The following is a 71,484-nucleotide window of genomic DNA, read 5'->3' on the forward strand; positions in this document are numbered from 1 at the left end:
TTCCCCTTCAGAGCCTCTTGGAGGTATCAACCTTGCTGATAGCTTGATTTTGGACTTCTGGCCTCCAGAACTGTGAAAGAATAAATTTCTGCTGTTTTATACTACCCGTTTTGTGCAGTTTGTGGTAATGTTATGGAAGTCCTAGGAAACAGATTAATCAGTCTCTTTTTTTTGGTGTAATCTTAGGAAATCATAACTTTATGATAACTAAATAACTATTAACTAAATGGCTCCATTACCATTTTAATGTGTTTTTTCCTTATTATGATAGTGATACATGCTATTAAAGCAATAGAAAAATGTAAAGGAAAATAATTAGAAAATAGTTTCCATAATATTTTCATGGTTATCATATTTTTGGTATATAAAATGCCATTCTATAGATGTTCCATATCTTACTTAACAGTTTGGTTTTTGAATAATTGTTTTGTTTGGGTTCTTTTTGTTTTGGAAACAATCTGTGATGCAGGGTATGATGAGATGAAAGTCTTATTTCCAGAAGGGGATTTAATCTGGTTATTGGTGATTTGTGTAGATTAGAGAAGTGCATGTTAACAAAGATGTCCCAAAGTCAGAGACCAGCCTCTCCTAACTAATCCAGAAATGACTACAAGGCAAAGATTTAGGGTAGGAGTAAAGAGGGTATTCCAGGGACAGTCCTTAAATTACATAGCAGAGAGAGCTGGCCCTAGAGTTGCTAGATTACTCAGGATGCTTGCAACAAGATCTGTAGGGACACCTCCTGGACATGTGCCCTTTGCCCACTTTTTTTAATAAATCCCTGCTGCTTCTGATTCTCTTTAGGCTGTCACTTGGGGAGTTCCTGCAGGCATCTTTCTAACTAACCTCTTGAGACTTATTTAGGATAAAAGCAAAACTGAGGCTGACATTAATTGATCTAAAGTAAAGCTGCCTGTGGGGATTTCCACCCTTGGAACTTTGGGGAAATCTCTAAGTAGCAAAGCTAATGAGGCCCTGACAGTCTCAGTTCAACTCTACCTTCTTCTCCCGTAAGGTCTATTCCCACAGACACCACAGAAGGAGGGAGGATGAGGGACTCAGCCTGGACAGAGACTGGCTGGGACCCAAGTACCTCCTCAGAGTATGCTCAACACTATTACTAGGCTTCCCCAGGTAGCAAAGTTTGGAAGTTCACAGTCATTTCTATTGGCTAACATGGGATGTGCTGGGAAATGTTCAAATGATCTGTATTATAATTCACTGAGGGAATAGCAGGCTTTTACTTCAGATTAGTAAATCTGGAAGATCAGTCTATTATTTGTACCTTTCTTTGGTTTACTTCAGAAAGTAAAATATGGCAGGTTTATGCCCTGGACAAAGAACCTTTGTAATGAGTTTGGAAAACTTTCAAGCAGGATGAGCTCCTCCCCAAGAGGTTGAATCACAGGGAAGCTACCCAGGTACTCAATCTATGGAAACCCCTTCTCCTTTTCCTAGAACTGGAAAATTTTCAGATTATTCCCTCATTCTTTCATTCAACACATATATTCAGTCTACTGCATGACAATGCTGCATATTATGGGAGACAGACAAATAAAATGTAGTCTTTGAATTAAGATAAGTAAAAATCTGACGGAAAGATAAATAATTAAGAACAATCACTGTAAGAGGGCATGTTAAGTACCACAAGTGAAACACAAATAGAAATTAGAGGATGCTCACATGGGACATTATACTCAATTTCTGACTGGAGAGATAAGAAGAGGCCTCAGAGAGGACTGGGCATTTAACCTAGGTCTTAAAATTTTCAAATATTCTTTCCCTTCTTGCCCATGGCTACTGTCCTGGATCAGAACTTAATTATCTCATTTATTCATTCACTCACTCACCCAACATTTTTGTCTAAAACCTACAAAGTACCAGGGTCAAAGTCAGGTATGGGTATACAACAGTGAATAATAGGAATGTCTCTTGCCTTCATGGTGCTTACACTCTATTTGAGGAGGTAAGTAAACAGAAAAATAAGAGTCATGACAGAATCCAGCAAAGAGCTAGGTAGAGAAAAGCAAGGGGATCAACTTTAAAGAGGAAGGTAAGGGAAGACTGATCTGAGAAAATGATACATTAACAAAGATTTAAAGAGTGAGAGTGAGCTAGTCATGGCAGAATTAAGGAAAGAGCATTCTAGAAAGATATAACAACATATGCAAAGGCAATGAAATATGAAAGTTTAGAAAGCTTAAGTTACTGAAATAAAACGCAGCTGAAATATAGTGAATGAAGAAGAAACCAGAATATGATGAGATTAGAGAGACAGGCAGAGAGAGTGGATAATATATAGCCTTAAATGCTATTATTAGGAATTCAAATTTTATTCTAAATGCAATATAAAGTCTTTTTTTTTCTTTTTTTTGAGAAAGACAGCAGGAGTAAGGGAAGGGGCAATGGAAGAGGGAGAGAGAATCTTAAGCAGACTCCATCTCACAACCCTGAGATCATGACCTGAACTGAAATCAAGAATTGGACACTTACCGGAGCCAACCAAGTACCCTGTAAGGTCATTTTTTAAGTGAATGAACAATGCAAAGTGATTTTCATTTTAAAATCACTCTTGCTGCAGTGAGTAAAATCAATAGGAGGAAAGGTAAAAAGGAGAAGACCAATTAAGAGACTCTTGGAGCCTGGGCAAGAGGTGATGGTATCTTGGATTACAGTGGCAGAGAGAATGTGTGAATTCCGTATACACTTTTACAACAGATTCAACAGGACTTCCTGATGGATTAGATGTGGAGAGTGATGAAAACAGAGGCATCAGAGATGACTCCTAGGTTGCTGCAATGAGCAATTATATGGACTGGTTTAATAAACTAGTTTCTCTCTCCTTAAAATAGGATAATAAGTCCTATCCATTGTCACATGAGTCTGGACTTAATCATGCCTTTGGCCAACAGAATGTAGGCAGAAGTGATAGTGTGCTAGTATCCTCAGGGTCATCTCACAGTTGCAAAAGAGCTTCTGGATCTCAACCACAATGCATTCATTCCAGGCCAAAAGAAAGGGGGAAAGGGGAAAGGGAGAACAAGCAAGGGGCAAAAGCCAATAGCGTCAGCCCCTATGCCTCTTAAAGGTAGTTCTACCCAGAAACTCCTGCTTGTATCTTACTGGCCAGGACTTAGTCAAACAACCATCTCTCTATGCAAGGAAGCCTGAAAGAAAAATGTTTTTTTCAGCTGAGCACACTGCTACATTAAACAAGACCATGATTTTGTTCAAAAAAATAATAAGGGTGAGAATCAATATTGGGTATATGTCTGGCTCTCTCATAAGAAGTTGTTTCAAGAAAGAAAGAGTAAGCAGCTTGTTGGTTGCAACCTCCTTGAGAGCTTCCTGGAGATAATCTGAAACCAGCCTCTGGTTTCAGGGACCTGAAGAAAGAGGCAGCCCACTCCAGATCAATAGGTGGCAGGTTTAAAAAGCAAAGGAGTTTACATTTAAGACTTGTCTTGGGTGGCCACAAGATGAGTAGATCTCCATACATATCTGCCAATCTGCCAAATCTTAGAAGTTTATATAGAGGCTTTAACTGGGTTCACTTGTGTGTACCATCCAAGTGGTCTCAACACCACATCACTGTTTCAAGACTGTGTCTTTGGGGCAGCTTCTGGGAGTAGGGAAGGCAAGCAAAATTCACATTCTAAGAACGGGGGAAGGGGTAAAGAACCTCTGATTGCCAGGGTCTAGCTCAGCCAGCAGTCATGTCTTCTTGAGGATCTCCTCCAAAACAGCTGAGAGACTGAATAAAATTAGAGTAGATAAGAGACCATCTACATTGTTGGAGACTTTATGGAGAACAATTCCAGAGGAAGTGGGATGGAGGCCAGATTACAATGGGCTTAAGAAATAAACTTGAGAAGTAAAGACAACTTTTACAGATGATTCTTTAGAGAAAATTCTTTTGAAAACTGGAAGTAATAACTGAAGGGAAGTGTGGTAATAACTGGAAGAAAAGTGAGGTCAATGAGAATTTTTTCAAAATTATAGATACTAGATCATGACCATTTCCAGACATAACACTATATTCCTCAGTCTCTTCTGTCATACACACAATGTGTAACTCAAAACCAAAAATTAGGAGTCATGTAAAAAAAATAAAAAAAGACAAAATGATAAACCATATGTTTACCTTATCAGGGAATTTTAAATAATTCTGATTAATATGTAAAAGGCTCTAGCAGAAAATATAGGTAATGTGCATCAAAAGTTAGGTAATTTCAATTGGACAGAGAGGAAACTATAGGAAAAAGACAAGTGAAATACTAGAAATAAAAATGGTAACAGTAATGAAGAATGCCTCCCAATAAGCTCATAAGTAGATTAAACATATCCTGGGGTGGGGGAGGGGTAGAAATCAATGAACTGGAAGATAGGTCAATAGAAATTACACTACTATAACACAAAAATTAAAAAGAGTGGAAAAAAACCCAAAATATTCAAGAGGTGTGTGACAGTATCAAATAGCCTAACATACATGTAATTAGAAACTTAGAAGAAGATGAGATAACAAAGTACAAAATGTGAAGAACTAATTAGAAATATAAGAGACAGTGCAGAGGATCATCAGGCAAGGGAGGGAAAACTGAATGGAAAGAAATCAGAGACAGAGACAAACCATAAGAGCCTTATAAACTATGGGAAAGAAACTGAGGGTTGCTAGAGAGGCGGTGGGTGCGGGGGTGGAGTAACTGGGTGAGGAGTATTAAGGAGGGCACGTGATGTGATGAGCTCTGGGTACTCTCCATGCAACTGATGAATTACTGAACTCTACATCTGAAATTAATGATGTCTTATATGTTGGCTAATTGAATTTAAATAATTTTTAAATAAATGTTAAGAAAAATAGCTGAGAGTTTTCAAAAAAAAAGATATCAAATCACAGGTTTATATTGCTAGCCTAGGAAAAGATCAAAATTCAGAGAATGATTCTACTGAATATATATCCTCACACTATTTTTAAGAAAAAAAAAATCCTAAGTTGGACCATTTTAAGTCAGGGATCATTTGTAAATATAATTTTCACAAAACAAAAACAGCAAATTCAGTGCCAGTTGACCTATAACAGAAGAACTGTTAAAAGAGTTTAAGAGGAAGGGCTATAATTCCAGACAGATATTTGGATCCACAAAAAGATGTCTAAAAATTATTAAGATGAAGGTAAATATATTTTTCTTGTTTTTAATCACTTTATACAATAATTTATTGTCTAACCTGCACCCCGATGTTTATAGCAGCAATGTCCACAATAGCCAAACTGTGGAAGGAGCCTCGGTGTCCATCGAAAGATGAATGGATAAAGAAGATGTGGTTTATGTATACAGTGGAATATTACTCAGCCATTAGAAACAACAAATACCCACCATTTGCTTCAACGTGGATGGAACTGGAGGGTATTATGCCGAGTGAAGTAAGTCAATCGGAGAAGGACAAACAGTGTATGTTCTCATTCATTTGGGGAATATAAATAATAGTGAAAGGGAATATAAGGGAAGGGAGAAGAAATGTGTAGGAAATATCAGAAAGGGAGACAGAACATAAAGACTCCTAACTCTGGGAAATGAACTAGGGGTGGTGGAAGGGGAGGTGGGGAAGGGGGTGGGAGTGAGTGGGTGACGGGCACTGAGGGGGATACTTGACGGGATGAGCACTGGGTGTTATTCTGTATGTTGGTAAATTGAACACCAATAAAAATTATTTTATTAAAAATAATAATAATTTATTGTCTAAAGCTAAAATAGTAGCAATGTACTATGGGTTTAGAGCATATGAAAATTAAAATATATGACAGCATATTTCCCATGACAAAGATAGGAAAAGAAATTAGGAGTATTTGTTATGAAACTACTCTATCATGAAGTGACATAGTACTGTTTGAAGGTAAAATGTAAATAACAAATATGTCTATTAAAAATCATAGGACAAAAAAAATCATAGGACAATCACTAAAAAAATTTAAAGTATGTATATAATAAGCCAATGGCAAAGATAAATATCAAATTATAAAAATAATCAATCTAATAATAGAAAAAGAGGGGAAAAAGAAAACAGGTGAAACAACTAGAAAACAACTAGTAATATGGTTGAGCATAATCCAGTCATATAATTAATTAGAAGCAAATGATCCAAAAACCTGTAAAAATACAAATTGTCATATGTAAAAGGATAGATCATACAAACAAAAATCAAAAGATGGCTAGCATAATTATATTATAATCAAAGATCAACAAAAAGACAGTCCACTGAAAAGACATAATAAACCTAAGTGTGTATGTACTTAAGAAAAGGATTTCAAAATACATAAGGCAAAAATGAATAAAACTAGAAGGAGAAAAGGTAAAATAGCTATAGTTGGAGACATATTAGTAATCATTTCAAGAAGTAGAGAGACACCACAAAAAAAAAAAAAATAGATCTAAGAGGGAAGCCTGGGAAGATGGCAGAGTCAGAAGATCCTAAACTCATCTCACCCTATGGATACACCTAGATAATAGTCACATCAGTGTAAGTAACCCAGAAAATGAACCAAAGACTAGCTGAACAGACGCTCCACAATTAATTGTAGAGAGGAGACCACATCAAAAACTGTAGGAAAAAATAGTCCTGGTCAGGGGGAACCAAATTAAGCACTGCCACAGTTACATGAATCATTAAGCTGCAAACCAACAGAAGTTCAGTTTATCACATGCCACCTAGAATATTTAATAAAATAAATTCTAAATTTAAAAAAACTACCCACAAATGGGAGGGACACCATAAGCATAAAAAGGAAGAGGAGTAGACCCAACGCCAGACACCTGAGATACAGGGGGCCTGCACTAGAAGACAAGTCCCTATAACATTTGGTTTTGAAAACCAGACAGACATGAATTTTTACAATCAGTGGGACTTTTAAAAATCAGGAGACTTGAAAGGCACCGGCTGGCTAAGTCAGTTGGGCATCCAACTCTTTTTTTAAATTTTATTTAAATTCATTTTGCCAACGTATAGTATAACACTCATTGCTTATCACATCACTTGCCCTTCTTAATGCCTGTCACCCAGTTACCCTATCCTCCCATTCACCCCCACCCCTGCAACCCTTTGTTTGTTTCTCAGAGTTAGGAATCTTTCATGGTTTGTCTTCCTCTCTAATTTTTCCCCACTCAGTTTCCCCCACTTCCCTTTCATTATTTCTTATATTCCACATATGAGTGAAACCATATGATAGTTGTCTTTCTCTGATTGAGTTATTTCACTCACCATAATACCCTCCAGTTCCATCCATGTTGATGTAAATGGTAGCTATTCATTCTTTCTGATGGCTGAGTAGTATTCCATTGTGTATGTATATATGCCACATCTTCTTTATCCATTCATCTGTCAAAGGACATCTCAACTCCTTCCACAGTTTGCATGTGGACATTGCTGCTATGAACATTGGGGTGCAGATGTCCTGTCGTTTCACTACATCTATATCTTTAGGATAAATACCTAAAAGTGCAATTGCTGGGTTGTAGGGTAGCTCTATTTTTAACTTCTTGAGGAACTTTCACACTATTTTCCAGAATGCTGCACCAGCTTGCATTCCCATCAATGGTGAAAAAGTTTTCCCCTTTATCCAATTCTTGATTTTAGCTCAGGGTCATGAGTTCAAGCCCTGCATTGGGCTCCATGCTGGGTGTGGAGCCTACTTAAAAAAAAATCAGGAGACTTGACTCTGAGAGAGCTGGAGGGCAATAAGAAGCTGTCCCTTTCCTTAAAGAGATTGCATAACAAACTATACCAGAGATACAGCTTAGAAGCAGCAGTTTGAAAAGTATCTATAGTATACAGGAAGGAGATTTACTTACTAATCTCAAAACATGCATTGGAAGGGCAGTGATCTTTAGGAGACTTCTCCAAGAACAGAAGAGCTCACAGGCAATATTTTTCTCCCCCACCCCTCAGTAGGGTGCCTAAAGTAGAGTGCATATAACACACATAGAAGATACTTTTGAAAAAAAAAAAAAAGAAGAAGATACTTTTGAAGTACCAGGTTCTGGTGAATAGGGGACATTGCATTACAGGGCACGCTAGGGTCTCTTCTTAAAAGGGCCACTACTTTCAAGATCAGGAGACACAGCTAACTTTCCTAATACATAGAAACAAACAGAGTTAGATAAAATGAGAAGAGAGAGGAATATGTACCAAATGAAAGAACAGTGCAAAGTTACAACAAAGGAGCTAGATTAAAGAGATAAGCAATATGCTGGTCATAAAGATGTTGGCTTGAGAAAAGACTGGAAGTTCTCAGTGAGACCTTCAACAAAAAGATAGAAAATATAAAAAGAAGGATGTCTGGGTGGCTCAATGGCTGAGCTTCTGCCTTTGGCTCAGGGCATGATCCCAGGATCCCAAGATCTAGTCCTGCATCAGGCTCCCATGGGGAGCCTGCTTCTCCCTCTGCCTGTGTCTCTGTCACTCTCTCTGTCTCTCATGAATAAAAAAAATAAAATCTTAAAATATATATACATAACCAATCAAAGGTGAAAAACTCAATAACTGAGATTACAAAGGAATAAATAGTTGCTGAGGAAGCAGAAGAACAGATCTGTGAGGTGAAAGACAGAGTAATAGAAAGCAACCAAGTTGAATAGGAAAAAGAAAAAAAAACAATAAAAATGAGGGAAAGTTAAGGGAACTCAGGGACATCATCAAGCATAATAGCATTTGCATTATAGATATTCCAGAAGAAGAGAGAGAAAGAGGGCAGAGAATTTATTTGAAGAAATAATAGCTGAAAACTTCCTATTCTTGGGGAAGGAAACAGACATTCAGATCTAGGAGGCACAGAGAGCCTGCCAACAAAATAAACCAAAAGAGGTCCACACCAAGACACACAATAATTTAAATGGCAGAAAATAGTTATAAAGAGTTTTTTTAATAGGAGAAAAACAAGCTTAATAACATCTATACATGCTTTGTACATAGGAGATACTCAGGAATACTGCTTAGTTCTCTAAAATGGCCCAAATAATCACTTTAAATACCATCTTCAGCTAAAGACAAAGGTTTTCGGTGGTGAGAAGGCCTGTTAAGGGAGGCTATTAGACCAAGGACAGCATACAAGGGTTAAAGTTGTTGTGCAGGTTTCAGTTACACAAGAAAACAGTTACATACAAGAGAAGCCCTATAAGGGTATCTGTTGATTTTTTAGCATAAACTTTGCATACCAGAATGGAGTGGCAAGGGAATCCCTGGGTGGCTCAGGGGCTTAGCGCCTGCCTTTGGCCCCAAGCCTGATCTTGAAGTCCCAGGATCGAGTCCCACATCAGGCCCCCTACATGGAGCCTGCTTCTCCCTCTGCCTGTGTCTCTGGCTCTCTCTCTCTTTTTTTTTTTTCTCTCTCTCTCTCTGTCTTTAATGAATAAATAAATAGAATCTTTAAAAAAAACATTCAGAATGGAGTGACATAATATATTCAAAGTGTTGAATAGGAAAAATCTGCAGCCAAGAATTCTCTATCTAGCAAGGCTATCATTCAGAGTAGAATAAGAGATAAAGAGTTTCTAGACAAATGAAAGCTAAAGGAATTCATCACCACTGAACCAGCTTTATAAGAAACATCAAAGGGAATTCATTGAGTGGAAAGAAAAGACCTGAATTAGGAGTAGGAAAATTAGGGAAGGAAAAAAATGGAAAGAAAAAATGTCATAGGTACATACAGTCATAATAAAAGTAGTGGATTATCCTTATTAAAAACCAGTATGAAAAAAATAAAAAATAAAAAAATAAAAACCAGTATGGAGATTAAAGAACAAAAGTAGTAAATGTCAATTATGTCTATAAAAGTCACTCAAGGGGGATCCCTTGGTGCCTCAGCAGTTTAGCGCCTGCCTTCCACCCAGGGCATGATCCTGGAGTCCTGGGATCGAGTCCCGCATCAGGCTCTGTGCATGGAGTCTGCTTCTCCCTCTGCCTGTCTCTGCCTCTCTCTCTCATTGTGTGCCTATCATATAAAAAATAAAAATTAAAAAATAAAAAAAAAAGTCCCTCAAGGTTTTTCACAAAATAAAAGGATATAAAGTATGACAAACTACACATTAAACATGGGGAGGGTAAAATTTAGTGCTTTTAGAAATGGGTACAAACTTAAGCAACTGTCAACCCAATATAGACTGCTATATGCATAGGATAGGTTTATATATAAACCAAATGGTAACCACAAATCAAAAGCCTGTAATAAATATGCAAAAAATAATGAGAAAGGAATCCAAGCATCTCACTAAAGAAAGTCATCAAACCCCAAGCGAAGAGAGAAAAAGAAGATAGTTATGGAGAACTGCAAAATAGAACTTTAAAGCAAGTAACAAAATAACAATAAATACATACCTATAAATAATTACTTTGAATGTAAATAAACTGAATGCACCAATCAAAAGACATAGAGTGGGGATGCCTGGGTGGCTCAGCAGTTGAGCGTCTGCCTTCGGCTCAGGGCCTGATCCCAGGGTCCGAGGACTGAGTCCCACATTGGGCTCCCTGCAAGAACCTGCTTCTCCCTTGGCCTGTGTCTCTGCCTCTCTGTGTGTCTCTCATGAATAAATAAATAAAATCTTTGAAAAAAAGGCATAGAATGAATGGATAAAAAAGCAAGACCCATCTATATTCTGCCTCCAAGAGACTCCTTTCAGACTTAAAAACACATGCAGATTGAAAGTGAAGAGAAAGAAAAACATTTATCATGCAAATGGAAGCAAAAGGAAAGCTGAGGTAGCAATACTATAGGCTTTAAAACAAAGACTATAACGAGAAAAAGAAGGATACTACATAATCATAAAGGGAACAATCCAATAAGAGATAACAATTGTAAACATCTATGTACCCAACATGGGAGTGCCCAAATACATAGAGCAATTACTAACAAACATAAAGGAAGAAATCAATAGTAATACAATAATAGCAGGGGACTTTAAGACCTGTCTTCAGTAGACAGATCATTCAGACAGAAAATCAACAAGGTAACAATGGCATTGAACCAGATATACCTAATAGATATATTCAGAACATTCCATCTAAAAACAGCAAAATACACATTCTTTCAAGTGCATATGGAACATTCTCCAAAATACATTGTATTTTAGGCCACAAAACAAGTGTCAACAAATTCAAAAGGATTGAAAGCATATCTTGCATCTTTTCTGACCACAGTAGTATGAAGCTAGAAATAAACCACAAGAAAAAATCTGGAAGGAAAAAATACATGGAGGTTAAATAACTTGCTACTAAATACTGAATGCATCAACTAGGAAATCAAAGAGGAAATAAAAAGATACATGGGGAGACAAATGAAAATGAAAATACAATAGTCCAAAATCTTTGGGATGCAGCAGAAGCTATTCTAAGAGAAAAGATTAATTTAAAAAGCAAGAAAAACTTTAAATAAACTAGCCTTACACCAAAAGGAGCTAGAAAAAGAATGAAGCCCAAAACCAGTAGAAGGAAGGAGATAATAAAGATTAGAGGAGAAATAAGTGAAACAGAAACTGAAAAAAAAAAAAAACATGGAACAGATCAACGAAACCAGGAGCTGGTTCTTTGAAAAGACCAACAAAAAAAATTTTTTTTAAAGATTTCATTTATTTATTTATGAGAGACACACAGAGAGAAGCACACAAGCAGAGGGAGAAGCAGGCTCCATGCAGGCAGCCTGATGTGGAACTTGATCCTGGGACTCCGAGATCACGCCCTGAGCCAAAGGCAGGCACTCAACTGCTGAGCCACTCAGGCGTCCCAAAACCAACAAAATTGATATACCTTTAGCCATACCTATCAAAAGAAAAATAAAAGAGGACTCAAAGAGAAAAATCAGAAACGAAAGAGGAGAAATAACAATAAACACCACAGAAATACTAAGGATTATAAGAGTATATTATGACAAATTTGTATGCTAACAAATTGGACAATACAGAAGAAATAGATAAATTCCTAGAAAAGTATAACCTCCAAAAACTGAAACAGGAATAGAAAATTTGAGCAGACCAATTACTAGCAATGAAATTAGATCAGTAATCTACTCCAAACAAATGAAAGTCCAGAACCAGAAGCTTCATAGATGATATCTACCAAACAGTTAAAAAATAATTAATACCTATTCTTCTTAAACTATTCCAAAAAATAAAAGAGGAAGGAAAGCATCCAAATTCATTCTTCTAGGCCAGAATTATCCTGATAAAGACCACTATAAAAGGGAAGCCTGCCTGGCTCAGTCAGTAGAGCATGCCACTCTTGATCTAGGGGTTGTGAGTTTGATTTTTTTTTCCTGAGTTTTTATTTAAATTCCAGTTAGTTAACATACAGTTTAATATTAGTTTCAGGTATAGAATTTAGTGTTTCAAGACTTATATACAGCAGCTGTATTGCTTATCACAATATGTGCCCTCCTTAATCCCCATCATCTATTTAACCATCCCTTTGCCCACCTCCCCTCTGGTAACCATCAGTTTGTTCTCAAGCGTATATTTCTCAGTTTTCCTCTCCTATTTCCCCCCTCTATGTTTATTAAACCCCAAGTTGGGCATAGAACCTACTAAAATTTTTTTCTTAAAAGACAGTACAAAAAATAGTATAGGCCAATATCTCTGATGAACATATATGCACCAATTTTCAACAAAATATTAGCAAACTGAATGCAATAGTATATTAAAAACATCATGTACCACGATCAAGTGGGATTTATTCCTGGAGTGCAAGGGTGGTTCAATACTCACAAATCATCAGTGTGATGCATCACATCAACAAGAGAAAGGACAAAATCCATATGATCATTTCATTTTTTAAAAGATTTTATTTATTTATTCATGAGAGACACAGAGAGAGAGAGAGAGAGAGAGAGAGAGACAGAGGCACAGGCAGAGGGAGAAGCAGGCTCCATGCAGGGAGCCCAACGTGGGACTCTATCCCAGGTCTCCAGGATCACACCCTGGGCTGAAGGCAGTGCTAAAACACTGAACCACCAGGGCTGCCCCCATATGACCATTTCAGTGGATTCAGAAAAAGCATTTGACAAAGTACAACATACATTCATGATAAAAACCCTCAACAAAGTAAGTTTAGAGGGAACATACTTCAGCATAATAAAGGCCATACATGAAAAGCCCACAGCAAATATCATACTCAGTGGGGAAAACCAGAGCTTTTCTCCTAAGATCAGGAAGAAGACAAGGATGTCCTTTATCACCATTTATATTCAGCACCATATGAAAACTCCTAGCCATGGCAGTCAGACAGGGAGAAGAAACAGAAAGCATCCAATTTGGTTAGGAAGAAGTAAAACTTTCAGTATTTGCAGATGACATGATACTCTATATAGAAAACCCTAAAGACTCCATCAAAAGACTCCTAGAACTAATAAATTCAGTAAAGTTGCTAGATACAAAATCAATATAGAGAAATCTATTGCATTTCTATACATTAATAATGAAGTAGCAGAAAAGGAAATAAGAAAACAATCCCAATGAACAAGTATACCAATACATACATACATACATACATACATACATACATACAAACAAACCTAGGAATAAATTTAACCAAGGAGGTGAAGGACCTGCACATTGAAAAATATAAAACACTGATGAAAGAAATTGAAGATGACACAAAGAGAAGTGGAAAGACATTCCATGTTCATGAAATGGAAGAACAAATATTGTGAAAATGTCTATACTTCTCAAAGCAATCCACAGATTTAATGCAATCCCTATCAAAATACCATCAGCATTTTTCTCAAAACTAGAACAAACAATCCTACAATTTGCATGGAACCACAAAAGACTGAATGGCCAAAGCAATCTTGAAAAAGCAAAACTGGAGGTTTCACATTCCTAGATTTCAAGATATACTACAATGCTGTAGTAATCAAAAGAATATAATACGGGCACAAAAATAGACTTAAAAAGATCAATGAAATAGAATAGAGGGTCCAGAAATAAACCTACCCTTGTATGGCCAATTAATCTACAACAAAGGAGGCAAGAATATACAATGGGGAAAAGACAGTCTCTTCAACAAATGGTGTTAGCAAAACAACGGCTATATACAAAAGAAAAGAAAAAGAAACTGGGCCCCCTTCTTTCAGCACACAAAAATAAACTCAAAATGGATCAAAGACATAAGTGTGAGACCTGAAGCCATGAAATTCCTAGAAGAAAACATAGGGAGTAATCTCTTTGACATTAGCTGTAGAGCCATTTTTGTAGATATGCCTCCTGAAGGGAAACAAAAGCAAAATTAAACTATTGGGACTTCACAAAAATAAAAAGCTTTTGTGAGGTGAAGGAAATCAACAAATCAAAAAGCCAACCTACTGCATAGGAGAAGATATTTGCAAATAATGTATCTGATAAAAGGTTAATATCCAAAATATATAAAGAACTTATACAACTCAACACCAAAACACCCAAATAATCCATGAATAGATGTTTTTTCCAAAGAAGACAGAGATGGCCAACAGACTCATGAAAAGATGCTCAACATCACTAATCATCAGAGAAATGCAAACTAAAACCACAATGAGGTATCACCATACACATGTCAGCAGAATGGCTAAAATGAAAACAAATAATAAGTGTTGATGAGGATGTGGAGAAAAAGGCACTCTCTTGCACTGTTTGAATACAAGCTGGTGTAGTCACTGTGGAAAACAGTATGGAGGTCCTTCAAAAATTAAAAATAGAACTACCACATGATCCAGTAATTCCAATAGTGGAAGATGGAAACACTTACTTCAAAAGATATAGGCACCTCTATTTATTGCAGCATTGTTTACAATAGCCAAGATGTGGAAGCAGCCCAAGTGTCCATCGATAGATGAAAGGATGAAGGTGTGGTGTATATATGTACAGACATATATACATACAATGGAATATTAGCCATTAAATAGAATGGAATCTTGCCATTTGCAGCATGGATGGATCTAGAGGGTATAATACTATCTATACTATGCTAATTGAAACAAGTCAGCCAGAGAAAGACAAATACCATATGATGCCATTCATACGTGGAATTTAAGAAACCAAACAAATGAACAGAGAAAAAAAGCAAACAAAACCCCCAGACTCTTAAATATAGAGAACAAACTGGTGGTTGCTGGAGGGGAGATGGGTGGCTAGATGGGTGGAATAGGTGAAGGAAAGTCCAAGTACGCTTATCATGATGAGCACTGTTTAACCTATAGAATTGTCAAATCATTATATTGTACATCTAAAATTAATATTAATCTTGAATTTAAAAAGAAAAAAGTAATAAATCTGAATAACACTATCAATCATATTAACCAAATTGACATTTATGGACCACTGAACCCAACAATGGCGGAACACTTGTACTATCCAGATGCACATGGGGAATTCACCAAGATGGATCTTACTCTGGGCAATAAATAAGGAATTTTAAAGAATTGAAATTATTCAAGTTATGTTATCTGGTCATAACAAAATTATATTAGAAATCAATAACAGATGGGCACCTGGGGTGGTTCAGTTGGTTAAATGTCTACCTTCAGGTCAGGTCATAATGTTGGGTTCCTGGGATGGAGCCACATGTCAGGCTTCCTCCTCAGTAGGGAGCCTGCTTCTCCTTCTCCCTCTGTTCCTCACCCTGCCATGTGGTGCTCAATCTCTTTCTCTCTCTCAAATAGATAAATAAAATCTTTTAAAAAAAGAAATTACAAAGATATCCTGAAAATCCCCAAATATCTAAGCATTTTTAAAAACACAATTCTAGAGCGTCAATCCTTTGGCTCAGGGCGTGATCCTGGAGTCTCAGGACCAAGTCCCACATCAGACTCTCTGCATGGAGCCTGCTTCTCCCTCTCCCTGTGTCTCTGCCTCTCTCTCTCTCTCTCTCAATCTGTGTCTCTCATGAATCAATAAATAAAATCTTTAAAAAAAATAAACATAATTCTAGATGATCCACGAGTTGTAGAAGAGATCAGAAGAAACTATTTCGAATTGAACAAAAAAATAAAATCAACATATCAAAATTTGTAAGATATAAGCAGTGCTTATTGTGAGCCAAGCAGTGCTTTTAGGTAAAGTTATAGCAATAAATGTTTATATTAGAAAATAAGAAAGGTCTAACTTAATACTCTAAGCTCTTGTCTTAAGAAATTGGAAAAGAAGAGCAAATTAAATTCAAAGCAAACAGAAAGAAGAAAATAAAGATGATAAAAAAATAATCTAATGGCTCTTTCCCATCTTGCAAGATGGCAGGTGACAAAACTGAGAAGTCAGATACTAAGGAGAAGAAATGTAAAACTGAGAAGGCTGATGCTGGTGGCAAGGTTAAGAATGGTAACCTGAAGACTAAAATGCCAAAGAAGGGAAGCCCCACTGCAGCTGAAACCCTAGTTGTAGGATCTGGTAGATATTCCTAATTGGCTGTGTATTTCAAAAAGGCCATGTACAAGAGGAAGTATTCAGCAGCTAAATCCAGGGTTGAAAAGAAAAAGGAGAAAGTTTTCCATACTATCACAAAACCAGTTGGTGGTGAGAAGAATTGGTGGTACCCAACAGGTTAAATTTCACAAAATGCTTAGTTAGGTATTTATTATCCTACTGAAGATGTGCCTCAAAAGCTGTTGAGCTGGCGGAGGGGTGGGGGGACACCTTTCAGACAGCATGTGAGAAAACTGCAAGCTAGCATCACTTCTAAGACCATTTTGATCATCCTCACTGGACACCACAGAGGCAAGAGAGTGGTTTTCCTGAAGCAGCTGAGCAGTGGCTTGCTGCTTGTGACTGGCCTCTGGCCCTCAATCAAGTCCCTCTGCTTAAAACAGATCAGAAATCTGTCATTACAACCTCCACCAAAATTGATAACAGTAATGTGAAAATTCCAAAACATCTCACTGATGATTACTTACTTTAAGAAGAAGCAGCTGCATAAACCCAGACACCAGGAAGATCTTTGACATAGAGAAACAAATGAGATTATGGACGAGCACAAGGTTGATCAGAAAGCTATGGACTTTCAAATTCTGTCAAAAATCAAAGCTATTCTTCAGAGCTACCTACAAAGGACCTAATTAAATAACTGATCTGTAAAAAAAAAAAAAAAAGAATAATCTAATGATTATTGGTTTCACTCATATGGGGTATATAAGAAATATTGATAGGGATTGTAAGGGAAAAGAGGGAAAATTAGTGGGAAAATTTAGAGAAGGTGACAAAGAGACTCCTAACTCTGGGAAACAAACCAAAGGGTAATGGAAAGGGAGGTGGGTGGGGGGATAGGGTAACAGAGTGATGGGCATGGAGAAGGGCACTTGATGGGATGAGCACTGGGTGTTATACCATATGTTGGCAAATTGAACTTCAATTTAAAAAAAAGAATAATCTAATGAAATTGAAAATAACAAAATCAATTAAATAAAAACCTGGTTCTTTAAAAATTCAATAAAATTAATAACTCTCTAATCAAAGAAAAATGAAGAAAACACATTTCCAATATGAGGAATATTGTATGTAAAGATCAGAAAAAGAAAGAGGGAACCCTGGGTGGCGCAGCGGTTTAGCGCCTGCCTTTGGCCCAGGGCGAGATCCTGGAGACCCGGGATCGAGTCCCACGTCGGGCTCCCAATGCATGGAGCCTGCTTCTCCCTCTGCCTGTGTCTCTGCCTCTCTCTCTCTCTCTGTGTGTGACTATCATAAATAAATAAAAATTTAAAAAAAAAGGAGTGGTGACAGAGGACAATTTAAAAAAAAAAGAGAGGAGGGAGGGTACAGATTTTGGTACCTCTGAAAAGGTAAAGATTAGAATACAATAAATGTGAAGTGTCTCTATTCACAAATTAAAGGGCTGTTGACAGAGAAAATCTCAAAGAACCTACAAAATAAGTGAGTTCAGCAAGGTCAATAAAGAAAATCAGTTGTATCTCTATATACTAGCTATGAATAACAAAGATTGAAACTTAAAAAGTGCCAACTACAATAGCACCGAAAGATATGAAATACTAAATTATAAATCTAATAAAATGTACATAGGGCCTTTATGATAAAAACTATAAAATGCCAAGGAAAGAAGTAAAAGAAAAAAAAATATATATATATAATATTGTGTTCAGGAATTGAAAACTAAACATCGTTAAGATGTCATTTCTCCCAAGACTGATCTATAGATTCAATGCAATCTCAAAAAACTAGAAGGATTTTTTTTTGTAGAAATCAGAAATCTGCTTCTAAAACATACATGGGAATGCAAAGGAATGAAGATATCCAAAAACAACTTTGAAAAGAACACAGCAAGTTATTTTGTGAATACAGAAAACTGATTCTGAAGTTTGCACAGAAAGGCGAAAGGCACAGTACAGCCAATACAATATTGGAGGAAAAGAACAAAGTTGGAGGACTGACAATAGCCATCTTTAAGACAATAGAAAGCTCCTTTGGTCCAGATAGTGTAATATTGCCCCCCCCCCAAAAAAAACCCAGACAAATAGATCAATGGAACATAATCCCCAAGCACAGACTCACAGAAATATAGTCAATAGTCAAAGGAGCAAAAGCAACTCAATGGAGAATGGATATTCTTTTCAGCAAATGGTGCTTTAAAAACAGGACATACACATACAAAAAAAAAAAAGAGAGAAAGAAAGAATTTACACATAGATCTTACATCCTTCACAAAAGTTAATTCTAAATAGATCATAGAGCTAAATGTAAAACACAAAACCATAAAACTCCTAGAAAATAATATCGGGGATCCCTGGGTGGCGCAGCGGTTTAGCTCCTGCCTTTGGCCCAGGGCGCGATCCTGGAGACCCGGGATCGAATCCCACGTCATGCTCCCGGTGCATGGAGCCTGCTTCTCCCTCTGCCTGTGTCTCTGCCTCTCTCTCTCTCTCTCTCTGTATGACTATCATAAATAAATAAAAATTAAAAAAAAAGAAAATAATATCGGAGAAACTCTATGCAAACTTGGCAATGGCTTTTTAGATACAACACAAAATCATCATGCATAAAATAAAGTGGATAAGTTGGATTTCATTAAGATTAAAAACTTTTCTTATGCAAAACCCAATGGCCAGAGAATGAAACAAACCACAGACTGAGAAAATGTTTGCAAAACACATATCTCATAATGGACCGGTATCTAAAATATACAAAGAACTAGTAAAACTCAACGATAAGAAAACAAACAACCTGATTTTTAAAATAGGCAAAAGATCTGAACAGATACCTTATCAAAGAAGATACAGATGGCAAATATAAAAGATGCCCAATGTCATATGTCATTAGGGCACTACAGATTAAAACAACGAAATGCCACTACACATCCATTAAAATGGTTAAAATCCAAAACACTGACAATACCAAACGTTGATGAGGATATGAAACAACAGGAACTCTAATTCATTGCTAGTAGAATGCAAAATGATATGGTCACTTTAAAGGACAGTTTAGTGGGGTGCCTGGGTGGGTCAGTTGGTTAAGCGTCTGCTTTGGCTCAGGTCATATTCTTAGGGTCCTGGGATAGAGCCCCACGATGGGCTGCCTGCTCAGCTTCTCCTCCTCCCTCTGCTGTTCCTCCTGCTTCTGCTCTCTAGCTCTCTTTCTCTCTGTGTTAAATAAATAAAAATATTTTTTAAAAAGCTTAGCAATTTCTTACAAACCTAAACATACTCCTTCCATATGATTCAGCAGTTATACTCCTTGGTATTTACCCAAACGAGATCTAAGCTGTAGACAAATGTTTACAGCAGCTTTATTCATAATTGCTCAAACTTAGAAGCAAGCAAGATGTCTTTCAATAGGTGAATGGATAAACAAACTCTAGTACATCCATATAATGATAAAAAGAAATGAGCTATCAAGCCACAAAAAGACATAGAGGATTCTTAAATGCATATTGGTAAGTGAAATAAGCCAATCTGAAAAGGGCATATAGTGCATGATTCCAACTATATGATACTCTAGAAAAGACAAAACTATGGAGATAATTTTTTAAAAATCAGTTGTTGCCAGGAGTACAGAGGGAGAGAGGGAGGCAGAAATAGGTGGAACACAGGTGTTTTATAGGACACTGAAGCTATACCATATGATGCTATGATAGTAGATACATGCCATTATACATTTTTCAAAACCTACAGGATGTAGACACACACAATGAATCCTAATGTAAACAATGGCTTTTAGTTATAACATATTGATACTGGCTTATCAGTTATAACAAATGCACCATACTAATGCAAAATATTCACAATAGAGGAAGCTGAGTGGGTGGGGTAAAGTGTTAGAGGATATATGGGAATTGTTTATATTTTATGTCCATTTTGCTGTAAACCTAAAACTGCTCTTAAAAATAGTCAATTAATTTAAAAGAACATCAATAACAAAGTTGGAGGACTCACATTACCTGATTTCAAGATTCACTATAAAGCTACAATAACAAAAAATACATGGTATTGGCAAAAGGATAGACCTATAAACCTGTGGGATAGAATAGAGTTTTGAAATAGATCCTCATATGTATAGCCAACTTATTTTCAACAAGACTCAAAGTAAATTCAATAAATAAAATATGATCTTTTTAAGAAATGACACTGAGAAAATTGAACATACATATGCAAAACAAACATCAACCCATATCATGTACCCTATAAAAAAAATTAACTCGAAATGGATCATAGGCCTCAGGTATCATGTAAAATGATCAAACTTCCAGAAGAAAACATAGGTAAAAATCTTTATAACCTTTGTCTTGGCAAAGTTTTCTTTTTTTTTTACTTTTTTGTATATATTTTTTGTTGGAGTTCAAAATGCCAACATATATCATAACACCCAGTGCTCATCCCATCAAGTGCCCCCCTCAGTGCCTGTCACCCAGTCACCCCAACCCCCCTCCCACCTCCCTTTCCACTACTCCTTGTTCGTTTCCTAGAGTTAGGTGTCTCTCATGTTCTGTCACCCTCGCTTGATATTTCCCACTCATTTTCTCTCCTTTCCCCTTTATTCCCTTTCACTATTTTTTATATTCCCCAAGTGAATGAGACCATATAATGTTTGTCCTGTTCCAATTGACTTACTTCACTCAGCATAGTACCTTCCAGTTCCATCCATGTTGAAGCAAATGCTGGGTATTTGTCATCTCTAATGGCTGAGTAATATTCCATTGTATAAATAGACCACATCTTCTTTATCCATTCATCTTTCAATGGACACCAAGGCTCCTTCCACAGTTTGGCTATTGTGGACATTGCTGCTATAAACACTGGGGTGCAGGTGTCCCGGCATTTCACTGCATCTGTATCTTTGGGGTAAATCCCCAGTAGTGCAATTGCTGGGTCATAGGGCAGTTCTATGTTTAACTCTTTGAGGAACCTCCACACAGTTTTCCAGAGTGGCTACACCGGTTCACATTCCCACCAACAGTGCAAGAGGGTTCCCCTTTCTCCACATCCTCTCCAACATTTGTTGTTTCCTGTCTTGTTAATTTTCCCCATTCTCACTGGTGTGAGGTGGTATCTCATTGTGGTTTTGATTTGTATTTCCCTGATGGCAAGTAATGCGGAGCATTTTTTCATGTGCTTGTTGGCCATGTGGATGTCTTCCTCTGTGAAATTTCTGTTCATGTCTTTTGCCCATTTCATGATTGGATTGTTTGTTTCTTTGGTGTTGAGATTAATAAGTTCTTTCTAGATCTTGGATACTAGCCCTTTCTCTGATAATGTCATTTGCAAATATATTCTCCCATTCTGTAGGTTGTCTTTTAGTTTTGTTGACTGTTTCTTTGGCTGTGCAGAAGCTTTTTATCTTGATGAAGTCCCAATAATTCATTTTTGCTTTTGTTTCCCTTGCCTTCATGGGTGTGTCTTGCAAGAAGTTGCTGTGGCCAAGTTCAAAAAAGGGTGTTGCCTATGTTTTCCTCTAGGATTTTGATGGATTCCTGTATCACATGTAGATCTTTCATCCATTTTGAGTTTATCTTTGTGTATGGTGTAAGAGAATGGTCTAGTTTCATTCTTCTGCAGGTGGATGTCCAATGTTCCCAGCACCGTTTATTGAAGAGACTGTCCTTTTTCCAGTGGATAGTCTTTCCTGCTTTGTCGAATATTAGTTGACCATGGAGTTGAGGGCCCATTTCTGGGTTCTCTATTCTGTTCCATTGATCTATGTGTCTGTTTTTGTGCCAGTACCACACTGTCTTGATGATCACAGCTTTGGAGTACAACTTGAAATCTGGCATTGTGATGCCCCCAGCTCTGGTTTTCTTTTTCAATATTCCCCTGACTATTTAGGGTCTTTTCTGATTCCACACAAATCTTAAGATTATTTGTTCCAACACTGTGAAGAAAGCCCATGGTATTTTGATAGGGATTGCACTGAATGTGTGAATTGCCCTGGGTAGCATTGACATTTTCACAATATTAATTCTTCCAATCCAGGAGCATGGAATATTTTTCCATCTCTTTGTGTCTTCCTCAATTTCTTTCAGAAGTGTTCTGTAGTTTTTAGGGTATAGATCCTTTACCTCTTTCGGCAAAGTTTTCTTAACTATGACACTCAAAGCATAAAAGAAAAAACTTAGTAAATTGGACTTCATCAAAATATAAAAATTTTGCTCTTTGAAAGTCACTATTAAGAGAATGAAAAAAACAACAAACACAGACTGGGAGAAACATTTGAAAATCACATATCTGAGAAATGACTTGTATCCAAAATGCATCAGTAATGCTCAAAATAAATAAAGAAAACAAACCAATTGTTTAAATATGCAAAATAGTTGATATTTTGCCAGAGAAAATATATGGGTGGCAAATATGCACAAGAAAAATGCTCATCATTAGTCTTTATGAAAATGCAAGTAAAATCACAATTTAACCACACTACACATTTATTATAATTATAGAGTATGATAAAAATCTGAAAATACCTAGTGCTGACAAAGAAATAATGCAAGTGGAACTCTCATATTTCTCTTATGTTGCTAGTGAGAATGCAAAATGGTATATATAACCTCTTGTAAAATAATTTGTCAATGTCTCATAAATTTAAACAATATACCACCTAAAAATCTTACTCCAAGGTTTCCACTCAGGAACATTGAAAACTTAACATTCACACAAAAATTTGTATGCAGATATTATTTATAGCAGCTTTACTCATAATCACCAACAACTGACATTTTGAGTGATAGTGAATACCTCCAAATGATTAATGGATAAAAAACTGTGGTACATCTATATAGTGAAATACTACTACTCAAAAATAAAAAGGAACAAACTACTGGTATACATAACATAGGTGAATCTGAAATACATTATGCTAAATAAAAGAAGGCAAACCCAAAAGGCTGCATACTATATAATTCCACTTAAATGTACCTTCTGGAGATGGCAAAACTATAGGTACAGAAAACAGTTCAGTGATTACCAAGGTTTTGGGGTAGATGGAAGAGTTGAATAAATTAGCTACATAGGGCCATGAGGGAGTATTTTGAGATGATAAATGAGGGAATGTGGGGCTACGTACCCTGAATGCAGTGATGATTACATTACTATATATATTTGTCAAATAGAACTGCACTAAAAAGGGTAAATTTCACTGAATATAAACGATATCCCAATATATAAAAAGATTTTAGGAAGAATTTCCATGTCTCAACCACCTTTCCATCCCTTCCCATATATACAATTATAAAACCTAACAATGCTATATAAAGTATGTTTTAAATCCTATCAAATGCTTGCTGAACTTTCAAGAAAATAAAACAGTGGGCAAAAATAAATAAGCTGGAAAACAGAATGACAATCAGTCACTAAGATCATGTTTTTCAGGAATGTTTGTGGATCTCAGTAAACAGACTTCAGAACAGGAAGCAAACTCTTTACCTACACAATTTAGGAAGTTAGAAATGAAATCTTGACTAAAGCTTGTATCCTCAAAGGTCTATACACTCAGTAAAAGAATGGACAGGGAAATAATCTTTCCATTGGCAGAGGAAAACAACATGGATATCTGTTTATGTTAGCCCGAATTCTGGGGGAAAAAATAGCCCTTGAAAATTTATGATCACAAACCTTCACTCATGAATTTATACTTTGTGCATGGCCCCAGAATAATAATTCTAAACTAAATAATTATAAGATGATTCTGAGTTTGTACGTTTCTGGAATACTTGATAGATACAAACATAAATCCTCTCACAAAATAGACTGCACAAGATTTCCTTATGTGAAGTCCAGCTAAATATGTGCTGATAATCCAAAATTACAAAGCTACCATTCTGAGCAACAAATACCAGAAACAAAAAAATATCACTAGTGACACCTTAGTATTTCCAGACAATGGAATTTTTGGCTTATTAATACAATGTAAGTGTGTTTAAGATGTCCAAAGAAATAAAATCTAAAGTTGAAAACATGAGAAAGGAACAAGATACTATCAGTGAAGCAGATATATTGGCAGAAAAAAATAAGATACAGAACTGCAAAATAGTTTTTGAAATAAAAAAACTTAGACATTTCAACAGTACCTTACACATCAAAGAAGAAACAATTAGAAAACTTACGAGATGTGGAGCTAAAGAATTACCCAGAACACAGCTCAGAGACAGTAAGATAAACTAAAACAAAATAGAGTTAAGTGGCAAATAGAATGATAAAAACTAATAGAGGCGCCTGGGTGGCTCAATCAGTTAAGCGTCAGACTCTTGGTTTCATCTCAGGTTGTGATCTCAGGTCAGGGATCAAGTCCTGAGTCAGGCTCCAAATTCAGTTGGAGTCAGCTTGAGACTCTCTTTCCCTCTCCCTCTGCCCCTCCCCCACTCAAACAAATCAATAAAACTTAAAAAAACAAACGAATATACCAGAAAGAATGAAGAAGTGATATTTAAAAAGATAATGGCTGAATGATTTTTCCCAAGTTAATGAAGAAGTTTTATCTTAAATTTAGAAGGGATAACAAATCTCCAACAAGATAAATAAAAATTAAAAAGGTAATAAAATTTCAAAATACTGAATACAAAAAGAAGGTCTTAGAATAGCCACAGAAAAAGATATTATTGACAAGAGATATTAGACCAAAAGAAGGATTTTTAGTAGCAAAAACAGAAACCAAAATATCTGGATTCTGGCTCATCAAGGATAACAATAGCTACCTAAAACCGAATCTCTCCACAAATACTTTAAAAACAGTATAGGTCAAAAAGAAGAAATAAAACTCATAAAACACACGCCTCAGCATAATTGGAAGACAAAGGGTACCACAGACTTCAAACCACTCTAAGCAGAAAAACAGAAAATACAAACAAATCAATTCTTCATGCTCCCTTGTCAAGCTTTGGAGAGTAAGGGCCTTTCAGAAAAAAAGTGTGGAAGAAAGAAGAGACGATTTAGTGAAGCACCTTGATTTATCTAAAATCACTTCCAACTGTTTGAGGAACCTCCACACAGTTTTCCAGAGTGGCTGCACCAGTTCATATTCCTGCCCTACGACCCAGCAATTGCACTGTTGGGGATTTACCCCAAAGATACAAATGCAATGAAACGCCGGGACACCTGCACCACGATGTTTATAGCAGCAATGGCCACGATAGCCAAACTGTGGAAGGAGCCTCGGTGTCCAACGAAAGATGAATGGATAAAGAAGATGTGGTTTATGTATACAATGGAATATTACTCAGCTATTAGAAATGACAAATACCCACCATTTGCTTCAACGTGGATGGAACTGGAGGGTATTATGCTGAGTGAAGTAAGTCAGTCGGAGAAGGACAAACATTATATGTTCTCATTCATTTGGGGAATATAAATAATAGTGAAAGGGAATATAAGGGAAGGGAGAAGAAATGTGTGGGAAATATCAGAAAGGGAGACAGAACGTAAAGACTGCTAACTCTGGGAAATGAACTAAGGGTGGTAGAAGGGGAGGAGGGCGGGGGGTGGGAGTGAATGGGTGACGGGCACTGGGGGTTATTCTGTATGTTAGTAAATTGAACACCAATAAAAAATAAATTAAAAAATAAATAAATAAAATAAAATAAAATCACTTCCATAAAAAGAGAGTCTACCCAATATTAGAAAAGACTGAAAAGAAGTTCTGGGATTCTAGGAAATGCAGTTGGGAGTAAACTCCACTCTCTTTTACAATTCTTGTAATGTCTGCTTCCGGGAAGGTGGTGTCACATTAAACCTGTTAGCTTCAGTATCTGGAACTCCAGGACATTCAAACTCAACAGAATTATGCATTTACTATCTCATTATTGGCCCTGTAGTCTCTGGCCACCCTCTCAGCAGAGACCGAAATGCTGTTCTTATAGCTTCAGCCCTGTGCAATTTCTAAGCCCATGGCTTAGAAAAAAAAAAGGCATGGAAGAAAATTATAACCTCTCCTCTGCCAGCAGAGATATGCAGAATTAGTCTTGTTGACATGGGCCCACTCTTTCCTGTGCTGCTTGTAAGTTCTGGGTCTTGTTTGAATTTGAATTCTAAGAAACCAACTGTAAGAAAAAGAAAAGCTTATGAGACAAGGAGGATATTTTGAACGTGACTGGATAGCTGATTCAGTTCAGGAATTGTTCTGAACAAACATTTTTCCAAAGAAAACAACTACTCATTGCATTTCCCGCAGTCCCATGTTGGACTAGATCTCCCTGAACCCCTTGGGCTGAGGGTCAGAGTGATCAGTTCTAGATAGGTTCTGCCTTTAGGAATGAGGGTTCTTGGTCTGACATAGGGGAGCAGGAAACATGAAAACATCCTGACCCTTAATTCTTCCAAACAGCAATCTTGGGTGGGGAAAAGATTCTGCTTATGAAATCTGAAACTAACTCAGAAGTTCCAGAGCCCTTTGCCAATGGACAGGTCCCCCCAAGGATCCTAGGACTGGTTTTACATGTGGTCAGACTTAATAAGGCAAACTGAAAGAATAGATTTTTCATCTGTTACAATTAGTCTCCTCTCAGTGACCAGTGAGGAGTAGCCTCTACCTCCCTAATGTTAAGAGCCAACTGGATATCCTGCTACATCTGTGAGGGAGAGGATGTATGTGTGAGAGAGACAGCATGAGGATTTTTTAACATTAGGGAGCAAGAAACATGAAAACACCAGAAGGAGCAGAGAATCAGGAGGTCACACCATAAATGAGCAGCTGGTTTACAGCAGAACTTACTGCATCCTCACTATGGACCCGATAGTAGCACAGCCAATGTCCTCACCTGCAGATACTGAAGCCCATGGAGAAGGTCAGTGAATATGTTCACTCCTCCTGTGCTGAAAGTTGGCATCTCTCAGAGATGAATCTCACTGCCTCCTTCAGCAATCACCTGTGTTCAGATCACACCAGGGACTTGCGGACAGTGGCCATTGATAAAATGTCACCGATCTTGACTCAGTTTACCTCTGCCTTACTGTTTCTTCTCTAGATGTCTAGCCATGTCTCTATTTTGTTAGCTTTTCCAGCTAGTTGCTTCTTTCTCTGTGTCTCTCCTCCATGTTTCCATCAGGCTCTGAGTCTGCCCCACTGCCCTTTTGGCCCTGGTTAAGGGGCAGATAACTTGGATGAGAGGGCTGGTCTGGTTTGAGGTGACCAGTCTACAAGGCAGAAAGAACCCAGAGACCAGACCAGTTATTTTCAGAGTCACCTGGGTGAAGTGAGAAGATTCTAAACTCCTAGATTGGGGGATTGGTTTAATATCATCCAAAGACATATGCCATTATGCTTAGGTGGGTCTCTCAGTCTGTTTCCTATTTGGCTTTTCATCTTTCTGGGGATTTTTTTTCTCTCTCTTTTTCTAGCCTTCTTTCTGCTTTCAGCATATCCTTCACCTCCCTCTCTCTAGATCCCCCCTTTTCATCATTTCCCCATCCTCTTTTACCATGAATAGAAGAAAAAGCACTATCCCAGGAGCCAGAAAATTTCTTTTGATTTTAATATTTTATGTATAAGTGGCCTTGATCCACAGAGGTTTGAAGACACTAAAAGACCATAGTTAGAGTCTTGCCTTTATCCCTGTCTTGCTACTTAACAAGTCTTATTCTTGCTTATTCTTTCCTGAGACTCCATTTCTGCATCTTACAGTCTTGTTAGTGGCATCCTTTTAGAGCACAGGTTCCTTACAGGTTATTGTGAGGAACATCTGAGAGAATCTATACCATGGAGAGAGTCAAGGAAATGGGAGGGATTGCTGCAGTTATGTCTCTCACACTCTATTTTTGTCTCCTCTTATTTCTAACTTTCACTTTATTTTTCTATTTGACTTTATCTTCCATTTTCTTCTCATCTGCTTTTTTTCTTTTCTTTTTTTTTCAAAGATTTATTTATTCATAAGAGACACAGAGACAAAGAGAGAGGCAGAGACACAGGCAGAGGGAGAAGCAGGCTTCATGCAGGGAGCCCGATGTGGGATTCGATCCTGGGACTCCAGGATCCCACCGTAGGCTGAAGGCAGGCGCTAAAGTGCTGAGCCACTCAGGGATTCCCTGCTTTTTTTTCTTTTATCTGCCTCACTATTTTTCTTCCTCCTTCCCCATTTGTGTTTTTTTCTCAATCCGTTTGCCTGTGTAAATAGTTTTCATATATATCTGTGCATTTTTCTTTCCTGCTTCTTTGAGAAAAAAATGGGTTAGGGTTCTTGAAGAGGTTTGTTAATATATTTCAAAATAAGGTAAATAACGCAAAGATTCAATTTTTCTCATTTCCTCTAAGATAGATAGAATAAATAAAATTAAAAGGAAATTGGTCAAGGAGTCAAAGATAGGACAGGAGTTTAATCTGCTAAACAAAAGGATTTTCTGATCTGGAAAAAGAAACCATAGTTTCTACCTAGGAATTTTCCATGGCAGTGGAATATTGATTCAAGATCTTAAAAGATTTCTTCCAGCATATGAGGTACAAAGAAGAAAAGATGGGAGCAAAGTAAAGGAGAAGTTAATAAACATATACTAAGCAGTTACTGTCTATCAGTCACTTTAAGTGTATTATTTCCATTATAAATTTATCTTTAGGCCATTCGATAAGCCAGAGAGATTATCTCAAAATACTATTAGTAAGTGGCAAAGCCTCAGTACTGGCTTATCTAATTCCAAACCCTAAGCTTTTTCTACATATTTACCATATATGTGTGAGTTTCACATGTGGATGTTGGATCTCAAGAAATGACTATTTCACTTCTTTTTTTTCCAAAAGATTTATTTATTTTAGAGAGAGAGAAAGCAGGAGGAGGGGAAGAGGGAGAGAGAGAGAAGCTCAAGCAGACTCCCCACTGAGTGTGGAGCCTGACACAGGCTCAATCCCAGGACCCTGAAATCATGACCTGAGCTGAAATCAAGAGTCGGACACTTAACTGAGACATCCAGGACCGCCTATTTCATTTAATACTATCTATATCATTGACTAACAAATTATTTAGTTCTTTCCAGGACTTTCGTATGTAACTATTTCATGTCCCTATCTTTGTGTTTCTGATTATTTTTACAATCAGTGCAATTTTTCAAGACAATATAAATGACATGTAGTTCACATTAATGATGGCTGCAAACACTGCTGTAAAAAGCTAATCTAATGCTCAGTTTTGCCTTCATCAATCACAAAGTCTGTCTGTATAGTTTCCTACAAATCAATCTTGTACAAATAGCCAAACCCTTAATATTTAAGGATTAGTCGTTCTATTGTGGATTAATTGTTCACCTTTTCATCTTGCTTTCTCTATATGTTTTAGGGTATTTTGGGGTCAGGAGGCAGTTTATGGGGGACTTTAGGAGATTTAGGGACTCTTTTCAAAAATTGTTTAAATCCCCTTGTAAGAGTAGCCATTGTCAAACCATAAGGCATGTATTCTTGGCTTTATTTGATTTTTTGCTCTCTCCATATATAGCTTAGATTGTTCCTCTAGAGGGGAAACTGTGAATAACTATTAAGTATTTTAGCAGAAAGGATAAATGAATATTACATCCATCTAGAATTAAGAAAAAAATATTGAAATAAAGATCTAAAATAAGGTTATCTGTGCTGTCTCTCACTCATGTAGATACCAGAGAAATTTCACTGTAATAGAACTTGTGCTTTTGTCTTGTCCTTAGCAGTAAAGATCTGTCATGCCAAGCAAGGGCCCCCACACTGTCAGTCAGACCATCATTAGATAGGAAGTGTAGTTCAGAGTCTCTCAATTATAGAAATAATGGAGACATTGCAGTGGATCCAACTATGAGAGGGTAGGATATATAATAGGGAAAAAGAAAAGAAACCAAATTACCTTGAAAAATGTCTAGATACATAATTGAAATTATAATAATTTAACAAATTTGTTGTTTGTCTTCACATAGTAAAGAAAAGATGAACATAAATCCCAATTTTTACTAAGGCTAGGACAACATAAATTGCTCCAAAATAGATGTAGGTTAGACCTAGCCAGGCATTTGATATCAATATTCCTTTTAATTCCCATAAAATATTCCAATACCTATTTAGTTATTAATTCTACTATGGCCCCAAGAGAGCAAACTAAGTATCCTAAAACCAATTCTATGAACCTAATGGTTAATTTTCACAATGTCAGGTTGACATTTATTAAATTTATAATATCTTATATGTAATTAAATGACTTCAAATATTTTCTATTTTTGCATTTGTTTATGAGTCCATCTTTATGTTTCTTAATATTAACATCTAAGAAAATCATCTCACAATATGGTTGTCTGAAGTTGATATATATAAAAATTATGAAATTTGTTGGACTTTGGTTAATTATACCATGAGTCTCACCCTCTTAAATCCTTTTAAATCCGAGATATATATTTTTAGATGTCTCAAGATTCTTTCAGTCAAAGCCATTCTCACTTTATTTTCTCAGTTCCAATGGAATGGGAGCATCATGAGAACAATACTCTTGATCACTTGCTATTTCCCAAGTGTCTTAAACAGGGCCTGGCCCATAACAGGGTCTTAATAAATATTTGTTGAGTGAGTGAATAAATTAGATATTTATTAAATTGATTTATCCTTTTTTAATGTTCTCAATATATTTTAATTACATACATATGTAACCATATATTTATTAAACAAGCTAGTACTACACAATGTTCAGTTCAGAGGGGTATTTAAACACTAAGAGTAAGAAAGTTAATGGGTAAATGAGAAGTCTGTTATCTTTGGTGCACTTTCTAACAGTTAAATCAGAATAATAATATTACACATAATGTCACTTTCTACCTTGAAAATGTATATAAAGAAATATGTAAAAGTAAAAAATGCTGAGTTTAAAATAAATGGAAATTTTTTCTCTGCTTTCCATTTATTTAAAACTCAGCATTCTTTACTTTTACATATTTGCTCTGTTGGGAGTCTGATTCTCTCTCTCCCTCTGCCTGTTGCTCCTCCTGCTTGTGCACTCTCTCTCTCTGTATCAAATAAATAAAATCTTTAAAAAATAAAAATAAAAATATTTTATAGCTCTATCATCAATAAGCAGCCATTAAACATTTTGGTGAACTTCCTCCAAATTTTTTATCAATGCAAAGGAAATTTCTTTTTTATTAATGTAGTGAGAGTACCAAATATACTGGCTTGCATTTTGCTTTTTGTTTCACTTAAAGTTATAATGTATTTCAATATTATTTCACAGAATTCATAAACAATTTTAATGACTGTATAATATTTCATTAGTTTAATTTTCAATGATATAACTATTCTATTATAGCTTCTTATTTTTGCTATTATAAATAATGCTAATTTACAATTTTGTATATAAAGCTTTTTCTCAATTGGTAATTTCTTAGAGTAAATTTTTTTTAAAGATTTTATTTATTTATTCATGAGACAGAGAGAGAGAAGCAGACACACAGGCAGAGGGAGAAGCAGGCTTCAGGCAGGGAGCCCGATGTGGAACCCAATCCTGGGTCTCAGGATCACATCCTGGGTCAAAGGTGGCACTAAACTGCTGAACCACCTGGGCTGCCCTTAGAATAAATTTTTTAAATAGTTAAATCTATTCACATTTAGCAGACTTAAATAGCACTATGTGCCAGGCACTGTTCAAAAAACTTCACAAGTATTTATTTAATCTTCATAATCCAATAAGTACTATCACTATTATTCTCATCTTAGAAAAGAAGACACTGAGGCATGTTCATTTAAGTCATTCAGTTTACACATTTGTTAAGTGGTGAAGCCAGGATTTAAATCCAGATAATTGGACTCCAAGGTCTGTATTTTTAAAGGAACCTTACATTAAAAGGAATTAACTTTTTAAAACTGCCAAACAGCTTTCCAACCAACAATGGAGTACCATTTCATCAGCATTGATGCTATAACTTAAATCTTTTTAATTTAATGAATCAGAAATGGCATCTACCAAGAAACAATGCAATCATGAAATGGGCAGAAGACATGAAGAGAAATTTCACCAAAGAAGACACACATGGCCAACAAGCACATGAGAAAATGCTCCGCATCACTTGCCATCAGGGAAATACAAATCAAAACCACAATGAGGGGATCCCTGGGTGGCTCAGCAGTTTGGCACCTGCCTTTGGCCCAGGACGTGGTCCTGGAGTCCCAGGATCAGGTCCCGCATTGGGCTCCCTGTGTGGAGCCTGCTTCTCCCTCTGCCTGTGTCTCTATCCCTTTCTCTCTCTGTGTGTCTCTCATGAATAAATGAATAAAATCTTTAAAAAAAAAAAACCACAATGAGATACCACCTCACACCAGTGAGAATGTTGAGTTAAGACAGGAATCAACAAGTGTTAGAGAGGATGTGGAGAAAGGGGAAACCTCTTGTATTGTTGGTGAGAATGCAAACTGGCACAGCCACTCTGGAGAAGTGTGGGGGTTCCTTGAGAAGTTAAAAACAGAGCTATCCTATGACCCAGCAATTGCACTACTGGGTCTTTACCCCAAAGATACAGATGTAGTGAATGCTGGGACACCTGCACCCCAATGTTTATAGCAACAATATCCACAATAGCCAGACTGTGGAAGGAGTCACGATGTCCTTCGACAGATGAATGGATAAAGAAGATGTGGTATATTTATATATACAATGTCATATTACTCAGCCATCAGAAAAGATGGATATCCACCATTTGCTCCCAAGTGGATGGAAATAAAGGGTATTAGGCTGAGTGAAATAAGTCAATCGGAGAAGGGCAATCATCATATGGTTTCACTCATATGTGGAATATAAGAAATAGTGAAAGGGATTTTAAGGGAAAGGAAGGGAACTGAGTGGGAAAAATTAGAGAGGGAGACAAATCATGAGAGACTCCTAACTCTGAGAAACAAATAAAGGGTTGCAGAAGGGGAAATGGGTGGGGGGATGGGTTAACTGGGTGACTCGCACTGAGGAGGACACTTGATGGATGAGCACTGAGTGTTATACTATATGTTGGCAAATTGAATTTAAATTTTAAAAATGGGGCAGCCCGGGTGACTCAGTGGTTTAGCGCCGCTTTCAGCCCAGGGCCTGATCCTGGAGACCCAGGATCGAATCCCACATCAGGCTCCCTGCATGGAGCCTGCTTCTCCCTCTGCCTGTGTCTCTGCCTCTCTCTCCCTCTCCTTCTCTGTGTCTCTCATGAATAAATAAATAAATAAAATCTTTAAAAATAATAATAAAAATAAATAAATTTTAAAAATGTAAAAAATAAAATAAAACTTACATGCCACTAAAACTAAAAGAAAATAAACTTTTATTTGCTCTAAAGCAGGCAGCTTTAAAAAAAATTGGAACATACTTTCTGAATCAGAAAATAAAAAGAAGTAATGACATAGGCAATGAAGAATCTATGGATAAAAATATCAATTCTTATGGGAAAGTGGCTTATAGTAAAACAAAATTAGACTACCATAACCAAATTTCACCTTTTGCATGGAGATACACAAAATTAAATTAGATACCTTGCGATTTTGAATTTTTAATGGGAGAAAATTTGATTTGCAATGGATTTTTTATATATAACCGACAAAAGACAGTAACTATCTCAGCTCTTTAATATTTTGAAGATTTAAGTTTTGATATATTTCATCTTTAATGGTTTTAAACAGCAGGCAGTGGTTAGTATATTGAAAATCACCATTGTGTTTGAACTTCTAAAACTGATTCATATTTTCTTACTACATTCTTATAAAAATTTGGTAGTGGCTTGGTTTTATCATTATTTTCTAACCATACTGGTCACATTGGAGTCCTGCAAAGACATTTCATGAGCTAATATTTAAGATTGTTGCTATGAGAAGAAGTCAAACATATAAAATACTCTGTTTTGAAAACAGCTAAGGAGTGTATTTTTTTATTTTTTAATATTTTATTTATTTATTTATTTACTTATTTATTTATTTATTTATTTATTTATTTATAATAAATTTATTTTTTATTGGTGTTCAATTTGCCAACATACAGAATAACACCCGGTGCTCATCCCGTCAAGTGCCCCCCTCAGAAGTGTATTTTAAATTCAGATAATTTGTCTTCCTTTAACGTCAAGAAAGTGAAATGATAATAAACTCTACTTTGGAAATATTTTTTACAAAAAGAAAGAAATGGTATCTGATCTGAAACCATTGTTATATTATTAATGAGTTTGTATGCTTTTGGATGTTTTTTCCACTTCTATCAGTTAAGAGTTCTTATCCTTTTATTTCTCTCTTTCTCCTTTTTCTCTTTCTCTAGACCCAGCATGGTATTTTAATCTTTTTATCTCTTAACGCTTTGGTGTTTTTGATGAGCTTTTTACATGATAAATTTAATATGTTGGTGCCTCTTATAATTGCATTTTTTTAAATCAGTTATTTGTTACAAACAAATAAGGTAGCTTTCTTTGTTGTTATACCAAAATTTCCCATTTGATGTAAAAATCTTTCTCTTCATGATTTCTTGTATGACTTAGACAATGCCCTTAAGCTCAAATTCCTTCAGTGGTCAAATAGTGCAATGGCATGACAGTGGAGAGTCTTGAGACTGGACGACTTGAGTCTTGTAAAGGAGAGACCAGCACAAAATTCCAATTTGTTGTTAAAGAGAATAGGCACAGTGTAGCAAGACCTTCTGATTGTTCTTCCCTGATAAGCTAGAATTTAGAGTTTTATGTGAGGTATCCTTCAGAGAAGACTATAGGCTGAATAAAACACACCTGTGTGGGCCAGCGGGCTGGTGACTTATTACCTTTGGTTCAGAAGTTCCCCTTCATTCAAAGCTCAACTCTATTTTCTTCCAGTTTTTCTGTGAGTTTTTGAAATATATTCAAAATTTTATACACTATAATTAAGTGGTAGTGTGAAACATCTAGTTGCTTTCTTAAATGAAAGGAAAGAGATTAACATATTTCTTTTCTCTTGTCCTCAAGTTTCTCTCTTTCTTTTTTGGAAAGCAGATGGACCCATGAAATAATGAAATATTAAGTGTTGTGATGTTTTTCTGTATGATGGACTTCTATTGAATGATCTCATTTCCTGATTAATACAACATAATATGCTTGTGGGAAATTAAGGCAGAAGGGTCCATATATAGATTAGAATTTAAAACTCTTTGTAATGCTCCAAAGAGGGGTACCCAGATGGCCCAGCTGGTTAAGCGTCTGCCTTTGGTTTCTGTCATGATCCCAGGGTCCTGGGATCAAGCCACACATGCTGAGCAGATAGCCTGCTTCTCCCTCTGCTGCTCCCCCTGCTTGTGCACTCTCTCTCTCTGTTGAACAAATAAATAAAATCTTTAAAAAGAAAAGAAATGCTCCAAAGCTAAATAGAAGGGGAGAAGCACACAAAGTAATGCAAAATTATCAGAGGATTAAAATAATCTAATTGTGTATTAAATATTACAAATTTGGCAAATATGAATTTTAAGCAGATTTTGTGGATTACATAATTACAAAGTGTTCACAAAAATTACAGTTTAAATATTCATTTCCTTGTTCAAAAATCATTAATCAAAAGTTTACTCTGGGCAGCCTGGGTGGCTCAGCGGTTTAGCGCCGCCTTCAGGCCAAGGTGTGATCCTGGAGACCCGGGAGAGAGTCCCATGTCAGGCTCCCTGCATGGAGCCTGCTTCTCCCTCTGCCTGTGTCTCTGACTCTCTCTCCTCTCTGTGTATTCTCATGAATAAATAAATAAAATATTTAAAAGAAAGCTTACTCTGTTGGAGAGCCAGTAGATAATTTTGTCCCACAATTATGTCCCTGTAGTTATTTTTCCCTCACTATTTTGGTCCTGAGATTGATTCTATGTTAATGAATACAGATATTTAAATCAGAATTATACCAGCACCAAATTCATATAAATTATTGATATGAAATTACTCTTAATAATTAATTCCATTAACTTGAATCAATCCCTTAACCAATTTTCTATTATACTACTTTCGATATTTCCAATTTCCAATTTTGTTAACGGGGTAACGGGCACTAAGGAGGGCACTTGATGTAATGAGCACTGGGTGTTATGTGCAACTGATGAATCACTAAACTCTATCTCTGAAACTAATAATACACTGTTAATTAATTGATTTTAAATAAAATAAAAATAATAAAAAACTAAAAAGACTATAAAAATACTAAATTATTTTCATCCAGACTGATTCATTTACGTTTAACTTATCAAGCAGTTCTGTTACCAGTCTTTGTCCAAATCAAATTTTACATAATAGCTTCTGCTACTATGTGTTTTCTTTTGTGGGCATTATTTTTATCCAGTCCCATTTTCCCAGGTCAAAATTTATAGATCTACATTTTACTACATCCAGTTTTGGCTATTTTAATTTTTATTTGTGTACTGATTATGTCTGTCAGTTATATTTAGTATTTATTTCTTAGCTAATCCATTATAAAATGTTAAATATCTCAGTATTGGTCTCTTCCCAAGAATGAGTATAAAGCCAATTTAATTCTTCCAATTATTTTGAGGGCCTTGTATAAACTGTACACAGCACTTATGGCTCAAAGAGAAAATAGTGTTGCAGTGACAGATGGTAGCTACACCTGTGGTGAATATACCATAACATATAGAGGTGTTGAATCACTATGTTGTATACCTGAAACTCATGTAACATCATGTGTCAACTATACTCAAAAAAGAAAAAGAGAGCTAATAATGGAATAAAAAGAACTTACTTTGCCAAAATTAAACTATTTTCAATAAGAGAAAGTGGGAGGGGGAATGGCAAGTTATTGGGAAAGACTATGTTAAGGAAGTGGCATATGATCCACATCACAAAAAAATAAGAATTTCACTAGATGCCAATAAAGATGAAGGGCATTACATAGAAAACAACCAGAATGTGTGAATTCATGGAGGCAAGAAGGAGTGGAGTATGTACATATTAGCCACCAACTAATACCTGAATGAACAGATGGATGGGTTTCTATATGATAAATAGTAACTGCAGTATAGGGTGCATAAAGGTGGTGGAAGAGGTGAAATGAGAAAATGAAAGACTAATTGCATGTGGAAATGAGTAAGAAGCAGAAAAAGTCACCCAGTCTTCTACTTAAAGAAGTGGATGTGTCTTGATGTTGTTAAACAAGAAAGCAAACAAGGAAGTGCAGGCTCCAGTCCACTCTTTGCTTTTGGACTGTTTTGAGCTTAAACAAGACCTGATGCTCTGGAATCTGTCCTAATTTTGGACACAGCGCATCCAATCACTTTGATGCTTTCAAATCCCTCATTAAAATCAAAATATTCCTTTTTCTCTATTTTAATACTCTTGTTGCACTTACCTCCATTCCTATTGGTCTGTCCTGTGGGAGTTGTAGAGCAAACAGCTGGTTGCTGTATTTGAATAGGAGTATTTTTCCAGATTGTTCTTTCTTAACCTCATAAATCTCTCTTTTCAGGGTTCTGATTCAACCCCCTCATTAGTATATAATTCTTTGTTTCAGGGATGATCTGATCAGCCTGTCAGCCAAGGGTATTATACACATTCAATTTTTTAAAATGCAAAATGTGCTTATTTAGTTCTTATACTTTCTTTCATGTCTCCAATCCATTTCTTCTTTAGTTGTTCCTTTTCTTATTTCTGGAAACTTTAAAGGTAATGAGGAAATAAGGATAGCAAGACCTGATAAAAGCTCATGAATTCTCATGAATATTCAGCTTGAGGGACAAGGCTAAAATGGTTCATAAATGTATTCAAATTTCAAAGGGATTTCCGTGCCACACACATACACACAATAAATTGTTCTCTATCATGATTAAATCAAAGAATGAGGAATATAACTATAAGGAAATGTGGGTCAGAACAGTGAGTGCATGTGTATTCTTGACTAAATGGAACATTAATTAATGGTGTAACTTGCAAGAGGTAATAACATCTCTGCCCTAGCCACCTTGGTATGGTGGAAAGGTATTTTGAGGACTTTTTTTTAAAAGATTTTATTTACTTATTCATGAGAGACACACAGAAAGAGAGAGAGGCAGAGACACATGCAGAGGGAGAAGCAGGCTCCTTGCAGGGAAACCCATGCGGGACTCGTTCCCGGGGCCGGGATCACGCTCTCTGTCAAAGGCAGATGCTCAACCGCTAAGCCACCCAGGCGTCCCTTCTAAGGACTTTAAAGATCTGGTCTGAGTTTCATTGGTTTCATTTAATAGCTGTATGATGTGAAGCAAGTTACTTTAGCTCTCTGAGTCTCAGTTTCCTGATCTGTAAAATGGAGGTAGTATCTACTTCACAGGATTTTTGTGAGAGTTAAATGGGATAATGTATGTGAATGTGCTTTGTAAACTATAAATTACTATAAATGGGTAAAGAAGTTTTATCTGAGTAGAATTGATTTGGAATAATTTGAGAGATTATATGTGAGAAGTTATATAAATTTACAGGGCACCATCTTTTCCAGAGAGAACCCCAATATCAGATGTTCTCTCCCTGGGCTAGCTCATCCTCAGGCTTCATGAGATTGTCTTTCTTACCTATTACAGTGATTTGGTGACAAAAAGACCATTTCCAGCCATAGCAACAGAATGAGGTAAGATTCAATTTCCAAAAGATTGTCCCATTTTGTGCATGTACCATAATATATGTAACCAGTGCCAAGCTGAGGGATATTTATTTCTAGAGTAAAGATGAACAGTGGGATGAAAGAGTTTCCTGTAACATTACTCCCCCTTAATGGGAGAAATATAGGTAGAAATTATGGCCTCCCTATAGGTTGAGGCAGAAACATAAAGAGAGGAGAAATTCACTCTACTCCTGGAAATATCTTCTGCAAATTATAATTCTTCCCTTTCCTTTTCATTCCAGTGGTGTACTGGAGCCATTTGGTACCAGCTCTCAAGAGCCATTAAGTTTTCAGAAAGTTTAAGAACTAGTTGTCAAATTTATATAAGCTTACTACTAAATAAATTATATTTAAAAACAGAGGTAATGCTAAAAATTTGTTACTTCCTAAGTTTTTTCACTCTCTTAATATTATCTATGCTATCAAGATTATTTACATCTGTTATGTCTGTATGTTTGCAAAAATTATAGTAACCTAATGAACATATTTTCCTAAAGCATGTTTAGTGATGTCACATTTCTAGCTTGAAATAGGTCATGGTGGGAGTATTTACACTATAGAAATTGGCAAATGCTACAGATCAGAGCCCCTCTCAGATATCTGTTAAACACTTACCAATACACCACTCCTTTAATTCATCATATGCTTTGGCTAATAACTTGTAGGGCAGTCAAAACCCTGAAAATGTGGGAGTAGTTGACAGTGAAGCTTCTGGAATCTGATTTCCCAGGTATTAATTTAAGATTCACTGTTCATTTACTGTGTGAAGCTGGGCCAATCACTGACTCTTTCTGTGAGGTTAAAAGAAAGATTGCCTACCCCATATATTATTTTGAAGTTTAGAACAATTACTACTTAAAGCACATGTAGAACAAACAATATCTAACACATAGTATGCATTATAATTCCTTTAATTTAGATAAATTTTTAAATTATGACATGGAAGGCTCTTTCTAGTCCTATTTTACTAAGGATTTTTTTTTTTACTAAGGATTTTTTAAATCAGACATTTCTGTTGAATTTTATCAAGTGTCTTAACATTGCATTGATTAGAATATCAGAAAGGGAGACAGAACGTAAAGACTGCTAACTCTGGGAAACGAACTAGGGGTGGTGGAAGGGGAGGAGGGCGGGGGGTGGGAGTGAATGGGTGACGGGCACTGGGGGTTATTCTGTATGTTAGTAAATTGAACACCAATAAAAAATAAATTAAAAAAAATAAAAATAAAATAAAATAAAATAAAATAAAATAAAATAAAATAAAATAAAATAAATTTTTCATCTTTGTCATATTAATATGATGAGTTGTATTAGTAGAATTCCTCATATAAGGAAAACTTTAAATCCCTGGGATAAATTTTACTTGGTCATAGCACAGTATGCTTTGAATGCACTAATAGATTCCATTTGCTAGTAATTTGCTTTGCCTATTTCATTATTAATAAATTATCTTGGTCACAACTTTCTTTTGTGGGTACTTTCTCAGGTTTTGGTATCAGTTGGTTTGATGACTTCTAAAAAATAATAAGCAAGCTTTTATTTTTTCTATTCTTGTAAATAGTTCTGGTAGTCTTCAAAAATACCTGATTGGTGCAAAGATTAGAAAGAACTCATATAAAAACTGTCAAGACCTGGCATTATTTGGTTATAGCCCTTTGTCTCCTTTCTCTATTTTGATAATTCTCAAATTTAGTTGCACCATTGGACTTACCTGGTGAATTTTTAAAAATATTGATGACTGAGTGAAATAAGTCAATGGGAGAAGGACAAACATTATATGGTTTCATTCCTTTGGGGAATATAAATAATAGTGAAAGGGAATAAAGGGGAAAGGAGAAAAAATAAGTGGGAAATATCAGAAAGGGAGACAGAACATGGAAGACTCCTAACTCTGGGAAACGAAATAGGGGTGGTAGAAGGGGAGGAGGGCAGGGGGTGGGAGTGACTGGGTGGCAGGCACTGAGGTGGGCACTTGACGGGATGAGCACTGGGTGTTATTATGTATGTTGGCAAATTGAACACCAATAAAAAATAAATTTATTATTAAAAAAATATTGATGACTGAGCCATCTGAATACATTCTGTTTTAATGTGTCTGATATGTGGCATCATTAACATACAGTATTATATTAGTGTACAATATAGTGATTCAACAACTACCCATTACTCAGTATTCATCATGATAAGTGTACTCTAATCCCCATCACCTGTTTCACCCATCTACTCACCCTCGTCCCCTCTGGTGACCATCAGTTTGTTCTCTATAATCAAGAGTCTGTTTCTTGGCTTCTCTCTCTCTCTCTCTCTCTTCTTCCTTTGTTCATTTGTTTCTTAAATTTCACATATGAGTGACATCATATGGTATTTGTCTTTGTCTGACTGATTTATTTCACTTAGTATTATACTCTGTAGCTCCTTCATATTGTTGCAAGTCTTGAGATTCATTCCTTTTTATGATAGAATAATATTCCATTTTGTATATATACCACACATTCTTTATCCATTCATCTATCAATAAACAAATGAATAATTTGGCTGTTGTAAATAAAGCTTCTATAAACATAGGCATGCCTGTATCTTTTCAAATTAATGTTTTTGTATTCTTTGGGTAAATGCCCAGTAGTGGAATTACTATGTTCTACTATGTAGTGGATCATATAGTACTTCTATTTTTAATTTTTGATGAACCTCCATGCTGTTTTCCACAGTGGCTACACCAGTTTGCATTCCTAGCAGTACATGAGGGCTCCTGTTTCTCCACATCCTTGCCAACACTTGTTGTTTCTTGTGTTTCTTTTAGCCACTCTGACAGGTGCGAAGTGATACTTGAGTGTGATTTTGATTTGTATTTCCCTGATGATGAGTGATGTTGAGCATCTTTTCATGTGTCTGTTGTCCATCTCGATATCTTCTTTGGAGAATGCCTGTTCATATCTTCTGCCAAGGAGACATTTAAAGGCTCTTCAAGTGAGTATAATGTGAAGCCAAGGTTTAGAACAACTGCACTTTATTCCTTTCACTCAGAATAGTGAATACCCCTTCAGCAATTTTTTTTTTAATTTCATTTCTCTCTATTTCTTTTTGTTGAGTAAAAAAACGATTTCAGGCTACTTTAACAAATATATGTGTATAGTACTTAGTATATGCTGCTTTTCATTACTAGTATTTTTTTTAAATAGTCAGTAATTACTGCTTTGATTGGTTGTTTGATCTAAGGATTGTTTTCAGAGGGGTTTTCCCCCCAATTTTCAAGTAGATGGGGCTATTTTCATAATCATGTCTAGTTTTATTGTCACAGAACTGCTTCTCAATTACTTGGACAATGCTTCTAAAACATCTGCTTGATCTTTTTTTTTTAATTGCTATTGAAGGACGTCTGCTTTATCTTAATTGAACATGTGTAACACCAGGCACTTTAAAAAGGGAAAGCAACTGATATAGTGAGTTTAATAAACAGAAAAAGAAAAAATTAATTAATTAATTAATTTAAAAAAATAAACAGAAAAAGAAGAGGCACCAGCTGCCCTTCCATTCAGGCAAATTGGTCTCCTAGTTTTAGCCTTCTTCTTGGGAAGAAAGTGCTTGAGTCTGGATGCACCGAAATCCCAAGTGTGTATTCAGGACTAAGTAAGGCCTTTTCGTTGCTTCTCTTACACACCCTTTATGTCTTCTGTAAAGGGGCAGGTAGTAAATATTTTAGGCTTTGTATGTTGGGTTACTAATATTGCACAGAACATATTTATAATAAAAAAACTATTCAGTGTCTGAAAAACACACTTAAAGCATCTTATATTTTTATTTTCTAAATCTGACAACCTTATTTATAGGCTATATGGTCTCTGTGGCAACTACTAAGCTCTGCCATTGTAGTGGGAAAACAATTATAGAAATACATAAATAAATGGATGTAGCTCTGTTCCTCTTAAACTTTATAAAAATAGGCAGTGGATTATATTTGGCTGAGGGGCCATAATGTATCCACCCCTGTATTAAACCAGTAGTTTCGATGTTTAATGTGCATCAGAATCACATGGAGGGCTTGTTAAAATACTGGTTTCTGGGCCCATCCCTAGAGTTTATGTTTCAGTAGTTGGAATGAAGCCCAACAGTTTGCATTTCTATCCAGTTCTCAGGTAATGCTGCTGGCGTTGGTGGTCTATGGACCACACTTTGAATACCAGTGCATTATAAGAAGTACTTTTTGCCTTTTTATTCCCAAAATCCACTCAGAGGAACACAGGCCTATTAATTATTATTCATTCAAAATTTCACCAATCTAATAAGACAAAAAATGTAAGTGCCGAAATTTAAATATTAAATATTCTCACAGCTGGATCTTCTTGATCAGCAGTGCTTCCCTAGCACATATGGTACCTTTGGGATAATTACAAAAAGTCACTGTCTCAGAGAAGAATTAGAAAGAAGACACCACTTCTGAACTCACACCTCACTAGGGTACACAGCTTGGTGAATTGAGCACAGGCTACATTGCACAGCCTGGATTTCAGCATTCATGCTGTACACAAATGACATAACACTCCTGGCGACCTAGCAGATCAGAAGAATGTTATTTATAATTTATTTATCAAAAAACACATCATAAATTTAAAATATTCAGTAAGAATTTACTTCTTTCCTTGAAGTAAAACAAAAACAAAAAAAACCCAGCAAGCAATATTCTGTTTTATCCATTTGGATTTGACAGACTTTTTTCAGCTTTAATTAGGTATAATTGAAAGTTATAAGATATTTAAAGTGCACAGTGATGGGATGCCTGGGTGGCTCAGTGGTTGGGCATCTGCCTTTGGCTTATGGCGTGATTCTGGGACCCGGGATCATGTCCAGCACCGGGCTCCCTGCATGGGGCCTCTTCACCCTCTGCCTGTGTCCCTGACTCTCTTTCGCCATGTCCCTCATGAATAAATAAATAAAATCTTTTTTTTTAAAAAGTGCACGGTGATAATAAACAATATTGGTAAGCAAAATCCTACATACAAGGTGATCAACCACTTGTGCTTTTTTTCTCTCTCAAGGGAAGAAAATAAACACAATTTTAAGAAATCTCCTCTATACAGAAATTTAAGAATATTAATGCCCGGTGTTAGCATAGTGAATATAGTCTGAACTGTTTTGGCTCTTTGGAGTTCATTTAAGGTTTCTTTATACCCTAATACATCAACAGTATTTTACAAGTGTTCCATGACCCTTCAAAAGAATACATTCCCTATATGGATGCAATAGAATTTGAAATATATTTGCTTATACAAGTATGGTTTTTTGTTATTCCATATATTAACATATACGTTAATCCATACTCCATATATTATGTGGATTCTTTATATTCTTACTTATCCCCTTAATCTAATGACCTTGAATATAGTATAATACCCATGAAGTCAGAGAGAAAATTCTCATGCATGATTCTATATATATATATCCCTGGCACCTTGCACGATATATGGAACATGGTAGACACTCATGTATTAAATAAGTAAATTATTTTGGACTATAAAATGAGATGCAATGCAATTGTTCCCAGTTGCCCATTCAAACAAAAAATGTATTTTTATCCTTTATACTTTCTCCCTGTTGGACTTACAGCAGATCTTCCAATCAGGAGCCAATGCTACATTTCATCCTAAAGATATAGTGCTCACCAACACTAAAGTTTTGAAGGCAGATTCTGCTTGGGCCGTATGTTGAACTTAAAAGCTTTTAAGGGATCCCTGGGTGGCGCAGCGGTTTGGCGCCTGCCTTTGGCCCAGGGCGCGATCCTGGAGACCCGGGATCGAATCCCACATCGGGCTCCCGGTGCATGGAGCCTGCTTCTCCCTCTGCCTGTGTCTCTGCCTCTCTCTCTCTCACTGTGTGCCTATCATAAAATAAAATAAAAAAAAACATAATATTAAAAAAAAAAAAGCTTTTAAAATATAGAAAACAAAATGGTTGAAAAGACATGAACTAACATATTGATGTGTTTCTCTTTGGGTGATTCTTTTTTATTTTTATTATCTTATTTAAATTCAATTAATAAAAATATAGTGTATCATTAGTTCCAGACATAGAGTTGTTATTCATCCCTTGAATATTACACCCAATGTTCAATACATCACATGCCCTTGTTAATGCCCATCACCCAGTTACCCCATCCCCCGACCCACGTCCCCTCCAACAACTCAGTTTGTTTCTTTTTTTTTTAACTTTTTTTCTTTTTTTTTCAGTTTGTTAATTATAGTTAATAATCCCTTTGGGTTTGTCTACCTCTCTGATTTCATCTTATTTTATTTTTTCTTCCATTCCCCTATGATCCTTTGTTTTGTTTCTTAAATTCCACATATGAGTGAAACCATATAATTGTCTTTTTCTGATTGACTTATTTCACTTGGCAAAGTACCCTCTAGTTCCATCCACATCATTGCAAATGGTAAGACTTCTTCCTTTTTGATGTCTGAGTAATATTCCAGTGTGTGTGTGTGCATGTGTGTGTGTGTAGCACATTTTCTTTATACACTCATCCATTAATGGACATCTGGGCTCTTTCCATAGTTCGGCTATTGTGGACATTGCTGCTATAAACACTGAGGTGCAGGTGCCCCTTCTGATCATAACATTTGTATCCTTTGGGTAAATACCTAGGAGTGTAATTGCTGGGTCATAGGGTAGCTCTATTTTTAACTTCTTGAGGAACCTTCATACTGTTTTCCAGAGTGACTGTACTGGCTTGCATTCCCACCAACAGTGTAAGAGGGCTCCAGTTTTTCCACACCCTCTCCAACATCTGTTGTTTCCTCAGTTGTTAATTTCAGCCAATATAACCAATATGAAGTGGTATATCATTGTGGTTTTGATTTGTATTTCCCTTATACCAAGTGATGTGGAGCATTTTTTCATGGGTCTTTGGCCATTTGTGTGTCTTCATTACAGAAATGACTGTTCATGTCTTCTGCCCATTTCTTGACAGAATTATTTTTTTATGGGTATTGAGCTTGATAAGTTCATTACAGATCTTGGATACTAGCCCTTTATCTGATATGTCATCTGCAAAGATCTCCCATTCTGTAGGTTATCTTTTGGTTTTGTTGACTGTTTCCTTTGCTATGCAGAAGCTTTTAATCTTGATGAAGTCCCTATAGTTCATTTTTTATTTTGTTTCCCTTGCCTTTGGAAACATGTCTAGCAAAAATTGTTGTGGCCAAAGTCAAAAAGGTTGCTGCCTGTATTCTCCTCTATATTTTGATGGATTCCTGTCTCATATTTTGGTCTTTCATCCATTTTGAGTTTATTTTCTGTATATGGTGTAAGAAAATGGTCCAGTTGCATTCTTCTACATGTGGCTGTCCAGTTTCCCCAACACCATTTGTTGAAGAGACTTTTTCCATTGGATATTCTTTCCTTCTTTGTCAAAGATTAGTTGACCATGGAGTTGAGAGTCCATTTCTGGATTCTCTTTTTGTATATTTTTTTATTGGAATTTGATTTGCCAACATATAGTATAACACCCAGTGCTCATCCCGTCAAGTGCCCCCCTCAGTGTCCATCACCCAGTCACCCCATCCCCCTGCCCACCTCCCCTTCCACTACCCCTTGTTCATTTCCCAGGGTTAGGAGTCTATCATGGTCTGTCACTCTCTCTGATATTTCTCACTCATTTCTGTGTTCTCTATTCTGTTCCATTGATGTATGTATCTGTCTTTCTGCCAGTACCTTACTGTCTTGATGATTATTTTTATTTACTTACTTTTGGTTTTCTTTTTTGGTATTTTCTAGACGTTCTGTAACGAATAGGCATTACTTTTATATACAAGAGAAGAAAAATGTACAATCAGAAATATCAGTAATTTTTTTCTTTGACATTTCTGCTCTTTGATTTGAGTTCTACTCATTAAGATTATATAGAAAAAGAAAATTCACTCTACTAGATGCAGAACCCATTAAGATTTATTTATAAAATTATTTTTACTCATTTATTTTCATTTCCAGTTTTTATTTAAATTCTATAGTTAACATACAGTGTAATATTGGTTTCAGAAGAAGAATTTAATGATTCAACACTTACATATAATACCTACTGCTTATCACAACAAGTACTTCCTTAATATTTAAATAGATCTCTAAGATTCTCCTTGAGTTAAGGTGCCTGGGTGATTCACTTGGTTAAGCATCTGACCTCAGCCCAGGTCATGATCTCCGGATCCTGAGATCAAGCCCCCATCAGGCGTTGTGCTCAGCATCAAGTCTATGTGAGATTCTCAGTCTCCTTTTGCCCGTCCCACTCATGTGTGCTTTCTCTCTTTCTCAAACAAATCCATAAAATTGATTCTATTCGAGTCTTTGGGGTTTTTTTAAAAGATTTTCTTGATATATGAGAGAAAGAACATAGGAGCAGGGTGAGAGGCAGAAAAAGAAGCGGACTCACAACTGAGTGGAGAGCCAGATGGGGGACGTCATCCAGGAGTCTGGGATTATGACCTGAGATTAAGTCAGATGTTTAACTGCTTGAGTCACCCCAACTCAAGACCCCTTGAGTCTTCCTTACAGTTTCCTTCAAAATATTGTCAAATGGTTCCTATATTTTGACAGCTAGCATTTTCAGTGTTCATGACAATATGGATACATGTGGAGTATGCTAAAATTCCTGGTTTTCATTCCTTTGTCCTCAAACTTTTTATACAACTAGGTAGCATCTATACACAACTATCTCATGTGTGCTTTTCCTGTCCTCCCTCCTCAAGCAGGTCACAGATGGTGGAACTTAGGAATAGGATCACAGTGACAGAGTTTATCCTCATGGGCTTTGAGCAGAGCTCCTCTTCCACTCAGGCACTACTCTTTGCTCCCCATGTCCATGAATGGCCTTATCATCTTCATCACCTGGACAGACCCCAGGCTCAACAGCCCCATGTACTTCTTCCTTGGCCACCTGTCCTTCCTGGATGTCTGCTTCATCACCACCACTATCCCACAGATGCTGATCCACCTGGTGATCAAGGAATATCTCCTTTGCCTCTGCTTGACCCAAATGTATCTGGTTTTTGGTGTAGGTGTGGCCAAGTGCACCCTCTTGGCTTTTATGGCCTATGACGGTTATGTTGCTATCTGCCACCCACTCAGCTATGCCCAGATCATGAGTCACAGGTCTATGTGAAGCTGGTGAGTACTGCCTGGCTCTTTGGGCTGATCAATGGCATCTTTCTTGAGAATATGTCATTCTGGAATCCCTTCTATAGAGACACCTACATAGAAAACTTGTCACTGGCCTGGATGCGTGTTCTGCAGTTTAAATGTTTCCCTTTTCTCCATGAAGATTCCTTCCTGTGTCTTGCTTTATTTATAATACACTACATTTCTTGAGGCTCTGCTCACACCTCTTCTTTTTTTCCTACCCCTAGTCAGTTTTATTCTTTTTTTTTTAATTTTTATTTATTTATGATAGTCACAGAGAGAGAGAGAGAGGCAGAGACACAGGCAGAGGGAGAAGCAGGCTCCATGCACCGGGAGCCTGATGTGGGATTCGATCCCGGGTCTCCAGGATCGCGCCCTGGGCCAAAGGCAGGCGCCAAACCGCTGCGCCACCCAGGGATCCCCCCTAGTCAGTTACCTAAAGTCTAGAGCATGGGTTCTCAGCAGAGATGATTCTCTTGCCCAGGAGGTATTTGGCAATATCTGAAAACAGTTTTTAGTTGTCACAACAGGAAAAGGATGTGTGCTACTGGCACCTAGTAGGTAGAGGCCAGGGAAGTTGCTGAACATTCTATAATACATAGAACAGCCATCACAATAAAGAGTTATGCAGCCCAAGAAATCACTGGCACTGAGGTTGAGTAACCCTGGTAAGGAGATGAAGTATTTAAAGAACAGAATGAAGAAGATGATGAAAGATATTAATATTGGAAAAAGAAGAGGCAAGATAAAACCAAGAATTTAGAATACAGAATTCTATATAAAAATAAACATTTGGTTTACTGTGATAAACATGATGATTCCTGTTAGCACTGCCATGGCAACAATCTATATAAGTAGTTGTAATTAAAAAAAAAAAAACCTACTCTAAAACCTCTATGTTTGTCTCTATCTGAGCTTACTCTACCCATAGGTTTATCAAGTTACAGGACTTTTCTACCCAATAATGTCCTCCTATGAGCCACTAGCATGGACTCACTTAAAATCTTTCCTTTTCCAATGTTACTTCAACCCAAACCTCGTCTACTCAGTAGTCATCTTTCCCTTGTTCCCATCAATCTCACATTCTTGCCTAACTGAAAACTAATATTCATCACCTTTGCTCATTTGCAGTAAGACTCCTGCAAATGCCATTTAGTGCAAACCCTGAAAACCATGTAGGAATACTTATGGGAATACTTCCTAAAATGTCAACATTTTTCTCATTCACTTTATTAATCTCCTTCTTTCACCAACGCATATATTTCCCCATCCAGATGGTCCACTCTACCTTTTATGCATGCTACATATTTTCTTTTGCCCCTCTAGAACTAAATACACACCTTTTCCTCTGGTCTGAGTCCTGGTAGACAAACCTTTGTTGGTTGCCTCATTGGGTTTTCTTGCCACCTACATCCTAGTTGGCCTCAACCAAGAGTTACTTAGTAGGAGAGAGGAAGGCAGGAGAATATTTGAGGATGTTATTGTCCTGGTCCTTCCCTGGTGTCCCAGAGTTACTGTCGGGTGGCCTTCTCCTACAGCTCCCTTCCCTATCCTCATAAGGTGCTAACAATTCATTTCTCTTGAGAGGCCAGGATGCTTCACCATCCCTTTTTGATTCCTCTTAACCCTCCCACATCCTTGTAAGCACCTCATTATTCCTATTTAAGTATACCAACCATTTCCCCCCAGCACAGTAACCTAGTAAAGGTAGCAGGCACATATTACCAAACACAAATTGAAAATATCTCAAAATAGAACATATACTACTCCATAGAGCAAATCTCAAATCATGTCAATGAAGTCACACAGACCAAGTTCTCTGACGATAAGGCACTTAAGTTAGAAATCAATATCAAAAAGTTAACTAGAAGGAAACCCATATGGTTGGAAATTAAGAAACAGAATTCTAATTCTCCCACTTATCAAAGAAGGAAGAGAAGTCTGGTCCAACATGGAAAGAGTAAAGAGCTTGGACATTGTCACTTCCACCGTCACCAAAAACCAAGGGTAAACCAAGGGAACGTCAACAACACTTCTTAGATCTATCAGAGAATTAAAGACACAGGGGAAAGCACCACCCCAAAAACTGGGAAACAGGTGAACACAGAAAATGACAGCTTTCTGAGAGTAGAAACTGTAACTGGATACTGGCCAGAATACTTAGAGGGGCATCGACTACTTATTGGAGACTGGGAATGGGCTAACTTCAGAGATAAAAACTCCTAAGGGTCTGCCCTTCGTGGAACCCTCATAGATTCATGGGTTTTAGTTTCAGAAGCTTCACCAGATTCTCATGATGAAGATTAGGAAAAAATCCCCTTGTGATCAGCAGGGAGAAGGGACAAGTTAACCTTTAGAAAGAAGCCCAGAGAGCACTGTCTGGCCTCAAGGAAAACTATCTTATGAGATCCTAACGAATCTAGGGAAGGATTCATGAGACACAGACACAGAGACACACCCACACAACACTGAGAAAGACCATTGAGTGTTACAGCCCAGGGGTACAGGCACACTGGAAGACCTAATCATAGGACTATGGAATGCTTCTGCTCCCCTTTACCTAACCACTACATCAATATGGTGGAAACTTTCAAAGATCACAGCTGAAAGAACTGCAATGCTCAGACCCTATTTAAAGAGCCTAAAGGGAAACCAAAAAGGACAGCAAAGGAGAGAAAAACAAGGACATGAAAAGAAATGTCAACATCTGAAACCACAGATATAGCAAGCATTAAAGCATTTGTTAGTCTAATGCCTAACAAAATTTCCCACTAAGTGCCTATTTACGTCAGTTCCTTTTAACTGATACCTCATGTCAGGGTTTCAACAACAGAATTGATTATGATACTAACTGGAAAATTTTACAAACCCAAAATTAGTAATGGAACTAATTATAATTTTATGGGATATACTTAGAGCAATGCTCTCTTATTAGGGAAAAAAAGTGTTAAAAAGTAATAAATTAGGCTACCAATTGAATCACAGAATAATAGACTGTGCAAAGAATATAGATGGATAAAAATGCATGTAATATATTGATTCAAACAAATCTAAACACCAATAAAAAAAAATAAAAAATAAAAAATAAAAAATAAAAAAAAAAAGATTGATTAAATTTTTAGAATTAGTAGTTTTGCAGGTCTGTCGCATGACTGATAAAAAATAAACATACCTAAACAATATTAAGAATGAAAGCACAGAAGTCAAAATCTCTCTCTTTGCAGATGACATGATACTGTACATATAACACCCAAAAGACGCTACCCCAAGGTTGCTAGAACTCATATAGCAATTCAGCAGTGTGGCAGGATACAAAATTAATGCCCAGAAATCAGTGGGACTTCTATACACTAACAATGAAACTGAAGAAAGAGAAATTAAGGAGTCAATCCCATTTACAGTTGCACCCCAAAGCATAATATACCTAGGAGTAAACCTAACCAAAGAGGTAAAGGATCTATACCCTAAGAACTACAGCACTTCTGAAAGAAATTGAGGAAGACAGAAAGAAATGGAAAAATATTCCATGCTCTTAGATTGGAAGAATTAATATTATAAAAATGTCAATGCTACCCAGGGCAATTCACACATTCAATGCAATCCCTATCAAAATACCATGGACTTTCTTCACAGTGTTGGAACAAATCATCTTAAGATTTGTGTGGAATCAGAAAAGACCCCAAATAGCCAGGGGCATATTGAAAAAGGAAACCAGAGCCAGGGGCATCAAAATGCCATATTTCAAGTTGTACTCCAAAGCTGTGGATCATCAAGACACTGTGGTACTGACACAAAAAGAGACAAACAGAGCAATGGAACAGAATAGAGAATCTAGAAATGGGCCCTCAACTCTATGGTCAACTAATATTTGACAAAGCAGGAAAGACGATCCACTGGAAAAAGGACAGTCTCTTCAATAAATGGTGCTGGGAAAATTGGACAGCCACCTGCAGAAGAATGAAACTAGACCATTCTCTTACACCATACACAAAGATAAACTCAAAATGGATGAAAGATCTACATGTGATACAGGAATCCATCAAAATCCTAGAGGAGAACATAGGCAACACCCTTTTTGAACTTGGCCACAGCAGCTTCTTGCAAGATACATCTATGAAGGCAAGGAAACAAAAGCAAAAATGAATTATTGTACTTCATCTTTCTTTGGCTTCTGCACAGCCAAAGAAACAGTCAACAAAACTAAAAGACAACCTACAGAATGGGAGAAGATATTTGCAAATGACATATCAGAGAAAGGGCTAGTATCCAAGATCTAGAAAGAACTTATTAATCTCAACAGCAAAGAAACAAACAATCCAATCATGAAACGGGCAAAAGACATGAACAGAAATTTCACGGAGGAAGACATCCACATGGCCAACAAGCAGAGGAGAAAATGCTCCGCATCACTGGCCATCAGGGTAATACAAATCAAAACCACAATGAGACACCACCTCACACCAGTGAGAATGGGGAAAATTAACAAGACAGGAAACAACAAATGTTGGAGAGGATGCGGAGAAAGGGGAACCCTCTTGCACTGTTGGTGGGAATGTGAACTGGTGCAGCCACTCTGGAAAACTGTGTGGAGGTTCCTCAAAGAGTTAAACATAGAACTGCCCTACGACACAGCGATTGCACTACTGGGTATTTACCACCAAGATACAGATGCAGTGAAATGCCGGGACACCTGTGCCCCGATGTTTATAGCAGCAATGTCCACAGTAGCCAAACTCTAGAAGGAGCCTCGGTGTCCATCAAAAGATGAATGGATAAAGGAGATGTGGTCTACATATACAATGGAATATTACTCAGCCATTAGAAACAATGAATACCCACCATTTGCTTCAACTTGGATGGAACTGGAGGGTATTATGCTGAGTGAAATAAGTCAATCGGAGAAGGACAAACATTATATGGTTTCATTCATTTGGGGAATATAAAAATTAGTGAAAGGGAATAAGTGGGGAATGAGTGAAAACATCAGTGAGGGTGACAAAACATGAGAGACACCTAACTCTGGGAAATGAACAAGGGGTGGTGGAAAGGAAGGTGGGCGGGGGTTTGGGGTGACTGGGTGATGGGCACGGGGGGGGCACTTGGCGGGATGAGCACTGAGTGTTAGCCTATATGTTGGCATATCAAACTCCAGTAAAAAATATACAAAAAAAAAAAGAACGAAAGCACAAAATTACAGATGTTACCGAATGAGTTATAAGAGGCCTTCTGTTTCTGATATTGAGGAACCAATGTAATTTAGACTAACTACATCACTAAGAACAACAAAACCTGTCAAAAATGTTTTAAAACATCCATGTGAAGTCACTAAGCACTAACTAAAAAGGAATGGGGAGATCTGCATTTGAGCATATCTAGGAAGAGCTGATAAGAGGATTAGTAAAATGGGAGATATGTCATAAAGAAGATGAAGGAAAGAATGGACAGAGCAAATACAATATCTGAAGAGATATTTTTCCAAATCTGAAGATCTTGGAAATCTTTTTCCAAGATATTTCCTAAACTGAAGGACATCACTTCACGGGTTAAAGAGGCCCTAAGTGAACCCAATGTATATCATTTATAAAAAGAAATACACATGTGGGCACACCATTAGAACTCCTGAAAAAGAGACAAAGAGGGAAAATTTAACAGCTGCCTGAAGAAAAGAAAAATTCCTTTCAAAAGAAGCAGAATTAAGGATACCTGGATGCCTCAGCAGTTGAGCATCTGCCTTTGGCTCAGGTCATGATCCCGGAGTCCTGAGATGGAGGCCCACATCAGGCTGCCTGCATGTATCCTGCTTCTCCCTCTGCCCATGTCTCTGTCTCTGTCTCTCTCTCTCTTATGAATAAATAAATAAAATATTTTTAAAAACAACAAAAGACACAAAAGAAACACAATTAGATTGACAGCTGTCTTCTCAACAATAAAAATCAAAGTTTAAAATTATCTTATAAAAAACTCCACTGTAGTGGACTAGAGAGGAGCTGGAAGTCAAAGATAACACTCTAGCAGGCCTGGAAGAGAGCATACATCAACATTGTGAACTGCCTGTGGTGGCCATGTGGCCAGGACCTATGGGCAGCCTTCAGAAACTGACAGCAAGGCCTGACTAACAGCCAGCAAGGAGGTAGGTACCTCAGTGGTACAACTGCAAAGAAATGGATTTTACCAACAACCAGTGAGCTTGGGAGAGGATCCCAAGCCTCAGATGAAAATCACAGCCTGGCTGACAGTTTGATGTCAACCCTGAGCAGAATACCCAGCTAACCATACCCAGACTCCTGACCCAAGGAAACTGAAAGATAATATATTTGTCTTGTTTTGAGTCCCTGAATTTGTGGCAATTTGTTACATAGCAGTAGACTAATAACACAAGCTTCCGAAATTCTAAGATAATCCTATGAAAAATTTTATGACATTAAATCTGCTTGGATAAATAAAAAAGTAAAGGAAAAATATTATTTTCATGGGTGATGAAATGAAAGAAACATAACACACTTTTAATCATAAAGCTAAGTGATTAGCTTAGGAATACTTCATAAAAATGAAGATGACGCAAAGAAATAGACATTCCATGCTCATGAATTGAAAGAACAAATATCAATAAAATGTCCATTCTGCTCAAAGCAATCTACACATTTCATGCAATCCCTATCAAAATACCAACAGCATTTTTCAGAGAAGTAGATTTTAAAAATCCTAAAAATCATGTGGAACCACCAAAGACCCCAAATAGCAAAAGCAATCTTTTTTTTTTTTTTTATTGGTGTTCAATTTACTAACATACAGAATAACACCCAGTGCCCGTCACCCATTCACTCCTACCCCCCGCCAAAAGCAATCTTGAAAAAGAAAAGCAGGGCAGCCCCGGTGGCGCAGCGGATTAGTGCCGCCTGCAGCCCAGGGCGTGATCTGGAGACCCTGGATCAAGTCATGGAGCCTGCTTCTCCCTCTGCCTGTGTCTCTGCCTCTCTCTCTCTCTCTCTCTGCATCTCTATGAATAAATAAATAAATAAAAATATTTTTAAAAAAAGAAAATGAAAAGCAAAACTGGAGGTTTCACAATTCCACACACTCAGCCACTGAGCCCCTCATGTGCCCCTGAATTAGGTGTTAATTTGAAAATGGTGGTGGAGGTATGGTGGAGTTCAGAGAAGAAGCAATCTGCGTATTTAGAATGAGTCAGGACAACAGCATCAGAAAATTCAACTTTATAGGAGTCCAAGCTCTCCAGGAGTACAAAGAAGAGCATTAGAGATTGAGGGGATGTGAGGATGACTGCAGTTTTCTTAGGTTTTGCACAATCTAATTCAGTGCTGAGCAGGCTGGATCTTAGAAGAGCAGTGGGTGGATCAGGAGAAAAAAAGTTCTGCAGATCTGAAGAAAGGAAGTGTGATCAGGGAGTGGTAGAGGACGCTGGTTAGGAGGGGAGCATGTTACCAAGGGGAGCATGTGACTGTGTGTTTACCACCCTATTGACATCATTTAAAAAGTTGACTGGAGCAGAGTGGGTACCCACCCAATGTTTATTATTCTGTTGAATGCAGCATAATGGTATGAAAAAGTATTTCACTGGGGACACAGGGAGCTCTGCCTACGTCATCAGAAACCCTAGCTAGAAAATGATTTCAAAATAAAATTGATAGATTAGAGTTAAAAGGCTTCAGGATTTGAAGCTGAGGACGTGGGGATAATGATACTTCTGGGCCACTTTGTCTATCATATTATCAGGTCAATGGACCAGAACTTTCGTGGGAAAACCTGAGACTATTCTATACACCAGGCCACCTGCCATGGACATAGCCTCACAAGGGAGCATTGGAATGAACTGGTATGAGACTATCCCTGGAGATCCAGTTAGAATGGTAATACCTCACAAAGTTAGTTATTGGCCTTATTACACTTGGCTCCTCACAGTAACCGGTTAGAATCTCACACCTGCCTGTGTGCATATACTCCTTGCCCTATAAACAAGCTTCTGGTTTGGAGCAGAATTCACTGCACCCTCACTCTGTGACTGTGGATCCCTATTCCGGGCCTGAGATCAGCACAGCCAATGTCATCGCCTTCATTTACCAAAGCCCATGGAGAAGGTCAGTGAACGTGCTCACTTCTGCACTGAAAGCTGACCCTGACTTGGATGGCACCCTTCAGAGATTAATCCCCCTGGTTCCCTCAGTGACCACCTGTGTGCAGATGCCACCAAGGGTCTGCACACGGAGGCCATGAAGGAGACTCCATTAACCTCCAGCTTGTCCATTTTTCCCTCTCTAGTTGCCTACCTCCGTCTCTGCTTTTCTAATTCTCTCCCGACTACTCTGTTCTCTGAATCACCCCCCTGAGTTTCCATCAGGCTCTCAGAGTCTGCCCAGCAGTGCTCATGCCTCTGGATGAGGGGCACGTGCCTTGCATGTGTCTGGTGGGGCCAGTCTGGTTTGCAAAGACCCGTCTGTAACTGATGCAGAGAGGGAGACAATCCAGAAGCTCAGTCTTTCATTTCCAGAACTTGAGGGAGCAGTACCTTAATACCTGGCTATTTGATTCTGATTCCAAATGACCAGGGAGCTATGCCTAGCCTGCCTAGTCACCCTCTCAGTCTCTTTTTCCACCTTTGGCTTTTCTCCTCATTTATTCTGTGCCATGATTTGGGTCCTTAGTTCTCTGTCTCCTGATGAGCTTCTCTCTGTCCCTTCCCTGCAGGGTCACCTGTTCCTAACTTTTCCACATATACACCATTTTATGACATGTGAAAACTTTTCCTACTTCCTTCTCTCTATTGCAGTCTCTCTCCAGTTCTCTCTTGGGCTTTAACTTTTTTCCTTTTTGGTTTAGTGTGGGTGGGATCTCTCCACTATGTCTAGGACTACTTTTTCTCATTTCTTTCTTCTCTCGACCCTTCCGCTTGGTGTTTGTGCATGTTGGCATTACCTGGTATTTTGCTTTCTTGTTCCCTGGAGAAAGAGAGGCTGATAAGTGATTCAAGGATGATCCTCTCTTAGTGATTGTGCTCCAGAGCTTAAGGCTGATGTTTTTGCAATGTTTCTGTAAGCCGGCTTAAGAGTAAATGGGACTCAAATGGGGGGGATGGGACTCAAATATTTGGGGGTTAAAACTGAGTTAGATGGAAAGATCCTCCTGACAGAGAGAGGCAGGAACCATTAGGAATAAGGAGATCCTCCTCTTTCTCATGGTTTCTGCATGTGAGATCCTCCTCTTTCTCATGGTTTCTGCATGTGGGAAGCTGGCCAGATGTTTACAGTAGTCCTTGCACATGTGAAGTGAAACCACAGAGAGAGGGAGAAGAAACAGAGATCACATCTAATGTTTTTTAATGTGCAATATATGGCAACCTCTAATTACATGTTATTTTAGCTAATCCTTATTTTGTAGGAGACAAAACTTGTGACTCAGCTAGCCAACTACACATTATAAGTGACAATGCCAAGATTGAATTTCAGGTATGCTTGCCTCTAAAGTCCCTGTCCTTAGCCCCTTAGCCTCACTGCTTCCCTATAAGGTGAGATACCAGGTTCCAGATATTTGTGATGTCTAAATATGTAAGTATCCACCTTTTAAAATCATCCATTTGTTAGTCTAGGAATCCTTCTGACTTTAGCTTTTTTTTCTTTTCTATTCTATCAGTACAGATTTCTCTCCCTCCTCTCTCTCACGATCTCTCACTTTTTCTCTCTTTCTTCTCTAAGCTCCTTAGAGTCATTCCAGATTTCTTTCTCAAAATTTAAAATGCAAATTAGCTGAGATTCACTAATACCACGGAACAGCTGAAATTATCTAATCTTCCCATGTTGAATAATTCTTGGTTACTAAAGTCTCCTCTTCAATTTCTTATTCATCCCTCTTTGGACATATACACAGGCCCTCAACATTCAGAAGAAGATCATTAGGCATACCTTTGCATATCATTTCCTCTCTCTTTCCCTTGGTTTTTTGGTTGTTTTACTCTTTAAGTTTCCATATGGCAGGTGACTGCATTAAGGGAAAAGAGCAACACGTGTAGTCTGGTTTCACTATAGGTTCTAATGGGACAGTAAGTTCACATTAGGGCTCAGATAGTGAATGGAGAAGGCCAAGGAAGAGCAAGTCCTATGGGATGGAGACAGGCAACATATGAAGTTAGAACTTCAGCTATGATATGAAATTGAGGTTATTTTTGGTAATTCCATTATTTATGGTGTCTCCCATTAGTTCAGATCAATAGGAAGGATCTTCTGGGAGAGCATGTAACCTACATTTACCTTTTGCACGTCACAGGAATCTAGCCCATCACAAACACCTGCCATGCTCAGCATTGGCACATGCATAACACGTGTTGGCCAGGCCAGGTCATTGTCACGGACTGCAGGCACTCCAGAGAGCCTCAGGTTCAGAGTTTTGTGGAGAGATAGAAGTGTATCCAGGAGCAAATAGGTAGCTGAACCAAAAAGAAGGCAGAAGACTGAAAAACAATGAGAGAATTTAGAACATTTCTACAATTTACCTCAATGGGCTAAATCTCTGTTGTGGGCCAGTTATGACCACACCCAGTGAGGAGCAAAGAGACTACTCAGTGTCCATATCACTTAAGAAAAAGATACTGGAATGGACTTAAAATAGATAACAGGGGAAATTGTAGGTCTGTAGAAACACTTCTGCAGTGAGTTTGTAAGACATTGACATGGGTTGCTAAGTTGTAACAGAGTTGCCAGCAGAAGAAGCTTCCAGGGACTCTCAGTGATGATTGGTTGTCCTTCCTTAGAAATCATTTACATCTGTCTTCCACATGCCTTCTCAACCATGCATCCATATGCTTTGGTCTGTACAACTTTGTTAGGTCCTCCATGGCAAAAATCTGTTACCCGTTGCCTTCTAATTTTATTCCTAAATTCCTCAAAGTTCATGTGTTAGTGAAAATCATGGCACTCCAAAGTTACCTCTCAAATCTGAAAATCTTCAAAACTGCCACAATTACCGGCATTCCCAAATAATGTGTAAATTCAGAAGGAACACCAAGGATATCTTTCTGGCCATGTAAGGATTTGTTTCTATCTTTCTAATGATGGAGCTGATGCAGTAGGATGCAGAGTGAGGCCCGGCAGACAATGGTTCTGTCTTACAACGTCTTTCTAATCTCACTTTTTGCTCCTGGTGAACAGGCTCACTGTAGTTTACTGTCTCCAATAATTTTGATGTGAGACCCCATCTAGCTAGATACAACTACTTGGTTCTCTCCCTCCGCATATAGGTGGAAAATCTTCCAAACAACTCTAAGTTGTGCATCTTCCTGATCTCTGGTTGTGGATGTCTCACTAACAAAGAGCTCTATAGATCCTGGTTGCCATTCTCTTTTAGCAAGGCCAAATCCAGGGTTCACCCTCATTCCTTTCTAGAGGTTTTCATCATGTCTATATCTTTGAAAGATTAATAGCCCTCCTTTTGCTTTTTCAAATCTGATTTCTTTTTTTTTAAAAGATTTATTTATTTATTTATGATAGACACAAACAGAGGGGCGGGGCAGAGACAGGAGGAGGGAGAAGCAGGCTCCATGCCGGGAGCCCGACCTGGGACTCGATTCCAGGACTCCAGGATCGCGCCCCGGGCCAAAGGCAGGAGCTAAACTGCTGAGCCACCCAGGGATCCCCTCAAATCTGATTTCTAAATCATCATTGTCCCTGTTAGTTAGAAATTGATTACCCCCTTTAGGGTAACCTTACCTTGTCTGAGCTGGAATCAGGAGGGTGGATGCCATTGCCTTCTTCCTGAAGGCTGCCTGTTGATCTAATTTTATTAGGAGATTTTTCAGCCTGGGTCTTAGCTCTCAGTCTTGAGAAGCAATGGAAATCTTCACTCAATTTCCAAAGAAGCCCCAATGAGTTAACATTTTTTTATTTTATAAATTTGATTTCAAATTTATTGGGTATCAGCCAGTATAGAGTTTTGTGCCTCTAATATATATGTTTATTGTCCAAGTGGGGACAGGAATTTCAACCTTTTTATTAAATATTGATGAGAAACTGGTTTTCATCATGGTATCTATCCTTTGTATCACCATAATCACATATCTAGTAATTATTCCATTTACTAAAAGAATACCTCTTTAGGGGCACATTCTTTTTTCCTAAAATCTTCTTCAAAGATTAGGTATAATTTCATTTGGTTTCAGACTTTCTAGGCTTAATCCATGTTCCTGTTTAGATTGGCCACGTTTTCTTTTATACAAATGCACTTGTCCAAGAACCACCTCTGAATCTCTCAGTCATTAGAAGATATTTTTTCTTGAACCTGATATTTTTTCTTGCTATACATATTTTGCCTGAGTATTTCATTATTGTATTATTCTGAGATATCACATATTTTATTGAAGCCCTAGTGGAGCTCTTAACTATATCATAGTACAGTTAAACTGTGAATTATCTCTACCTTCAATTGTACTGCATGCTCTGCCAGAATATAACAATGCTTAGAAATACATTTTTAATTTGCAGATTCAGTGTTTAAAAGGCTTCAGGCATTTGGAGCATTACTGACATTTATTTTTTTTCAAGGTTATATAATTTATTTTTTTTAATAAATTTATTTTTTATTGGTGTTCAATTTACCAACATACAGAATAACACCCAGTGCTCATCCCGTCTAATATTTTTTATTTATCCAGAGACCTGGAAGAGGAGACTTTAGATTTGTTGAGCACTTTCCCTAGTACAAATACTGTTCTGTGTGATATACATATTTTATTTAAATTCATTTTGCCCACATATAGTATAACACCCAGGGCTCCTCCCATCTAGTTCTCTTCTCAGTATAGGTCACACAGTTACTCCATCCATCCCCCCCATCCCCGGCGCTTCCACAAACTTTTGTTTGTTTCACAGAGTTGGGGGTCTGTTATGGATTGTCTCCCTCTCTGATTTTTCCCACTCTGTTCCCCTCCTTTCCCTTATAATCCCTTTCACTATTTCTTTTATTCCACACATGAGTGAAACCATATGTTGATTGATGTATTCCACTCAGCATAATACCCTCCAGTTTCATCCACATCAAAGCAAATGGTGGGTATTCATCTTTTCTGATGGCGGAGTAATATTCCATTGTATATTTATACCACATACTTTTTTACACAACAAATATATTTATTGGTTTATGTAATATAAAAGTCCAGAGTAAGATTTTGAGTGTATCTGTGTTCAATGTACAAAAGTTGCCACCATGACTTTTTGTTTCCTCTTTGTTTCTCTTTTCATCCTTTGACTCTGACTCCCTCTATGTTGACTAATTTTCAGAGTATCCCATTATGTTTTTAATCCAAATTTTTCCAAATCCAAAAGGAAAGAAAGAATACCTTCTCTCTGTCAAGTAGAATCCCCAGGATCAGCTCTGATTTATCCTGATACATTTGGCTTTCCTTAAGGTAATGACTGGGAAAAGGGTGGTAGGCCAGACCTCAAAATCTGACCCTAGATCCTGGAGTCCTAAACGGTTATTTTGACTGGTTTTAATATTTTTGTGTATTTTTTATTGGAGTTTCATTTTCCAACATATAATATAACACTCAGTGTTCATCCCGTCAAGTACCCCCCTCAGTGCCTGTCACCCAGTCATCCCATCCCTGCGCCCACCTCCCCTTACACTACCCCTTGTTCATCTCCGAGAGTTAGGAGTCCCTCATGTTCTGTCTCCCTCACTGATATTTCCCACTTATTTTCTCTCCTTTACCCTATAATAACTTTCACTATTTTGTATATTCCTCAAATGAATGAAACCATATAATGTTTGTCCTTCTCTGATTGACTTACTTCACTCAGCAAAATACCCTCCAGTTCCATCCATGTTGAAGCAAATGGTGGGTATTTGTCATCTCTAGTGGCTGAATAATATTCCATTGTATACATAGACCACATCTTCTTTATCCATTCATCTTTCGATGGACACCGAGGCTCCTTCCACAGTTTGGCTATCGTGGCCATTGCTGCTAGAAACATCGGGGTGCAGGTGTCCCGGCGTTTCACTCCATCTGTATCTTAAATCTGCTGGTAAATCCCCAGCAGTGCAATTGCTGGGTCATAGGGCAGTTCTGTGTTTAACTCTTTGAGGAACCTCCACACAGTTTTCCAGAGTGGCTGCACCAGTTCACACCAAGAGTGCAAGAGGGTTCCCCTTTCTCCACATCCTCTCCAACATTTGTTGTTTCCTGCCTTGTTAATTTTCCCCATTCTCACTGGTGTGAGGTGGTGTCTCATTGTGGTTTTGATTTGTATTTCCCTGATGGCAAGTGATGCAGAGCATTTTCTCATGTACGTGTTGGCCATGTCTATGTCTTCCGCTGTGAGATTTCTGTTCAAGTCTTTTGCCCATTTCATGATTGAATTGTTTGTTTCTTTGGTGTTGAGATTAATAAGTTCTTTCTAGATCTTGGATACTAGCCCTTTCTCTGATACGTCATTTGCAAATATCTTCTCCCAATCTGTAGGTTGTCTTTTAGCTTTGTTGACTGTTTCTTTTGCTATGCAGAAGTGTTTCATCTTGATGAAGTCCCAATATTCATTTTTGCTTTTGTTTCCCTTGCCTTCAGAGACCTATCTTGCAAGAAGTTGCTGTGGCCAAGTTCAAAAAGGGTGTTGCCTGTGTTCTCCTCTAGGATTTTGATGGAATCTTGTCTCACATTTAGCTCTTTCATCCATTTTGAGTTTATATTTGTGTATGGTGAAAGAGAGTGGTCTAGTTTCATTTTTCTGCATGTGGATGTCCAATGTTCCCAGCACCATTTATTGAAGAGACTGTGCTTTTTTCCAGTGGATAGTCTTTCCTACTTTGTCAAATGTTAGTTGACCATAGAGTTAAGGGCCCATTTCTGGGTTCTCTATTCTGTTTCATTGATCTATGTGTCTGTTTTTGTGCCAGTACCACACCAACTTAATGATCACAGCTTTGGAGTACAATTTGAAATCCGGCACTGTGATGCCCCCGGCTCTTGTTTTCTTTTTCAATATTTCCCTGGGTATTCAGGGTATTTTCTGATTCCACACAAATCTTAAGATTATTTGTTCCAACACTGTGAAGAAAGTCCATGGAATTTTGATAGGGAACGTGTAAATTGCCCTGGGTAGCATTGAAATTTTCACAATATAATTCTTCCAATCCAAGAGCATGGAATATTTTTCCATTTCTTTCTGTCTTCCTCAATTTCTTTCAGAAGTGCTGAAGTTCTTAGAGTATAGATCCTTTACCTCTTTGGTTAGGTTTACTCCTAGGTATCTTATGCTTTGGGGTGCAATTGTAAATGGGATTGATTCCTTCATTTCTTTTTCTTCAGTTTCATTGTTACTGTATAGAAATGGCACTGATTTCTGGGCATTGATTTGTATCCTGCCACATTGCCAGATTGCTATGTGAGTTCTAGCAATCTTGGGGTGGAGTTTTTTGCGTTTTCTACGTACAGTATCAAGTCATCTGCAAAGAGGGAGAGTTTGACTACTTCTGTGCCAATTTGAATGCCTTTTATTTCTTTTAGTTGTCTGATCGCTGAGGCTAGGACTTCTATTACTATGTTGAATAAGAGCGGGGAGACTGGACATCCCTGTCTTGTTCTTGATCTTAGGGGAAAGGCTCTCGGGCTTTCCCCATTGAGAATGATATTTGCCGTGGGGTTTTTGTAGATGGCTTTTAAGATGCTGAGGAATGTTCCCTCTATCCCTACACTCTGAAGAGTTTTGATCAGGAATGGATGCTGTATTTTGTCAAATGCTTTCTCTGCATCTGTTGAGAGGATCATAGGGTTCTTGTTTTTTCTCTTGTTGATATGATCTATCACGTTGATTGCTTGATGAGTGTTGAACCAGCCTTGCATCCTGGGGATAAATCCCAGTTGGTCATGGTAAATAATCTTCTTAATGTACTGTTGGATCCTATTGGCTAGTATCTTGTTGAGAATTTTGGCATCTGTGTTCATCAGGAATATTGGTCTATAATTCTTTTTGGTGCGGTCTTTGTCTGGTTTTGGAATTAAGGTGATGCTGGCCTCATAGAACGAGTTTGGAAGTATTTCATCCCTTTCTATCTTTTGGAACAGCTTTAGTAGAATAGATATTGTTTCTTCTTTAAACGTTTGATAGAATTCCCCTGGGAAGCCATCTGGCCCTGGACTTTTGTGTCTTGGGAGTTTTTTGATGAGTCCTTCAATTTCCTCCCTGGTTATTGGCCTGTTCGGGTTTTCTATTTCTTCTTGTTCCAGTTTTGGTAATTTGTGGTTTTCTAGATATGCATCCATTTCTTCTAGATTGCCTAATTTATTGGTGTATAGCTGCTCAGAATTCATTTTTAAAATCATTTGTATTTCCTTGGTATTGGTTGTGATCATTCCTTTTTCATTCGTGATTTTATTATTTGAGTCTTTTTTCTTTTTAATAAGGCTGGCTAGTGGTTTATGTATCTTATTAATTCTTTCAAAGAACCAACTCCTTGTTTTGTTGATCTGTTCTACAGTTCTTCTGGTCTCTATTTAATTGAGTTCTGCTCAAATCTTTATTAACTTTCATCTTCTGCTGGTGTAGGTTTTATTTGCTGTTCTTTCCCTAGTTCCCTTAGGTGCAAGGTTAGCCTGTGTATTTGAGTTTCTTCCAGTTTTTTGAGGGATGCTTGTATTGCGGTGTATTTCCCTCTTAGGGCTGCTTTTGCTGTATCCCAAAGATTTTGAATGGTTGTATCTTCATTCTCATTAGTTTCCATGAATCTTTTTAATTCTTCTCTAATTTTCTGGTTGACTCTTTCATCTTTTAGCAGGATGCTCTTTAACCTCCACGTATTTGAATTTCTTCTTGTAATTGAGTTCTAGTTTCAAAGCATTGTAGTCTGAAAATATGCAGGGGACATTCCCAATCTTTTGGTATCAGTTGAGACCTGATTTGTGACCGAGTATGTGGTCTATTCTGAAGAATGTTCCATGTGCACCTGAGAAGAATGTGTATTCAGTTGTGTTCAGATGCAAAGTTCTGGAAATATCTGTGATATCCATCTGGTCCAGCGTATCATTTAAAGCTCTTATTTCTTTGGAGATGTTGTGCTTAGAAGATCTGTCATTTGCAGAAAGTGCCATGTTGAAGTCTCCCAGTATTAGTGTATTATCTAAGTATGTCTTTACTTTGGTTACTAATTGATAGATATACTTGACAGTTCCCACATTAGGGGCATAAATATTCATGATTGTTAGGTCTTCTTGTTGGATAGATCCTTTAAGTATGATATAGTGGCCCTCTTCATCTCTTACTATAGTCCTTGGGATAAGCTTTAATTTATCTGATATGGGGATTGCTACCCCTGCTTTCTTTTGAAGACTGTTTGAATGGTAAATGGTTCTCCAACCTTTCATTTTCAGGCTGGAGGTGTCCTTAGGTCTCAAGTGAGTCTCTTGTAGACAGCAAATAGATGGGTCTTACTTTTTTATCCAGTCTGAAAGCCTGCCTCTTTTGATGGAATCATTAAGCCCATTCACTTTCAGAGTTACTATTGAAAGATACGAATTTAGTGTCATCGTAATACCTATTCAGTCCCTGTTTTTGTGGATTATTTCTTTGAGATTCCTCTTTCTCTTACAGGGTCCCCCTTAATATTTCTTGCAAAAGCTGGTTTGGCAGTCACATATTCTTTCAGTGTCTGCCTATCTTGGAAGCTCTTTATCTCTCCTATTCTGAATGAGAGCCTTGCTGAAGAGAGTATTCTTGGCTGCATGTCCTTCTCATTTAGGACCCTGAATATCCTGCCAGCCCTTTCTGGCCTGCCAGGTCTTTCTGGAGAGATTTGCTGTTAATCTAATATTTCTCCCCATTTCTCCCCAAAGACCAAAGTTAGGGATCCCTAAACAAAGTTAGGGATCTCTTGTCTCTTGCTCCTTTAAGGATTTTCTCTTTATCTTTGGAATTTGCGAGTTTCACTATTAAATGTTGAGGTGTTGAACGGTTTTTATTGATTTTAGGGGGGGAGTTCTCTATCTCCTGGATCTGAATATCCATTTCCCTCCCCAAATTAGGGAAGTTCTCAGCTATGATTTGTTCAAATATACTTTCTGGCCCTCTGGCCCCCTCGGCACTCTCTGCAACCCTAATTATCCATAGATTTTTTCCTTCTGAGGGTATCATTCATTGCCTTTAACCTTTCCTCGTGGTCTTTTCATTGTTTTTCTCTTTTTTCCTCAGCTTCCTTCCTTGCCATCAACTTGTCTTCTATGTTACTCACTCTTTCTTCCACCTCATTAATTCTTGTCTTTAGGACCTTCAGTTTGGATTGCATCTTATTTAATTGATTTTTAATTTTGGCCTGATTTGATCTAAATTCTGCAGTCATGAAGTCTCTTGATTCCTTTACGCGTTTTTCCAGAGCCACCAGTAGCTTTTTAATTGTGCTTCTGAACTGGCTTTCTGACATCGAATTGTAATCCAAGTTCTGTAACTCTGTGGCAGAGAGTACATTTCTGATTCTTTCTTTTGTGGTCAGTTCTTCCTTCTAGTCATTTTGCTCAGTGCACAGTGGCTGAATGAGTAGGCTGAGTAAAGAATATCAACCATGACTTAAGTAAATTTCACCCTAGATGATTCTGATGAGATCAGAGACCAGAAATTGAAAACAAAGATCAGAACGAAATAAAACAAAAGGACCACTAAAGTGAAAAACAAATTTTAAAACAAAGTAGTAAAAAATAAAAGGCCAAGAACCCCAAAGAAGAAGAGAAAAAAAGAAAAGAGAAAAAACCAAAAGTACAGAGGGGGGAAAAAAAAGAGAAGAAAAAAAAGGAGGAGGGTCTGGGAGAGGTGGTGGTGACAAAGTAGTAGTGGAGCAAGAATGTAGTCTACCTGAGGGGTCCTAGAGGCTGATCCTATTGGTTCTGAGTATATTAAGTTCTGTATGTTAGAAGATGCTCAGTCCAAATTTATATAAACCAGAAATACTTGTAGAGGGCCACAAACTTTGACCACCAAAACATAAATGAGATAACAGGGGGGCAGAAGGGGAATGAGGAATCTCACAGAATGAACAAGCACGTTATACCAGTTGGTTCCAGGTGCGTGCTGGTCATGTTTTAGAAGGTATTAACTTCCACCACTGTAGAACAAAATGAGGCAGAGAAAACAAAAAACAAAACAAACAAACACACAAAAAATATATCTTGTATATCTCCCAAAATTAAGTTGAGTATGTTGAGGGGATTCTAGAGTGGAAAATATATCTAGGACCTGTAATTTGTAGAAATATGAAAGTCAAAAAGGAAGAATCTTAAAAATGAAGACCTGGTAAAGTATTATAGTCAAGATGGGAAAAGAGAAAAAAATTGGAAATTTTTTTCTTTTCCTTTTTTTTAATAATAAATTTATTTTTATTGTTGTTCAATTTGCCAACATACATAATAACACCCAGTGCTCATCCCATCAAGTGCCCCCCTCAGTGCCCGTCACCCATTCACCCCCACCCACCCTCCTCCCCTTCCACCACCCCTAGTTCGTTTCCCAGAGTTAGGAGTCTTCATGTTCTGTCTCCCTTTTTGATATTTCCTACCCATTTCTTCTCCCTTCCCTTCCAGTCTGATATAAAAACGAGTTATACTGGAAAAAGGAAGAAAAAAATCAAAGGAGTATCCTCTATTTCTATATACTGTAAATCCCTTGATTTCACCTGGAGCTTTCCAGCGCTGCTGGATCAAACATTTGGTCTTCCCCTGTCCTTCCAGCAGGTCTTTTGGGGGAGGGGCCTGCTGTGCTGATTCTCAGGTGTGTGCACCTGGGGGAGATGCCCCACCACCCGCCCCCGCTGGGTGCTGGGCTCAGTGGGAGCTGTATACCCCGTGAGGCCCCTGCTCCCTCGCAGCCCCGCTCCATCCCAGGCACACCAGGAGGAACAAGAACAGTGGCGGCGGCCAGCTCTCCAGCCTTGGAGTCAGCTCCCGCGGAAACTACCACAGCTCCCACCCAGTCCACACTGGCCTGGATGCTCCCGGGGTGGCGGGGTGCTGATCTAGCTTGGGGGCCACCAGGAGGCTGGAGCGTCCTCATTGTCCTGTGCCCTCCCCGCCTCCGCCTGTCCCGGGGGGAGCGCAGGACCCTGGGCTGTGTCCACCTGGAGCCCTGGGATCCGGGGCCTGTGCTGCTGGAATCGCTCCGGGCTCTGGCCCCAAAGGCAGCAGGGTGCAGCCCCCTCCGCCCGCAGCCCCCGCCTGATCCACGGGCTTCTCTCCACGGCCCCACTGGGTGCACGCTCCAGCCCTTTACCGAGATCGGTGCACTCTACCCCCGGCGCACTTCTGTTAGTGGCTCCAGGAGACTGGAGTCTCCACTGCCCCTCCTGCGATTCTACTCGATTTCCCTGCTAAGTGCCTTTCCGTCTGGGAAGAATCCAGTGTGGATATTTAAAGTTCCTGCTTCTCCGGGGCTGGGCTCTCCTGTCCCAGAGGCTTTCCCGCAGGGCTTTAGCCCAGCTCCTCAGGGTGTCCCTCCCTGCTTGATTATTTTTTTTTTCCACCTTCCTACCATGTTAGAAGTGAAAACTCTTTTTTTCTTAGCTTTCCTGATGTTCTCTCTTTAAATCTCAGGTCGAATTTGTAGGTTTTCAGGATGTTTTGAAAGTTATCTAGGTAAATTGGTGGGGACAGGTGAGATGACGACCCTACTCCTCTGCCATCTTGCTGGTGGCCTATACCACATACTCTTTATCCATTCACCTATCAAAGGACATCTGGCTCTTTCCACAGTTTGGCTATTGTGGACATTGCTGCTATGAACATTGGGGCTCAGGCGTTCTGACATTTCACTACATCAGTATCTTTGGGGTAAATACCCAATAGTGTAATTGATGGCTCCTAGGGTAGCTCTATTTTTAACTTCTTGAGGAACTTCCACACTGTTTTCCAGTTCGCATTCCCACCAACAGTTCAAGAGGGTTCCCCTTTCTCCACATCCTGTCCAATATTTGTTGTTTCCTGCCTTGTTAATTTCCACCATTCTCACTGGTGTGAGGCAGTATCTCATTGTGGTTTTGACTTATATGTCCCTGATGACAAACGATGTGGAGCATTTTTTCATGTGCTTGTTGGCCATATGTATGTCTTCTTTGGAGAAATTCCTGTTCATGTCTTCTGCCCATTTCGATTCTTTGTTTCTTGGGAGATGCACACACATTTTTGATTGAATGAATAAATTTCCTGGTAATCTTCAAACAACCATACAGATAAATGTGTTTTTCCTCATTTTATGAGGAAAAAAACAGGTTTATGGAAGTTTATTTCTAAAGTTGATGCCACTGGCAACATTAAATAATGTAGAAAGTTGGAATTCAGGTGGTCATTTATTCTACTATTCTTTCAGTAAATGTATTTGAAGACTGCTATGTGCTAGGCAGTCTTCCCAGAGATATGGATGTATAATGTCTGTGGTTATGGAGCTCATAATAGAAAGACAGAGATTAAATAGCATGTAATCAGTGTTTCCTCTAGAACTGCAGGAACAAGTGAAACTTCAGATGGGCAGAACTGGGCAAGAGTGGCAGAAGGCTTCAATTATGCAATGCGGACTTGAGGTTGGTCTTGTAAAGGCAAGATTTTGCTGAATAGAGAAAATGCATGAAGAGTGAATTTCTGAAAGACAGAAGAGCATATACAGATACTTGAAGGCCTAGACAATTATGGTGTTTGTGGGGGAATGTGAGCTGTGGCTGCACTTCAGGGTGTCTGTAGGAGGGTAAGGGGAGATTATCTGGACTTAATATAATATGGGGGTTAGAAAAAGGGGAGTGCAAGGTGACTTTGTGGTTTCTGATTTAAAGTACTAAGGGTTCAAATAATACCATTAACTAAGAAAGGAGGTTAGGAGGAGGAATCATTGATCCTCCTGAGGACACTGATAACGATTCAGGCTGGGTGTGTGTCCTCTGTCTTTGTACTGGACCAAGTCTAAACCAGACATGACATACTGGACTTTCATTGAAATAAAACCTACAGACCGGGAACCTAGACCCTGAGGCACTTGTATCATTGTTTAAAGCCCTTGTGGGACAGAAAGTTCCTCTAACTACCATTTATGCTTGTCCTAAACTTAAATGTTTTTGTAACATTTTCCCATCAATCTAGTCTAAAAAAGCAGACTTTGTTCTTTGTGTTCCTGTGATCATGGAATATACTTTTCTCTCCCTTAACTCACCAGCGCTGTACTTTAAGAATTCAGCATATTTCTATCAGCAGAACTTTCCCTCTCGGGATCATCTCAGACATCATTGTCACTCATGGTTTCTTGTCATTTTAATCAAAGCTCTATCACATTTCTTTCTTTGAATTTTATTTCCATATATGTGATTAAGCTACTGCTAATACCAGTAGGGATTTTGAGGGGTCCAGCAAATAACACTGCTCTTCCCATCTGGTTCTGAATCATCTGAGCAGTGAGACAATTTGCAGGTAGAGGCTAAAACAGCACCTTTATTATAACAAAGCAGACATTCCAGCAATTGGGCTTCCTAATCCAGAAGCAGAGTTAAACAGACAAACCTATTGCCCTGTAACTGGCAGGACTATACAACCACAAAGTCTCTCTAACCACGGATAGAGTCTGCTCTGAAGAAGGCCACTCACTCCCAAGGGGAAAGTGAGAGGAAAGGGATAGAAAACTCATGCTTGATTTCTCCTAAAATCACCAATTCAGTAAGCCACTCCACTCCCCATGGGAGGGTGCGAATGACGAAGAGAAAGGTCAAGAATGTTATGTTATCACAGTTTCAGCCATGTGGAAGGAAACATCGGGAATATGGAAGAACTTATTCCTTACCTACCCACCCCTAACAGTATCTAGCATTGTATTCTCTTACCCCATTAAGTCTATGATTACCCCATTAAGTCATAAGGGGTAAGCCATATAAATACTCCTACTCCCACCATCCTATTGGCTGCACCTCCAACACAAATCACTGCCCTGCAGAGAGGCTCTTGGAATTTTTGAAAAATTATATCTTCCTTGCAAGTAGTTCTAAAAGGAATCAGAACAGTATGTGTAATTAACCATTCTGAAGCCAATCTGGACCCACAGCTGAAAACTTCCTCCCTGTTCCTCTCTCCTTGCCAAACTCTGCTCAACTGCATTGCCAACATAACTTACCAGAGGTTCTTCGATTAGATTAGATTAAATAATTAAATTACAATAAAAACTCATGGCGTATATGAAGTATTTAATATATTATTATGAATTTAAATGAGGTTACATACACTAGATTCTTTAAACAAGAAACCCAAGGGGTCATGGATGGTTAATTATTTTATATCTACACCCTTGGCAGAAGAAATCCCATAATCCTCTTTTGGTTTATAAGCAAAATCTCACAAATCTTTCTAAAAGTAGAGA

General features: G+C 37.7%; 1 long non-coding RNA gene and 2 pseudogenes across 1 annotated transcript; all 3 read left to right on the plus strand.

Annotated features, from left to right (window-relative positions):
* The first annotated feature begins 1,309 nt into the window (after positions 1-1,309).
* On the plus strand, positions 1,310-40,049 carry LOC140617179 (uncharacterized). Its single transcript, XR_012017392.1, has 3 exons — positions 1,310-5,422; positions 38,880-38,926; positions 39,202-40,049. It is a non-coding gene; the product is annotated as an uncharacterized lncRNA (long non-coding RNA).
* Positions 16,238-17,059, plus strand: LOC140616907 (large ribosomal subunit protein eL6 pseudogene; annotated as a pseudogene).
* A 7,385-nt stretch (positions 40,050-47,434) lies between the features above and the next one.
* LOC140616948 (olfactory receptor 10AD1-like) lies at positions 47,435-56,353 on the plus strand (annotated as a pseudogene).
* Positions 56,354-71,484: the final 15,131 nt, after the last annotated feature.

This window comes from Canis lupus, chromosome 25 (genome assembly GCF_048164855.1).
Source record: "Canis lupus baileyi chromosome 25, mCanLup2.hap1, whole genome shotgun sequence".
Taxonomy (NCBI): domain Eukaryota; kingdom Metazoa; phylum Chordata; class Mammalia; order Carnivora; family Canidae; genus Canis; species Canis lupus.